This window comes from Perognathus longimembris, chromosome 15, assembly GCF_023159225.1.
Source record: "Perognathus longimembris pacificus isolate PPM17 chromosome 15, ASM2315922v1, whole genome shotgun sequence".
NCBI classification, from domain to species: Eukaryota; Metazoa; Chordata; class Mammalia; order Rodentia; family Heteromyidae; genus Perognathus; species Perognathus longimembris.
Genome location: NC_063175.1, coordinates 41,871,796 through 41,937,884, shown reverse-complemented (window position 1 = coordinate 41,937,884; position 66,089 = coordinate 41,871,796). Strand labels below are relative to the sequence as shown.

The 66,089-nt window shown below is 39.9% G+C and overlaps 1 protein-coding gene across 3 annotated transcripts; it reads right to left on the bottom strand.

Moving 5' to 3' along the window:
- Positions 1–5,488: 5,488 nt before the first annotated feature.
- Me2 (malic enzyme 2) lies at positions 5,489–60,971 on the bottom strand. Of its 3 annotated transcripts, none has more exons than XM_048363190.1 (16): positions 60,788–60,971; positions 47,598–47,717; positions 39,191–39,324; positions 35,252–35,401; positions 33,883–33,958; positions 31,849–32,010; positions 31,267–31,370; positions 28,396–28,505; positions 28,209–28,306; positions 27,229–27,342; positions 23,276–23,390; positions 20,921–21,063; positions 17,846–17,948; positions 12,282–12,352; positions 11,559–11,657; positions 5,489–6,730 (listed from the first exon to the last, which is right to left on the bottom strand). In XM_048363190.1, the coding sequence occupies exons 2-16, from the start codon at positions 47,703–47,705 to the stop codon at positions 6,563–6,565; spliced, it is 1,755 nt and encodes a 584-aa protein (XP_048219147.1). In that variant the 5' UTR covers positions 47,706–47,717; positions 60,788–60,971; the 3' UTR covers positions 5,489–6,562. The 3 variants fall into 3 exon arrangements, with proteins under 3 accessions (XP_048219147.1, XP_048219145.1, XP_048219146.1); XM_048363188.1 differs by lacking the exon at positions 60,788–60,971 and adding an exon at positions 60,444–60,752; XM_048363189.1 differs by lacking the exon at positions 60,788–60,971 and adding an exon at positions 60,454–60,752.
- Between the last annotated feature and the right edge of the window lie 5,118 nt (positions 60,972–66,089).

Here is a 66,089-nt window from a genome sequence, read left to right as displayed (position 1 = left end):
AATTGACTACCAAAACCAGAAACGGTGCTGTGGCTCAAGTGGTAGAGAGCTAGCCTTGAGCACAAAAGCTCAGGAGCAGTGCTCAGGCCCCAAGTTTGAGCTCCTGGACTAGCACATGCGCATCCATACCACACACACACACACACACACACACACACACACACACACACACACACACACACACACACAGTGCTCAGGCCCCAAGTTTGAGCTCCTGGACTAGCACATGCGCATCCATAACACACACACACACACACACACACACACACACACACACACACACACACACACACACACACACACTTACCCCTAACAATGCATTCACAAGAGGTCAAGCATTCTGGAGTGTGTGCATGTATGTCTGTTTGTGGGTTTTAAGGTTTATAGGAATACTAGGTTTTAAGTGTCCTTATACGGAGTACCTTTTAAAAACAAGGTCACCAAGCACTGTTTTTATACATAGGAAAATTTTACTAAGAAAATATAAGAACACACATCTCATTACAAGTGATATCACAAAACAGCGAAAAAGACTTCACAAGTTTGTAGACCAATCTGTAAGAAGGCAGTCTAGTATAATACACTCTACACGAGGTGCCTGCTAGTCTCTGAACCTATTCCCATGGGCAATCACAACACTGGTTCTTCTGCCATTGTACCCACAACACAAGGAGCTACAATGGGGCTTCCCTGAAGTCACGAATTCATGTTTGGGATGTTATACAGAGAACACAAAACTATTAGTTGCAAAAATAGCTTTAACTTTTATTAGTTTTAAAGCTCATTAGGTAAAGTGTAATAAAACACCAGGCAGGAATTTTTCTCAATCATTTAGCTAAAATAAGACTCCAAAAATGTATTTTCTTTTTTTTTTTTTTTGGCCAGTCCTGGGGCTTGGACTCAGGGCCTGAGCACTGTCCCTGGCTTCCTTTTGCTCAAGGCTAGCACTCTGCCACATGAGCCACAGCGCCACTTCTGGCCATTTTCTGTATATGTGGTGCTGGGGAATCGAACCCAGGGCCTCATGTATATGAGGCAGGCACTCTTGCCAGTAGGCCATATCCCCAGCCCCAGAAATGTATTTTCTATCATTACTTTCTAATTGTTTTTACCTTCTTAAAAAGGAGCTGCGTATGCACACACGCAATATAATTTAGCATAGACCTTCCAATGAGGATGAATATTGACATGCGAGGAACCACAGTGAATAGCATGATATAGAAGTGTCATGGAAACTGATTTTCACAAAAATGGTAAGTTATTGGTTCTAGACATATTACTGACATCAAAAGATGGCTGTTGAGAATCTTTGGTGTCATTTATCAAGTTTAAAGTTCAAATTTTTTTTTTTTTTTTTTTTTTTTTTTTTTGCCAGTCCTGGGCCTTAGACTGAGGGCCTGAGCACTGTCCCTGGTTTCTTTTTGCTCAAGGCTAGCACTCTGCCACTTGAGCCACAGCACCACTTCTGGCTTTTTCTGTATATGTGGTGCTGAGGAATCGAACCCAGGGCTTCATGCATGTGAGGCAAGCACTCTACCACTAGGCCATATCCCCAGCCCCTAAAGTTCAATTCTTAATGGACACATCAACTAACTAAAATGTTGGAGATGAACAAATATAAGGAGTTAATACTGTGTTTGAATCATCAATGAAATACAGTAAAAACTGAATGAGCCAACAAAGTGCACTGAATAGGACTAAAGACTAATATACTGTAAGGACTGGTAAAGAACATGGTTTCAAATGTTCAATTGAAACCATGCCTGAAGTTTCACATAAGATTGCCTACAGAGGCCCTTCCCCAATGACAGGAGTGTGAGTTAAGAGCCACAGTTCTGCTACTCATTAGGAAATATTTGGCAAGTCATTAACCTCTCTGTCCTTGTCTGTGAAACAGGGTAAGAGCTAAGAAACAGAGGTTATCATAATTGCCATATACACACAACCAGGTCTGTCATCAGTTGTCAACTGTATATACCAAATATGTTGGTGATAATTCAATGACTATATAGAAACAATGGTTTAGTAGAACATACAGTTAACGTGAGGAAAGGGAAAATGATTTTTCTAGAACATAAAAGGAAATCCTAATCCTAGCACTCAGGAAGATGAGGCAGTAAGATTGTAAATTTGTGTCCAGTCTGACCTATGTAAGCCCCTGTCCTATGCCTCTCACCTAAGAAAAAAAATTCCAAAGGCCAACCAAAACCAGAAACCCCAAAACAAAGCAAACAATAAGATATGCACATACATGCACAAACATATACATACAAACAGAAGACACATTCTTAAAACTGAAGAATATTTCCCTTAGTCTTGAAACTTACAGGATATATTCCTTTCCAAGTAGCAATCTCAACTATTACTTGAAAACAAGATTACATAACCATACGAAATCTATTTCTTGGCAAAATCCTGTCTACTCAAAGATACTAAAGTGATTTGAATAATTCTAAACAAGTGAACTATGAATATTTCGACTTATTTTTCTCTGAGAGATACGACTGTCCAAAATCTAAGAAAGGAAAACAATGTTTTCAAAAATCTAAGTATTCAGTGATTCCTTTCAAGGATTAGAGAATTATGCAATTAAGTCATGTTCTCTTTTTTAGATTCTCCTGAATTTACTTCAATTTGAAAGAGGCATTGTTGGGTTTTCTTTTTTTCTGGGCTTGCATTAGAATGTCTTAGGGTAACCTCAAATAAGAAGGATGTTTTCTGTAGCAGAATTATCTTGAATATTTAAAACATTAACTGTCAATTTAGCTTGCTTGTAGAGGGCTTCGTTTTAACATTTACATGCACTAAGGGGAAATCACACATCAGCTGGCAATGAATTTGTGCCATGTTCTGCAGTCAGCAATGTCTGCAATAGAACACAGGTAGCCTTGTCTTGGATGGAAATATGGAATCTGATAAAACTGTCCTGTAAGTAGATTTCTAGTAAGAGCTTTGAGATTTATATGAATGATCTCAAGTATTATATATATGCCCTAAAGAGCCAATTTTGTTTTGGCAGAACACTGGACTTATTGGAGTGTGACAGTTACCAATGAGGGTTATAAAATATCTTGGGAAATAAGGTACAGGGCATTTGGATGAGATATTTTTCCAAGGTAAAGCTTTTGATATTCCATCACTAGCTCCTTTGGGTTTTCTCATATTGGGGAGGAGTAACTAATGTTTCACATTCCTTGACCATCATATTTAAGTCTTAATTCATTTAGCAACTCTTCTGTGAAAAGGTAAAGAACTATTTCAAATCCTGAGGATGATCATTTAGAAAAAAGATCAAGAATAAGCTAAGTCTTATTATTAGAAAATAACAAAATTAAAATGACACACTCATTCTTCTGTAAATGAAAATTTGCTAGGCTCACTTAAGCATACTTCAAATCTACAATATGGAATTAAACAGTACTCCAGTTTTTATGCATTTTGAGGAAAAAACCCATAAAGATACCATATTAATTGTTCTTATAACTAGCCTGAAAAAACTCAATGTAATGAAACTAGACGAGAGACCTAATTTCAGGCATTTTTCATATAAATGGAAGCATGTATTTAAGCATTACACTTAAAGTTCATACCACATGCAGAATGCTTTTCAATGTGTTTTCTGTACTGGCCACATAGGCATCAGCTGGAAATTTGTTGGAAAGAAAGAAAAAAACAAAGAAATGAAAGGAGGGAGGGGGAAGGAAGGAAGGAAATGCAATTTCTTTCAAGCACCCTTACCCTCACCCTCTGTATATAAACAACATGGGTCAAGTGTCCAGATGATCTGACTTTAAAACCCCACTCTAAGACAGTGACTGTGAGGGCAAAGGACCTATGTGTAGAATCCCTGGGGGGATTCAGCTGAAGATACACATGCCAGGGCTCTGCCCCTCTTGGTCCAAGGACTGTTGCGGGAAGAGCAGTCGTCTCCACTGAAAAGAAGGTTCACAGTGATTCTGAACAACCTTCTGTAGGAAACCATCCCTGAGGCCAGGTGCTAGTGACTGACACCTATCATCCTGGATACTCAAACTAAGACGTGAAGATCATGCTTTGAAGCTAGCTAGTTCAGCAAGGTCTGACTCTTATCTCCAATTCACCAGCGAAATAGCTGAGGAAAGTGGTTCAAGACCCAGTAAGTACCAGCACACATACCAACAAAGAAAACATCCTTGAGCCGGATGTGGGTAATTCCAGTACTCAGGAGACTGTTGCAGGAGGCTCACTACTTTGAGGTTATCCTAAGCTAAAGAATGAGACTCTATCTCTTAAAAAGAAAGAAAGAAAAAATTTAAAATTCATCCTTGAAAAATATCTTAACCAAAATCTCGAAGTAAATTTTCCATTACTGTCTATAACCTTAACCTCATTAGTGGCCCAATTTGTTTCACAACCCAGGCAGATGAGAAAAACAGGTGTGCTCATTTCCTCCTACTGAAAATCAAGTGACAAGTGACGGACAGAATTTCTTCTCTATCCAAAAGAGAGAGCTTCTACTAGGCCAAAGCTCCCAAGCAAAGCCCAGATGTCTGTTTCTCTTCTGATTGGAAATCATTGTGGTCTCTTCTTACTTTGTCAAGGTAACAGCTCCTGCCTGTACTCTTAATTAAAAAAATTAAATTCAATTTATATGCAATCATTTATACTTGTCACATAATGTTCTGGAAAGAACTTAATAAAACTAGGTAACTTTTTTAAAAAAGCTAAGGAAATATAACATTTATGTCTTATGTAAGCAGGCTATATTCTATTAGCCTATTTTTTCCCTCTATTTTTTTCCTCTAAACTTTTAATGATATTCATGAATACTCATACATAGTTCATAATCAAGTATCTTAGTAAAAATTACTTTCAGTATATGTCCCCAACTACAGTAAGCCAAGTAAAAACAAAAACAGGCTTGTAACTATATGCTTGTCATGTTAAACAAAAAATCAAGATTTCACACAGATTTTCAGAGGTGATTTTGTTCTGATAAAAACATGAAAAATTAAGCTAGATGCAGGTGGCTCACATCCTAGCTACACAGGAAACTGAGATCTGAGGACCATGATTCAAAGCTAGCCCAGGCAGGAAAGTCCATGATACTCTTATCTCCAATTAACCACCAGAAAACTGGAAGTGGCATTGTGGCTCAGAGTGGTAGAGTGCTAGCCTTGAGCAAAAGAGCTCAGGGACAGTGCCCATTCTGACTTCAAACCCTAGAATCAAAACAAAACAAAAACACCAAGAAAATTTTTTTAAAAAACTTTGATTTAAAAAAACTTAAACAAATTGTAAGTTAATTATTTCATGAAAAAGATTTCTGATTTACTCATTTGTTAGATGAACTAACCCATTATGTATTCCCATCCTCCAAATGGCAGTCATTTCAAGTGTTCTTTGTTTTAAAAAAAAAAAGTTCAAAATTTAGAATCAACCACTATGGGCATAAGGGAAGATAAACAACAAAAAGGTGATTTTCCCACAGAGAAATATCAAATATGTATGCTGATAGGTAACCATTTTTTATTCTTGTCACTAGTCTACAGTGAGCATTTAGAAATTTTGTCCACTCCAAGTACCCACAGTAGTCAGACACTATCACAGTAGGCCAAACTTATCAATTGTCCGGGTACTTTTGGATTTTCCTTTAGGATTTTCAGTATGGTCTCTCTAGCTTAGTCTCTCTAGTTAAATACAACTCATTCACATGTGAAACAAGACTATCATTTATTTTCAAAAAGTCACATGATGTTAGACATAAGGTATGTATGAAGTATCACATACTCCATCAGCTGGAAGTTCAAAGTATGAAACCATGTGTTTTCATTGTAAACAGAATGAAATTTCTAGCTGGGCAATAAGATAGTATAGTGAAACCTAAATTTATGGTATTATTATTAAATAAAAGTGATTTTTATACACTGTTCTTTCAAATGAGTTTTATTTGCCTACAGGCAACAGTAGTTCCTAAGTTCTTATTACCCTCTCAAAATGTTAGTTAAGCCTTGATTCAGTTCTAGAAAATAAGCAAGGGTGGTTTTATTTTTTTGTATTTTTGTTTTTGTTTCGTATTTTTTCCCAGATCTGTCTCCTATAAAGGAGTTTCACAGCCTGAGGATAAAAGAAAAAATATACATATATATATATTTAGATAGTAACAATTTTTCTTTCCTAGCTTCTCAAAATTCTCATGCTCACAGAAGTAAGTTTCTCCTTTAATACCCCCAAAATAAGTGGGTGAGAGAAGATAATTAGCTCAAACAGTAAAGAACAAATACCTTGGCAAGCATGAATAAGAATACAAATGAAGACAGCCACAAATACCATTTTTGAAATCTCTTATATGGGCGAACATAGGGACTAAAGCATTCTGTGATTATTTGACTGTAGGGTAATTCCTTGCCATCAACAAATCTATCTCCAACAGACATGTAGATTCATGGGGAAAAAAATAAGTCAAGCAATTCATATGAGGAAGAATAAAACACAGCCACATCTTAAATATGAGAACATTATCTTTGCCTTAAAAAAAACAAGGCAGCGTTCCCTGAAGCATGGACAGTACTGTACAGCGCTTCTACTCTGTTATCTGGGGAGGGCGGGACGCAGCTTCTGGCCAGGCATACACATCTGGCAGCAGGGAATCATATTCACTTCGCCATATTCTTTCTCTGATATATTTGGCCTTGTCTTCAGGTTCTGGGTATCGGAAAGCCATTTTATTAGCATACAGGTACTCCGTAACCTGTGAAAGAAGTAAAATTACTGTGAAGGTCTTGCATGTGATCCTATCAGAGAAAAGTATATTACAACACATGGAAAGGAACTTTGAACAATAGTATTTTTATCCCTCAAGACAAGAAAAAGCATGCCTACTTTGACGTATTTTAAAACATTTGAAAACTATGTGAAGCTTAAAAGATAAAACAAGCTGGTGCCAGTGGCTCAGGCCCGACATTCCTAGCTATTCAGGAGGCTGAGATCTGAGGATTGTTGTTCAAAGCCAGCTGGGCAGGAAAGTCCAATTAACCACTAAAAAGAATGGAAGTGGGGGCTGGGGATATAGCCTAGAGGCAAGAGTGCCTGCCTCGGTATACCCGAGGCCCTAGGTTCGATTCCCCAGCACCACATATACAGAAAACGGCCAGAAGCGGCGCTGTGGCTCAAGTGGCAGAGTGCTAGCCTTGAGCGGGAAGAAGCCAGGGACAGTGCTCAGGCCCTGAGTCCAAGGCCCAGGACTGGCCAAAAAAAAAAAGAAAAAAAAAAGAATGGAAGTGGTGCTCTGGCTCAAGTGGTAGGGTGCTAGCCTTGAGCTTAAGAGCTCAGGGACAGTGCGTAGGCCCAGAGTTCAAGCCCCTCCGCCACTAAAAAAAAAAAAAAAAAAAAATCAAACAAAAATCAACTGCCACTTCACAAATTCAATGTGCTTCACTCACTTCCCCTGATTCAGAGAAGACTTGTTAGCATTTCTTTGATACTTTAATTCCACAGATTTCAGTTCTACCATAAGTCAGCCCAACAGACACACTTGACTGATCTGTCCAATCTGTCCTTCTCCACAGCCCGACTGCAAAGGGGGTCTTGGGGGGCTTCTGTGTATAGGGGACTCCACTACCTGCCCGATGGGGAGAAAACCTGCAATGAACCAGATGTTTTCACTCTAGGATTTGGATTAAGAATCAGAGACATTATTATGAATCGAAGGTTGGAGGCTAGAGACAAGGTGGCTTGAGTGGATTTCTGATCTCCCCCTCCTCTTCTTTCTCTCCTTCTTCTGGCTGTATAGCGTTTGAACTCAGGGCCTCAAACGTGCTAAGCAGGCACATGAGCCACACTCCCAATCCTTACTGCATCATTTAAATTTTTGAATAAGGTCTCTCATTTTTATCTAGGCTAGTCTGGATTCCAATCCTACTAATATGCTTGTCAAGGAGCTGAGATGCCAGCACGTACCACCATACCTAGCTTTTATTGGTTGAGATGAATTCTTGTGCTGGTTGCTCTCTAACTGCTATCCGCCCAATCTCTGCCTCCTATGTAGCTAGGATGACCACAAAGCTCCTCACTGAAGTTTCTTGTTTCGGTTTTATGAAAGAAAAATTTAGTAAAACAAATAGTGGCTGAAAACAATCTTCTCCCCTTTGGTCATGGGGCATGAACTCTGTGCCTGAACGCAGAGTGCCCTTTCCTTAATTTTTTTAAATCAAAAGAAATTTCAAAAACAAAAGTTTTAGATTCCCACAGGTGGATTAATCACATATTCTCACAGGTGCGCCAATCACACAGCTTATTTACTGTGATAAAGCTTTTAGTTAATCTCTCATTATTGTCAGTTGTGTTTAAATTACTTGGGGATCCACCAAGTATTTCCTGCCCTTTCATTTTATAAGCAGTATAAAAGTATGGTGATCCATGGCCAGGCACCGATAGCTCATGCCTATAATCTGAGCTACTCAGGAGGCTGAGATCTGAGGATCATAGTTCGAAACCAGCCTAGGCAGGAAAGCCCATGAGACTCCTATCTCCAACTAGTCACCAGAAAACCCTTAATGGTGCTGTGGCTCAAAGTGGTAGAGCATTAGCCTTGAGCAAAAGAGTTTGGGGACAGGGTACAGGTGCAGAATTCAAGCAAAAAAAAAAAAGTGACCCTCCTAAGGCAAAAAGGCATTCAATTTCAGTAATAAAGCAAAAAATTTAGATTTGTTGAAAGGTGGCATGTCTTTAACACAAATCAGGTGGTGTGGTGGGGAAAAGGCACTAAACTTTCTCATTTCAATACTGAACTTTAGACATACTGAGCACTTTCGTATTTTCCTCAGTGTACTATGTACACACAAATACCAAGGGTATACTATACTATCAAAATCTCAGGGCAGTATATTCTCAGCAACAATCACAAGACAACTCTAAAAGGATGAGAGAAGGCAGACCAGCAGAAGACTGGGTTTTCTTTTGGCTTCTTATTTTCTATAGATTTGGAGCAGAAAAAGCTGGTAGTCTTAAACACCAAGAGAAACAAACAAAAGAAGCCTCACCAAATGCTTTCCTCTCTAGTCATATGACTAAAAAGAAGTTATCCTAACAGGACAGAAATTTTTTTTTTGCTGGTTCTGGAACTTGAACTCAGCCTGCCCCCTAAGCTTCTTTTGTTCAAGTCTAGCACTCTACCACTTGAGCACAGCGCCACTTTTAGCTTTTTCTGAGTAGTTTATTGGAGATAGGAGTCTAATGGACTTTCCTGCCCAGGCTGGCTTTGAACCAGGATCCTCAAATCTCAGCCTCTTGAGTAGCTAGGATTACGGGTGTGAGTCAACGGTGCCTGGCTTATAAAACTTTTTAGATACTAACCACTGCACTCCAAACAAATACCTCAGTAAAAGATTAAAGTGGGGCTGGGAATGTTGCTTAGTGGTAGTGCTTGCCTAGCATGCATGAAGTCCTGGGTTTGATTCCTCAGCACCACATAAACAGAAAAAGCCAAAAGTGGCACTGTGGCTTTGAGCAAAAGGAAGCCACGGGCAGTGCTTAGGTCCTGAGTTCAAATTCCAGGACAGGCAAAAAGAAAAAAAAAAAGACCAACATGCTCTACTTGAACTGTACTACTGAAAGCCAAAGGAGGAGCCTTGACTTCCACTGAGGTTATAAGCCACCCCAACCACCCCCTCGGGAGGTGGCAGAGAAGGGGACTGGGTCTTTCATCAACAAGAATCCTGCATACCCCCACCTCCCACAGTCAGCAGAGCCTGAATAGGAAGCATGTAAACTAGACAGTAAGCATCTCAAGCATCAAGGCACTGGGGAAGTATATTAGAGAAAGTTTACAGGAGGTGAACACATTGCCCATTGTTCTGTAGTGGCAAGGAAGCTACCAAGGAACAGAATCAGGAGAAAGAAGTAGTAATGAAGAGCTCCTCTGTGAGGTGTCAACAGGCTGAGTGGGAGCCTGTCCTTTCTCAACAGCGACAGGGCAGCCCGTGTCCTTTCCTTGCTAAAGAAGTTCCACAGAAAGTCATGTGAAAAGAAGATTTAAGTAAAGTTGAGAATCTCTTACTATATGTAAGTAACCAGGTCTCAATTAAAAAAGCAAAAACACTCAGCAGATCAAAAGTAACTGTAGGAACAATAATCCAAGTATGTTAAAACTAAGATGGCAGTGGTATTATAATTGGCTTGCAAAGATTTTAAGACAGCCATGATAAAAGTGTCTCACAAATTGACTGTGAGCATGCTCAATAGAGATGGAAATTAGAAAACCTGAGCAAAGAAAAAGAAACTCTCAGTAAAGAAACAGAGAGTAGTCTGGGCTAGATAATGAGCCTGTCTCAAAAAATAATCAGCAAAGACATGTTTATAATTTTTTTTTTTTGGGGGGGGAATGCCCATCCTGGGGCTTGAACTCCATGCCTAGACTCTGTTCCTGAGTGCTTTTGCTCAAGGCTAGTGCTCTACCACTTGAGCCACAGCTCTACTTTCTTGTTTTGGTGATTAACTGGAGATAGAGTCTCATGGACTCTTCTGCCCAGGCTGCCTTTGAACTGATCTTCAGACTTAAGTTTCCTGAGTAGCTTGGATCAAAATGTGTAAATTACTGACTGGCACCTGGCTTGATGTTTATGCTTTTGAAGTGAGAGGCAAAGAAGGAATCTACAAAAGAAAGGCGGTTCAAAGATATACTGATCTCTAATAATACAATATAAATTAACACTTTTCTTTTACTGTGGAAATATTTGACAACATGTATCAGAAGCCTAAGCATGTAAATATCTTTTGTTCTTATAATTAGATTTCTTTTTCTAGTGGTTGGGGGGGTGGGGAGTTAGTGGTGTACTGGAGTTTGAACTCACAGCCTGCATAATATCCTAGCACAGGACTAGAATTTAACTTAAAGAAAAACCATTACAGGCATGGGGATGTAGCTAAGTGATAGAGCACTTGTTTAGCATGCAGTTCCTAGGTTTGATCACCAGCACTGTGATCAACGTTAAAAAAAAAAAAAAAAAAAAAAACAGAGAAATGGCCAAGCACTGGTGGCTCATGCCTATAATCCTAGCTACTCAGGAGACAGAGATCTGAGGATCATGGTCCACCCTGGCACAAAAGTCCTTGTGAGACTCTTAATCTCAAATTAACTACTCAAAAACCAGAGGTGGAGCTGTGGCTCAAAGTGGTAGAGTGCTAGCCTTGAGCAAAAGAGCTCAGGGACAGCACCCAGGGCCTTGAATTCAAGCCCCACAACCAACCAAAAAACAAAAACAAAACCATGCAAAACAGAAATAATTATAACAAATCATCATATAAAATGAAGCACTATTGATCAAACATGAAAATAATTACTGACTTACGTGGGAAAAGTTTACACTGTATTAAGTGGAAAAGTACAGTTAGTGTTTAAACACATTATAAAACTAGGCACAAGTGACTGCATATGACATGTACATATTTGATACAAACAAAAAGAGTAGAAGCTGGCTATTCTTTGCACACTTCTAAGTGTTTCAAATTTACCTCTAATGAACTTGTGTTATTTGTGAAAGATGTCAGTAACATTTATATGAACACATAAAGTCACTTACTTTAATAGCAATATTAACAGAAACTTCCTGAATATTACCAAGTGGTGGGTAAAGTCTCCCCTGGGCTAACTCTTCATCTGTCAATTGACTTGTCAGTGCCTGAAGAGAAAACAGAATTTTACTATTGTTTAACAGAAGTAGCAGAAAAATGGAAGAACTTTTAAAAATGAGAAAAAGAGGAAGACAAGAGATAATTAAATTCTTATTTCTTACAGGAATACACTACACCACTACAGGAATTAAAATTATTCTCCACTGAACAATAAAGAAATTTAAAGGCATACTGATACATACAGAGCCTGGCATAATACCAACAGCCACTAAGAAAACAGACACCAATATTGGTATTAATTGGAGTGCTTCAGAATTCCTTTTGTGATGTCTGTAGCTTCAATAGTCAGAACTCCAAACTTCAGTATTTGCCCATTAAATATAGAGAAGAATCTAGTTTACTCGTGTAATCACAGTGCTACCTTCGTAAAAGGGTGTGTGTACACACATATGCATCCACACATGTGGATATGGGTGTCTATAAAATACAGTCCAAATGCTGTGGATACAAAAGGGTTTATAATTTATAAACATCTGTCAAAGTAGACCAAAAAAGTAATGGACAATTAACTTTTTTCCATTAATAAAGCAGATTTAGCCTATTTTCTCTGCTTTGTCCACTTGTCTTTGTGATTCATCCTTTATAAAATAAACAGTATTTGACATATTTACCTTTGCAGCTTCTAAGAAAACACTGTCACTGATATGTCGGGTTTCACAGAGAATAACAGCTAGAGCCACACCTAGAACACATTTTAAGTAGTTTATTTAGTAAGACTACTTTACAAAGTCAGAAAGGTAAGAGTGGACACTATGTTGAACAACTTGTAGGCAGGGATGGGAGGGAAAACTGGGAGAGAGCAAAGGAAGGGGTGACACTGCCCAAAAAGAAATGACTTATGAAGTTGTAACCCCTCCCTTCTGTACACCACCTTTATAATAGCAATAAAAGTTTTTTTAAAAAAGAGATCTTAGAATCAGAAGAAAAAAAAATTATGAATGGTGCCAAACTACTATTGCAGGAAATAAATGCCGATTTACCAAATCACAAACAGCAACCCAGAAGAAAACAAACTGAGCTAAATTCACATCGAATTATCTGTATTAACTTACGATACTTATCCACTAAAGAAATAATTTTAGAAATAAGTAGCTTTCCTCAATTTAGTTTGCATGTATGTGTATGAAAGAAACCCACAGCATACTCCTAATGCTCCATTACTTGTTCAATAGAGGTGACTACTTTCAATTATTTAACTGATTATTTTAATATTTCTCACTCTTAAATAATGTTATATTTTTGGTTTTTTTTCTGGGGGGGAGGAGAGATCATCAATCCTTTTTTGTGATAAGTAAGCATTTAGTTTTCTTTCCTATTTCCAGCCTTCTCTTTCTTCCCAATACAATTAGGCTCAGTCAATGTTTGCATTATTATGACTTCATATGTGATTCACAGCTTAGCCATGTATTAACACTGTATACAATTCTTTTCATAACTTGTTTCCTCTGAAGTTAATTATTGCCCTCTCATTCCATTTGACTTTTTAGTGCTCAGCATTTCATTTCACTCTCCAATTGTCTAAACCATCTGCTATCTTGGTTACCTGATGTTCCCTCTTCTGCTAGAGCTCCAATTTGGACAGGTGATTGATTCTCCATTCAACTTCGGGGATTGTCATTTTAGAAACTCCTTTATCAGTATAGGAACTCTGTTTATTTCAGAATCATTTCCTAATTCCCCTTCTTCCCCTCAGTGTTTTGCTACTCTTTCTGGCAGGGCAAGTTCTTCTGTGATTTCCTAAAAATCTGCTTCTGGGGAATGTATGATTTGAAACCGTGCCTTTCTGATAATGGATTTATATCTCTCCACTTAGTCCATATTTTGGGTTTGAATTCTGGTTTGAAAATTTCCTGCAGAACTTTCAGGTGGTACCTCATGTCCAATGCTGGTGACAAACCCAATGTCCATCTGAGTCTAGAGACCCATCAGAAAACTGTGTTTTGGCTTCAAATCTATAAGGAAGTAGGAGCTTGACTTCTGTATCTGATGTTCTGTGATTTCATAATACTGTGCCTTGAGGTGCATTTTCAACCACACATTTGACACTCAGTGGTGGGCCCTTCCAATCTAACTTCTTCCCAAGTAGTGGGGATTATATGCATGAGCCATAAGTAGCTAACGTAATTCATTAGTTTTTAATGCATTTTCCTGCTAGATCACTCACTCATAATAGTTTAATTCCACTTAAATGAAAAGCTTGGTTGTGCATACAAACTCTGTATTTTTTAAATACTCCATAATTGTTCTATCCTCTGTAAACTACATTGATTCTGATTTACCCACACATTCTCAAGTTCCTTTGGTCTTCATTACTTCTAACATCTTAGAACTTGTATCTGGGATGACATATTTCAGCCTAAGTAATAAGATTTCTTTTCCTTACATACAACTCTGGAGGTGGTGAATTTATTTTTCTGAATGTCTTCATTTTGCCTTAGTTCTTGAGAAATACTGCACTGAGTAAAGAATTCTGGGCCGGCATGTATTTCATGTAAGCAAACCACAACAGATCATCCCAGTGCCTTTTGGCAGTTTACTGATGTTGGAGAGATCAATGTCCATTTCACAGTTACCCCTTTGACAGAAATACTTCTGCTCTGGGAGCTTTCATGCTTTCTCCTTGCTGTGATTTTTCTAAGCCTCACAATGAGATTCAGAAGTGTCAATTTCTTGCAGAGGTTTCTGTAAGTTTCTTGGATAGCTATGATCATTTATCAGTTCAAAGAAATTCTCAGCCAAGAGGTATACAAACATTGCCTCTGACTCACTGTCATTTTCTTCTAGGATTTTAATTAAAAATATACTAATTAAAGATATATTCTTATCTGTTCTTCTGTACTTTCCTATCTTTCTCCCCCCCCCCCCCCCCCCCGTGTGTGTGTGTGTGTTTGACCTATCCTCCTCCACTTGATTCTCTTTGGTCCAATCACTCAATTCTTGATCTAGATTAATGTTTTTTCAATTCTACAATTGTGACTTTTTTTCTTCTTAACCCAGGCTGATTTGGAACTCATTCTCCTCGTTGATAAGCAGCGTGTACCACCACAGGTGGCCATTTGTGACTTTTGACTGAAGTTTTCAAGTTTGGCTTTTACTGTCACGAACATAATAAACATACTTGTGTCTTATAGCACTTACATGTCAAGTTTTAACATAGCTGTTTCTATTGTGGTTTTTGCTGGTTTTGGCTTACACTGTCATGTCTCTTTATGTGACTTGTTTATCTTTAATAGGGGTTGTATTTTTGGATTCCTTTCTTTTTTTTTTGAAAATTTTAGTATAGATTTAATTTAGGACAACAGGGTTAAAAGTAAAGAGAAATAGAAAAAAAGAACCATTTCCTGCTCCCCATGCAGGAAATGGAAATACAAAAAAACTCTACAACTTTATTAATACAAATAATTTGAGGACTAAGATAGTGTGTTTCAGAGATTTTTGTTTGTTTCTGCTTGGCACTGGCGATCCAGAGGCTTTGGGTTTCTTGGATGGGCCACTGTTGCTGCTGAGAACACCTGTATTCCTAGGTGCCATTTGGTAGGCTTTCAGCAGAGGGTGGGATAAAGTGTTCCAGAATCCTCTTTGATAGGTGTCAGACTTGGATAAGGTACCAGTACTGTCCTTCCTCCGGGACAACACTTTTGCCTCTTGGCCACTTAACTCATAGCCAATGAGTACTCGTAATATGACACTACTTCAAATGCTTGCTCACTCAACTCTAGCTCTCTCCCTAATCCTTTTTCTCTAATTTACACTAAACAGTTAATTTTCCCCAAATGGGCATGTGTTCTAAGCTAGGACACATGATGTGATTCAAGCAGTCATTCGCCATCAATCACAGTATTTCAGGACACAAGTCCCTCCCTAATCTTTTATTAGAGTCAACATATAATTGACAATTTTCTTTCTTTTCTTTGCCAGTTGTGGGGCTTGAAATTAGGGCCTGAGTGCAGGCCTCGAGTTCAAGATTGAGGCCATCACCACCACCAACAAGATAAAAGACATGGCAAAAATGTGAATTAAAATTTAAAAGTTGAGGGCTGGGGATATAGCCTAGTGGCAAGAGTGCCTGCCTCGGATACACGAGGCCCTAGGTTCGATTCCCCAGCACCACATATGCAGAAAACGGCCAGAAGCGGCGCTGTGGCTCAAGTGGCAGAGTGCTAGCCTTGAGCGGGAAGAAGCCAGGGACAGTGCTCAGGCCCTGAGTCCAAGGCCCAGGACTGGCCAAAAAAAAAAAAAAAAAAATTTAAAAGTTGAGGGCTGGGGATATAGCCTAGTGGCAAGAGTGCCTGCCTCGGATACACGAGGCCCTAGGTTCGATTCCCCAGCACCACATATACAGAAAACGGCCAGAAGCGGCGCTGTGGCTCAAGTGGCAGAGTGCTAGCCTTGAGCAGGAAGAAGCCAGGGACAGTGCTCAGGCCCTGAGTCCAAGGCCCAGGACTGGCCAAAAAAAAAAATTTAAAAGTTAAGGTGGGAGCTTGTGGTTCATCCTTGTAATATTGGTTACTCAGGAGGCTGACATATGAAGATCTTAGTTTGAAGTCAGCCTGGGGCAGAAAAATCCATGAGATGTTTATCTCCAATTAACCAGCAAAAAGCTAAGTGCCTAGGCCCTATTACTAGCACCAAATAAAGAAAAAAAAGTTGACACAGTAACAGAAATTCAACCATGGTTTAACATTAATTCCACAGGAAAAGATGAAGATATGTTTCTATAATGAAATTATTCTGTCATAGACATGTATGATAATGGCAATGAACTCTAACTTAGATGCACCCCAGAATGCTTTCAGAAATTTAAAAAGAAAGATTATGAGAAAGGAAAAACCTTTAGACATATAAAAGATGAATCTCATTGGCTAGATTTCCTATCAGCTCTGCTGGACTTAACTAAAAGTGAATGGAAGAAAACCACCAACAGTCTGAGGACAGTGACTTTGACTTTACAAATCTTTATTTAAACTGTCAAGTGAGAGGATAAAAATAACACCATTTTCAGATTTGTAAAAATTCAGAAAGTGTTCACGTGTTCTTCAGGGGAAAAAAAAGCTTATTCAAAGACATACATATTGCATACACAGAAGACAGAGAATGGACTAGCATAGTTCACCACGTAGGAGAGAGAAGAAGGGATATAAGAAATAGCTGCAAAGTAAGATCAAGAAGAAAGGAAGAGGGCTGGCAAGAAATTAAAGGAAATTCCTTACATTTCATACTTGAAAGATTTGAAGTCTCAGAAACTTAGTGATATGGAATTGTGTGTTAGTACACTTACCAAATCACAGTCCAATTGCCGACTAATTAGATTAATATTATCATGAAATTTTCTGTTCTTATTTTCATGATTTTGAATAATCACAATCCATAGACAAAGCAGGGAAAACAGTAAAATATAAAGTCAAAACTTTGTCCCCAGCACTAGGGAGGTGGAGGCAGGAAGATTGGGAGTTTGAGACTAACCGAGACTGAGACAGGTGAGATACTGACACACGCAAAAATTCTCCACAATGTAGAAATATTAACTACCAAAACTGTGATGCAGAACATGAAAAGAAAGCTGAAAAGCAGATTTTATTTGTTCATTTGGAAAACTACAAAAATTGCTATCATAATCTCTAAGTCTGTTATATAAAGATAAAAGTATGCAAGTAGAGTCAGGAGAGCTCAAAGCAGGAAGACAACGTGAGCAGAAGAGGAAGAGAGGCTTTAGAAGGCCTGTGAGCACCATGTCTACAGTTCAGAGGCATGTTCCTGCACAGGGTGAATTTATTAGAATCTGGACAGAAAAAATCAAGTGGATGTGACTTTTTTTTCTGACCACAAAAAGTCAGAGCAACCCACCAACCAGAGTTTCATGTGAGAACTGTGATAAGGAGGGGGCAAGGGAAATAAAGAGGGGTAAGTAATTTTATGCCATTCTGTTCCTCTGCATTTTAACGAACCATGCATCATTTCTTCTATAATAAAAACAAGTTTGATGAACGCTATGAATAAACATCCTGAGAAACAGAGCAAGTTGATGTGCTGAATTCCTGAAGTTTCCCTGTATAGTCATAATAAAATTATATTGTAAACACTGTTGCTCATTTGAACCTTAAGTGCCAAAGAATTCCATTAAGCACTTTCATGTAACTAACTATTGACTTCTAACACAAACAATGGGGGCACTTACCTGGAAAAATATATACATTGTTCCCTTGACCTGGTGTGAAGACTCTTCCATCTTGGAGTTTTACTGGCCCAAATGGACTGCCACTGGCAAACAAACATCTCCCCTGTTGATGAAATGAAATCGTGCCAGCTTTATTACTTAATGAAATAAAATGATATCAGCTTAGTTCCTTTACACGCATGAGAAAACTGAGGTGAATTCAGAGCTAAATCCACTAGTAAATTACACAGTTGCCCAGAAACAAGGTTTCATTTATTAAATAACATACCTTGCTATCAAAATCCTTCTACTAGAATGAGGTTGGTTTTATCCAGAGCACACATCCAAATGAAATTGAATGATGCCCATTAATCAACTTTTAAAACCCTGAAACTTATATTTCCTTTGTAAAATTAAAATGGTTAATAAATATCATTCCAAATAATAAAGATTAATGTAAACACCTGTGAATGAAAGGGGAAATTTAAAAATTAATTTACTACCATTTACTGTATATCTGCTATTTTAGGCTCTGTACCAGGGGCTTTATAGGTGTTAACTCAAGTTAATTTAACTCTCATGGAAGGTCTTCTGTGCTTGTTATCATCTTCATTTCACTGATAAAAAAAAAAAAAAACCCTTGATGGTTGCTGGTGGCTCATGCCTGTAGTCCTAGCTACTCAGGAAACTGAGATCTGAGGATCATGGTTCAAAGTCAGTTGGGGCAGGAAAGTCCATGAGATTCTTATCTCCAGTTAACCACCAGAAAACCAGAAGTGGCGCTGTGCTAGACTGCTAGACTTGAGCTGAAGAGCTCAGGGACAGCACCCAGGCCCAGAGTTCAAGCCCCATGACAAAAAAATAAAAATAAAAATAATTAAAAAAATCAGAATCTAAGGCTATAATATTTCTAGATACTTCATAAATGTTACCCCTCTAATGTGTAGCTGTTAAACACTCATGATATAACTTCTCCCAGGAGTCAGTTTATGTAAGAGGCATGTGGTGTCATCCCACTATCATACAGGGAAAGGGTAGCACAGGCCCATACTACAGCACTTAGGAGGCTGGGGCAAGTAGATCCCAAATTCCAGGCCAGCATGGGCTGCATAATGAGTTCAAAAACAACCTGTGCTACATAGTGAGACCTGTCTCAAAAGAACAAAACAAAACAAAGAACAAAACAGGAGAAAAGAACAATGGAAAGGCTTTCAACTTCTTATATTCATTTGAATTTAGTACTAGGCACTATAATGGCATATAATGTTTTTTGCACCTTCACTATTCCTAAATGCCCCTGCTATTGAAAAGGACTAAAAGTTTAATGTATACATAACATCTTTTTTTTTTTTGGCCAGTCCTGGGCTTGGACTCAGGGCCTGAGCACTGTCCCTGGCTTCTAGCACTCTGCCACTTGAGCCACAGCGCCACTTCTGGCCATTTTCTGTATATGTGATGCTGGGGAATTGAACCCAGGGCCTCATGTATACGAGGCAAGCACTCTTGCCACTGGGCCATATCCCCAGCCCCACATAACATCTTTTTTTTTTTTTTTTGCCTTTTTTTTTCCCTCAAATTTTTATTATCAAACTGATGTACAGAGAGGTTACAGTATCATACGTTGGGCATTGGATACATTTCTTGTACTGTTTGTTGCCTTGTCCCTCATGCCCCCCTCCCTTCCCCCCTTTCCCTCCCCCCCCAGGTGTTCAGTTCACTTACACCAAACAGTTTTGCAAGTATTGCTTTTGTAGTTATTTCTCTTTTTTTACCCTGTGTCTCTCAAATTTGGTATTCCCTTTGAATTTCCTACTTCCAATACCAGTAAACACGGTTTCCAATATACTCAGATAAGATTACAGAGATAGTGTAGGTACAACCATAGGAAGGTGATACAAGAACATCATCAATAATAGAAACTACACATACACATAGGACGTTGAAAGTAGTTACAACTGTGATATATCACTTGTTTCCATAACATGGAGTTCATTTCATTTAGCATCATCTTATGTGTTCCTAAGGGTATAGCTATTGGGCCTTGTGATGCTCTGCTATGGCTTGCCTAAACCTGTACTAATTATTCCCAATAAGGGAGGCCATAGAGTCCATGTTTCTTTGGGTCTGGCTCACTTCACTTAGTATAACTTTTTCCAAGTCCTTCCATTTCCTTACAAATGGAACAATGTCATTCTTTCTGATAGAGGCATAAAATTCCATTGTGTATATGTACCACATTTTCCTGATCCATTCATCTATGGAGGGGCATCTGGGTTGGTTCCAGATTCTCGCTATGACAAATCCCACATAACATCTTTTATATACTAAATATAATCCCTCTTCCCCCAAAAAAGTCAGAGCCAAGGAAAACAATATTGCTCAAACAGTATAACTTTATTTTGGTATGATAAAGAATGACTGAAATACCTACTACCACTTAAGAATTAACTAAAATAACCTAATATCTATAGGTTAGGCTAAAAGATCATTTATAGAAAACTGAAATATCTCCAACCAACACTATAGAACCAACAATACCTGATCACATACAACCATTTTCAGTGTTTAGATACTGCTTTTTCCTTTTCTCAAATCTGAAGATGTACACTATACCTTAAGACTAATGATTATTCTTTGTAGTACACCCGGGACAGCTAAGTAGCATCTTCAAAGTCTTAAAACAAATCATCTACCAAATTTTACTCCTAACCAGAAGTGAAGGTAAAATAAGCAAATTTTCAGGAGTATTCATCAGATCTACACTAATGGTAGGAGAAAAATGATCCTAGATAGAGACATAGACAGAAGAAGATTTAAATGGAGGGGAGTCTAAATGAAAATTTTCTCTACAAAAATAAGTGTCTTTTGACTTTAAGACACATAAACAACAGTACTGCAGACAGCCTGGGGGCATTAAGATGGAGTTGTAAGGTAACGGTTTTCCAGAACTGTTTCAAGCAATTAATGTCAGACTCTGGTGACCCAAGGATTCATGTTGCAATCGCTAGCAAAACCACAAAGTGCAAGAATGTGTAAGTAATAAATGGAAGAAAAATAACAGGCATACTCAATCATATGATTATCACTGACTAATACCTCTGTAAGTGTATAAGCCTCTTCAGGTGTGCATTCAGCCTTTGTGGTAGGATTACTTAATGCAAATATCACAGGTCTTTCATTGATAGACGCCATGGCTTTGATTACAGCAGGAGTAAAAAGCCGGCCGGCTCCTGCAACTCCTGCAACATATAGAAAAAAGCAATCTCAGCACAAGTGTAATAAAGAAATTCTTACCAACAACATTTCTATAATACCTTCACCATTACAAAATCATAGGTGAGGCCATAGGTAAGGAAATATAATAGTCTAAGGCCAGCTGAGGCAAAACACAAAGCATTACTTGAAAAATAACTACAACAACAACAAAAAAACTAGGACATGGCTTAAGTGGTAGACTACTTAGGAAGCACAAGGCCCTGAGTTCAAACCCCAATACTACTACTATCCTAAAGAGGATAATACAGGCAGATTATAGTTTTGGTTTTTTTTCTTAAGCAATAGAAAATTAAAGAACCTTCAACAGGTGCTCTGTACACAGGGCTGTGGAAGCAGAAAGGAAGAACAGTTAAGCCATGGTGGAAGTTTGGAGATAACCAGATGCCTTAGCTGACCAGTTATTCCCACAGAATTTGCCTTTTCATTTCCTTGACCCTGCAGAAGCAGTCAATGAGATTTATGTGTTTCCACACTGAATTTTGAGAGGAATGTGACTAGGGAACTGTTAAGATGTCTTCTCACTATACAATGCAAATGTCCTTTTTGGTGAAGAAACTTTTCCAACAACAGGAACTTACTGTTGATGACTGTGTGTTACTGTTTAACATTCAGCAGGGGTTCTCCATAAAAAGCAATAAAATTTTAAGCAAGATCGTCCAGTCAAACTTATAGATACCCAGGAAATCAAATAGCCATCTCTTTTAAAGACTTGCATTTGCTGCTGAAAACTCAAGTGCTAATGTTGATATAGTCTGATGCCAACAATTCCCTTCCTATCTCAAAACTCATGGAAAGTTTTGTTTTTTCACAAACACAAATCTGACACTGCACTGTATTTTCCTGGTAAGGTCAGACAAATAATCTTGATCTGTTTAAGGTTTTCAAGCCCAACAGTCATAACAACTTCAAAAGCAAAGCACTAGGAGAAGTTGGGCATGCATGTATATATCCATACTCCCAGCTACCTGGGAAGTTGAGGCAGGGGATCACTTAAGCCCAGGACTTTGAGGCCAGCCTGAGCAACATAATGAGATATCCTTCAATCCTCACTCTTCCCTTATTTTCTCAATACAGGTTTTCATTATGTAACTCAGATTGGCCTGGAATTCTTGCTTCAGTCTCCTGAGTGCTGGTATAATATATTCTATATTATATATAGAATAATATAGAATATATATACTCTATATAATATATGGAATATATATTCTACATATATTCTATATATTCCATATATTATATGTATATTATATATTATATATAGAATATATAATAATAATATAATATATATTATATATATATATCATCACACTTGGTATGAGACCCTGTCACTTACAAAAGAATCCCCTAGGAGATAAAGAGAGAGTATACACGTAATGCAGTTAACTATATAGCTTCTAGCACCTTGAAAGTATAAGCGACATATTTTCTTTCTTCCTCCCTCCCTTCTCACCCCCCAGTCCTGGGGCTGGAACTCTGGGCTTAGGTGTTGTCTCTGTGCTTCTTTTGCTTAAAAGCTCTACCACTTGAGCCACAGCAGCACTTTGGCTTTTTCTGAGTAGTTTATTGGAGATAAGAATCTCACAGACCTTCCTGTCCAGGCTGGCTTCGAACCATGATCATCCTCAAATCTCAGCCTCCTGAGTAGCTAGGATTACAGGCATGAGCCACAGGCATCCAGCAAGTGACATCTTTTGAAAGGAATTTGCATGCATGGCAACTAAGCTACCACACACATACACAAACTATCAGTCGGCTCCCCTTATGCATGGGGTTCTACATACGTGAATTCAACCAACTGCAGATTGAAAAATATTGGAGGAGAAAAGCTGGGGCTGTACTGAACATTGCAGACCTTTTCTTGTCACTTTTCCTAAGGAATACAGTCTAACAGCTAGTTGCAGAGCTCTGACACCGAATAAATTACGGTAACTAATCTAGAGATGAGTAGACTGTGGGGGAGAGTGCAGAGATTGTGTACAGATACCGCACCATTCAATATCAGGCTTTGGAATCTGTAGTAGGCCCTGGAACAAGCCCCCACAAACACAGAGAGACAACTGTGTATGCTAAAACCTAGGTGAAATGTCAATTGATTTTTATTTATCCTACATAGTAGTTACAAACAGTAACAGAGTTAGTAACAGAGTCACTAACTTTATTAACAACTTTACTTACCAATGATAGCTGAAGGTTTCAATACATTTACCGCGTCTTCAAAAGTATCAGGGACATACTCTGGGACTGGGTGAGCAAATGGTTCCTGATGGGGATCTATGTGAGCACTTCGCCCCTAAAGTTTTTAAATGAAAACAAACAAACAAACACAGTATTTTATAATAAGTACATATTAAAATAAAGATTAAGTGAGAAGATACAAACATACACACACTTGAGAAAGGTAAATGGTAATGTAACAGGTATACAATTGCTTTCTGCCAACTGGAATAAGAGACCTCTTAAGTAAAGTTTGAGTAGCCGGCTGACTGACTGTAGCACTGTGGAAGACTTGACCCTGGGCCTTGTGTGTACTCGGTGAAAGCTCCACGCACGTCCCCACCCCCGCCCCCCCCCCCGCCCCCCACCCCCCGCCTCTAGCCTCTCTACTTGTTCTGAAGTAAGAAGGCCTCTCTCAGTAGCTCAACTCACATTCAAGTCAGTTAGATTTGCCACCAAATGAATTTCAGGAAAATCTTTTGGGATTTCAGAGCCTCCGACAGATATCCTGGACTTGTACTGCCAAGAGTTTAGAAACAGGAATAGAGCATTCTGTCTCCAGATGGCTAAATTAAAAAGTAATGCCATAAAAAAGTAATGCCTTTCTACCTAAATCCCAGTTTTAAAACAAACAAAAAAACCCATTAGGCTAAAACAATGAAAAAACCTTCTCAAAGATTTAAAGCAGAAAAAAAACCTACTGGAAAAAAAATGCAGAATGAGAAACTCATCATCTTTATCATGGTAAGAGAAAAGCTCCCCCTAAATGTGAATTTTTCCACCAGAACTCCAAAATATCCCCAGAATCAGAAAGTGCTGGAAAAACAGCAGACCATTACTACTTGGCTGAGAAGTTAATTGAAAGCTTAAGTATAACCTCAAAAGATCAGTGACCAACACACTGGTTTCTTATGGTCTGCCTCAGGATTACCGAACATTTCTCTACACAGAGGCTTACTGGAAGACACTCAAAAGTCTCAAAATGGTTGGCATTAATTAGGAACCAGCAGGGATGAGAAGCAAACCAGAGGTCAAGGTACCTGTACATCCCAAAGGAAATGCTAACTACAAACCTACAGATGAACAGAGACTCCCACTCCCACTGGTACCAGGGAAACCCACTGTAGCTACGAACACTGCATTCATTCTATATTACAATGAAGAATGGAGAGACATTTATGAAATCTACCATGGCGGAATAAAGTATGAAACTGAATACTAATAAAATAAATACCTCTCCCTCCAACAGCCTTGTAAAGATGTGAAGCCCTAAAATCTACCTTTTTTGGTGCCAATCCTGGGGCTTACACTCAGAGCCTGGGCACTGTCACTGGGCTTTTTTGCACAAGGTTCATGCTCTACCACTTGAGCCACAGTTTCACTTCCAGGTTTTGGTGGTTAACTGGTGATAAATGACTCACAGACTTTCCTATCTAGGCTGGCTTCAATCTACAATCTTCAGATCTCAGCCTCTTCAGTTGCTAGGATTACAGGTGTGAGACACCGGTGCCCTGCCAATGTTTGTATTTGACACACTGGTAAGTTTGGTAGTCACAGCTGCCCTGGGTTCACAGGAAGGCTTTGTCATTTGAATTCTATCTCCATTGCATATCAGCTGATCACTTTGGACAAGTTTCTGACTATTTTCAAATTCAGTTTCTGTGACTGCTGCTAAGCTTCATAGGAAGCAAGCCAGCAAACAAACAAACAAAGGTCCATGATTTTCAGAAGGACTAATGGAGAAAATGCATATAAAGTTCTTGATCTGTATACTTCAAACTACGGTTACTTTCAATTTTGTGTAATTTAAGCTTCATTTATATACTTTGATTTCTTTGTTTCTTGTTTTAATAGACTACTGGGAATGTACACTGAGATAGCTTGCTTTGTAATATGAATGACAAGTAACCACTAGGTCATTATGGTGTGGACAAGTGAAAATACAACAGAACTATGTGTACTGGACAGTCTGAACTCTCAAACAGTTTTTATTCAATATGAAAAAAATCTAGAGACTCCACTTTAGTCCCCTCTCCAGGTGGAGGTTTTCTCTATTTTCTTTTCACAGTTTTCCTTTCACTTTCAAATAAACTCATTTTGTTTACCTTAAAAAAAATAAGCTAATAAACTGGGCGCTACTGGCTCGTGCCTGCAATCCCAGCTATTCAGGAGGCTGAGGTCTGAGGATCGAGGTTCCAAGCCAGACAAGGCAGGAAAGTCTATGAGACTCTTACTCACAGCTAACCACCAGAAAACCAACGTGGAGTTGTGGCTCAAAGCAGTAGAGCACTAGTATTGAGCAAAAAAGTACTCAAGGACAGTGCTCAGGCCCTGAGTTCAAGCTGCATGACAAAAAACAAAAACAAAAACAACTAATAAAAATATCTAATTCCAGGGGCTGGGGATATAGCCTAGTGGCAAGAGTGCCTGCCTCGGATACCCGAGGCCCTAGGTTCGATTCCCCAGCACCACATATACAGAAAACGGCCAGAAGCGGCGCTGTGGCTCAAGTGGCAGAGTGCTAGCCTTGAGCGGGAAGAAGCCAGGGACAGTGCTCAGGCCCTGAGTCCAAGGCCCAGGACTGGCCAAAAATATATATATATATATCTAATTCCAAAGAACGCAGCCAGGACTGAAAGGTGATAAGACAACTGATGGGAAGAGCACTTTACTACCCATGAATGAGTTTCAGGAATACATGCCTTACTTTCTGAGAGAATGTGCATTGACTTTTAGTATATTGCTATGGGGGATTATGATGCCCAAAGTGTTCAATAATTGCTGCTCAAAAGCCAAGATCTGGCTTATGCCTGTAATCCTAGCTTAACTCAGGAGGCTGAGATATGAGGATCACAGTTTGAAGACAGCTAGGCTAAGAAAGTCCATGAAGATTCTTATCTCCAATTAACTTCGAAGAGCTAGAAGTGGAGCTGTGACTCAAATGATAGAGAGCTAGATTTTAGCAGAAAAGCTTAAGGCCAGTGCTCAGAGTTCAAGCCCCAGGACCAGCTCCCCCTCCCCTGCCCCACATCCAAAAACAATAATAATAACAGTAATTTCTACTCAACTATTAGCTATAATGCTAACTGATTTCTAAGTTCACCAGGTGCAGGTAGCTCACGCCTGTAATCCTGTAATTCAGGAGGCTGAGATCTGAGGATCCGGGTTTAAAGCCAGCCCAGCTCTTTTCTCCAATTAACCACCAGAAAACCAGAAGTGGCACTGTGGCTGAAGTGGTAGAGCGCTAGCCTTGAGCTGAAGAGCTCAGTGACAGTGCCCACAGGCCCAGAGTTTGAGCCCCAAGACTGATCCCCCCCCCTGTAAAAAATAAAACAAAACCCAAATTCTAAGTTCCTTGAGGGCTCAGTGAATAAGAAGTAGAGCTTGTGCTTAGCACATATGCCCAAGGCCTTGGCCTCAATCCCAATCATCATCTTCACACACAATTAAGTTTTTTTAAGCAGCCAAGTACAATCATATATAATACCTGTAAAGGCATGTCACAATGTCTGGAACACTTCAACCTACTGTTACTTTAAATCATATTACTTAAAAATTTAAGCCTGAAGGTTTTCATCTTTGTTGTCATAAGAGCCAGAGAACAAGCTGGACACTTTTGGCTCACCCACCATCACACATGCATGCACGTACACACAAAGAACCCAAGGACAAGGCAAGAACGAGTAAGTCTGCTGCCAACACAGAGATTATGAATTGCATATGAAGCAAGAGTCCTTATAAAAGACAATGAGACTGGAGGATCTGTGTTAAGAATACAGTGGAAGGTCCACAGTAGTGCAGTTTGGATAGTCCAGTGAGATACATGCTTTGAAGAAACAGATATATTTTTAAAAAATCCAACTAAAGTATCAGAACAACAATACTCTTTTGAGTTTTTAAGTCTGGAACTTTACCTTAACCAATAAACCACTTTTGTCAAACATCCAGATTTTCTTTTGTGCTTCTTCTTCGGAGAGGCCATTTTCCACCATTGACATTACTATCAGATTTGCAATTCCAAGAGCAGCCTGCCCAACAAAACATAGGGTTAAAAAATGCAAGACTAGAGTCCAATGCAAATGTTTGATTAATTTATACATGAAAGATTAGGTATTAAAGAATATTTAGTTTATTCTTCTTTATAAGTTGTATAAAATTAATTCATGATTATTCTCTCTAAACATTTTAAATTAGATTTACTTTTTTGTGTCAGTCCCGGGGCTTGAACTCAGGGCCCAAGCACTGTCCCTAACTTCTTTTTGCTCAAGGCTAGCACTCTACCACTTGAGCCACAGTGCCACTTCTTTCTTTTTTCTGTATATGTGGTGCTGAGGAATTGACAGGGATTCATGTATGCTAGGCAAGCACTCCACTACTAGGCCACATTCCAAGCCCTTAAATTACGTATTTTGAAAAAGAGGTGCTAAAGTCTGGCATTGGCAGCTCACATTGTAATCCTAGCTACTCAGGAGGCTGAGAGCTGAGGATCATGGTTCAAAGCCAGCCTGGACAAGAAAGTACCTGAGAGTCTTTTTGTGTATGTGTACCTGCACTTTGCTTAGGATAGTGCTCTACCATTTGAACTACAGCTCCACTTTCCATGTGACTCTGACCTCCAATTAGCCACCATCCCCTTCCCACAAAAAAAAAAAAAGGCGGGGGTGAGGGGTGGGGAGAGGGAGAGTGGAGCTGTGGCTCCAGTGATAGAGTATTAACACTGGATGAAAAAGCTAAAACAGCACCCAGGCGATGAGTTCATGCCTTCATCTTGGCACAAAATAAAACCCCAACAAAACAAAAAAGAGGTGCTGAATTCATACCCTCTACTTTGTTATTATAAACATCAATTCTGAAGAACATTCGTTTTAAATTTTTAAAAGCTTACAAAACTCACCTCTCCTGCTCCAAGAAATAGGATTGTATGCTCTGAGATTGGCTTATTGATAACTTTTTGGGCTGCAAGAAGACCTGCTAGAGCAACTGCAGCTGTCCCTATAAAGAAAAACAAATTTAAAAAATTAAAGTATATTATAAATGTTTAAAAACTGAGAATCAGAAACTTAGCTTCCTTTATTTTTTACCTTGAATATCATCATTGAAGGTACAATATTTTTCTCGATATTTTCTTAAGAACCTGAATGCATTATGATTTCCAAAGTCTTCAAATTGAATGAGTATGTTCCGTCCATATCTAAGAGAAGAAAAATCATAATGGTAGTGTTGAAAATACCACTGTTAAATCCATTTCCTCTCTAATATGTTTCTCTCTCTCTCTCTCTCTCTCTCTCGCTCAATCCCCTCTCCCTTCACACACTTTCCTTCCCTCCCCTTTCCTTTCTTGTGGTAGTACTAGGGTTTGATTCAGGGACTCTTGCTTTCTAAGCTGGCTAGACACTGCTGTGCCACACCTTCAGTCCTATTTTTCATTATTTTTAGGACAGAATCGAGCTTCCCATCCAGGATCCCAGGCTTATGTCTGAGCCACAATCTGCCTATTACAGGCTTCTTTTGTTGCTGGGATTATAGGCATGGGCCCCCACATCCAGCTTCCTACCAAGGATACGTGGTATCATCAACTTTTCTGCCCAGGCTGGACTTCTAGTCTCCGCCAATTAATAAATGGGCAAGAAGTGTAACAGAGACTTCTAAGAGGATGAAGTAACAATGACCAATAGAATAGACATAGGAAAAAATGCTCAATATCTCTGGCCATAAAGAAAACACAGACCAAAAAACCAAATCCAACACTGCTTGTGGGTAGGGATGGGAGGAAAAAACTGGGACAGAGCGAGGGAAGGAGTGACATTGTTCAAAAAGAAATGTACTCTTACATAACTGTAACTCTGCTGTACATTACCTTTATAATGACAATAAAAATTTAAAAAGAAAAACAACCCACTGAGATTCCCTCTCACCCCAGTTAGAATGGCCATCAACAAGAATACAAATAACAGATGCTAGGATAGATGTTGGTGGGAATGTAAACAGGTACAGCCACTGTGGAAAGCAGTTTGAAGATTTCTAAGAAGACTACACATAGAACTGCCCAGTGATCCAGCGATACCATTTATCCGAAAGATTACAAATCAGGATACAGTATTTGCATAACCACCATAGCCAAGATATGGAAATAGCCCAGATGCATGCCCCTCAATGGATGAATGGATCCAAAAAATGTGGTATATATACACAATGGAATTTTACTCATCCTTTAGAAAGAATATTACATCATTTGCAAAGAAATGAGTAGAGCTAGAAAACTTTATGTTTAAGTCAAGTAAGTCAGGCCCAGAAAGACAAAGGAAACATGTCTCTCTCATTTGTGGAAGCTAGAACTAATTTACAAATATATGTAAACATCCAGGGTCATAGGCACATATACACAAGCATATTAACCTAAGTATGATATATGCAGGGGAAATTTCAAACAGTATAATTCCTTTGAATAAACTTACTTATGGCCTAACAAAATATCAAGAAGCTAGTATTTATTTTGTGTGGGAGGAGGTTCACAAGGGTGATAGACAAATGAGGAGAGACAAATGAGGAGAGGAAGTTGGAGAATGTTGTCATAATAGTTAATGTATATCCTATGAAAGTGAAAAAAATTGAGGGGTGGGTTGGGTTGAACGATGAAATGGATGATACTGATCAAGATGTATTATACTCATAAAGTGACATGTTGAATTGTAACACCTTTGTACAACTACTTAAAGATAATAAAAATAGCTGGGCACTGGTGGCTCATACCTGTAAATCCTAGCTACTCAAGAGGCTGAGATCTGAGGATTGTGGCTCGAAGCCAGCCCAGGCAGGAAATTCCATGAGACTCTTATCTCCAATAAAGCTACTCAAACAAAAACTGGAAGTGGTTCTGTGGCTAAAGTGGTAGAGCACTTACTTTGAGCAAAAGAAGCTCAGTGACAGAGCAGAGGCCCAGAGTTCAAGCTCCAGGACTGGCAAAAAAAAAAAAAAAAAGATGAACTGAAGAGAAATAGCATAAGATTTAGAGGAATCCAAAAGACAGATAAGGAGAGAGCAACGCTGTGGTAATGAAGAGATACATTTAAGAGGTATTTAAATGGTAGTGCCAAGTATATTTAAGCAATCTTTGAATGCATGTGTGGTTGGTGAATATAATCACAATTGTAAGTGGTGGGGAATATAGAAGATAGGCTGTTTGGAAAGGGGAAGAATTTAGTTTAAGACATGAAAAGGGAATAGCAACAGAATATCCCAACTGGGGATTCCAGCTGTTAGAGATGCAGAACTAAGAAGGTGAGTGGACTTGGGTTTAGAAGTCACATGTATAAAGGCCCTAACATTAAATGTTATACACACACATGCACACTGAGGGCTGAGCTTGTAGTTCAGGCATACAGCTCTTGCCTACCAAGTATGCAGCCCTGGGTTTTAATCCCTAGCAAGATATATATTCAACTTGTGAAGATAAGGATATGCATTCGTCCACTCTGAATGGAAAAAAGCAAGAAAATCCAGTGAAAATGGCAGAAGAAAAGAGAAAGTAAAGATTTGCTAGTAGTCAAGGGGAAAAATTCTGAGAACACAGGAGCAAGACAAACTGGTTGGGCACTGCAAAGAGGTGGAGAGGAAGACCAAGTGGTCTGAGAATTTACAGGACAAAAATGCAGGAGAGCTTCTGAGAAGTGGTGGGCTCAACTGTAGTCCTGGGCTGCAGGAAGGATGGAGTGGTGAGGGTCTGCTGGGAGAGGTGAGTGCCGGCTCCTCAGGGGTCTGGAAACTCCAGCATGCAAGGTAGAACAGGACTTCCACCGACTATGGGCACATCTCATTGGACAGTTAAAAATCAAAGTCCCCAAATTTTCAATCTTGATCTGTTTATCTTCACAGGACATAAATACAACAGAAACTACAGTCCCTCTCCCCAATTAAAGGTGCCTTTGTATCTATGATATAACTTTTAAAGTTACCTATCAGTGATTGCTTTCATAAACTCATCAATCAGATCATCATAAAGCTGCGAACGATCTCGTTTCTGATACAAACCCATGTAAAATGGATCTTTTAACAGTGCCTATAAAAGAAACCAATGGAAAAATAAAACCTTTCATTACATTATTAAACATATAAAACTTGTTACCATTTTAGAAACTTTTACTAGCTTAATTTACTATTATTTGTATGAATATTAAAAGGAGTTGAAGAAAAAGATTAACATCTAATCCCAAGGATTTTTTTCCCTTAAATCATCATCCTCAAAATAAGAATATAAGTTTTTGGTGTGTGTTCTAGGCTTGAACTCAGGGCCTCACACTCTTGCGTGGCTTTGTTTTACTCAAAGCTGGTACACTACTACTTAAGCCACAGTTCTACTCCTGGCTTTTTACAGGTTAATTGGAAATAGTCTCACAGACTTCTTGGGCTGGCTCTAAACTGTGAGTATTAGATCTCAGACTGATGAGTTAGGAAGTCATGAGCTACCAGTCCCAGGCCAGAATATAATTTTGAAGAATTCCAAGAGGAAGATCAAAGGGTAAAATGATATTACTCACTTTGTTGTCAGTCCCCACGTCAATGCACACGGGCAGGCATCTCTCAGGCCGTATTCCTGCACAGGCGGTATACAGGCAAAGCTTTCCTACTGGAATTCCCATTCCATAGACACCCAAATCTCCAAGACCCAGAATTCTCTCACCATCGGTCACCACAACAGCCTTAATAACAAACGAGACAAAATAAAACAGAGAAAATTACATTTGCTCAAGAATGAGGCATTAAATCAATGCATTTTTTTCATGTGTTTTCGCTCTCACTTTTAAAATAGTTTCTCACTTCCAATGTAGACCAATGAAGCACACTTAATCTAGGATTTCTGCCTTTTTTTTGGCCAGTCCTGGGGCTTGGCTCAGGGCCTGAGCACTGTCCCTGGCTTCTTTTTGCTCAAGGCTAGCACTCTGCCATTTGAACCACAGCACCACTTCTGGCCGTTTTCTGTATATGTGGTGCTGGGGAATTGAACCCAGGGCCTCATGTATACGAGGCAAGCACTCTTGCCACTAGGCCATATCCCCAGCCCGATTTCTGCCTATTTTGATATATTAATTAAAAAAAAAAAGAAGCTGAATGCAATGGCTCACACCTGTAATCCTAACTACTAGGGAGGTGGAGGAAGAGAATTGTGGTCTGAATCCAGCTTGGATAAAGGGTTTTTTTTGTTGATGTTGTTGTTTGTTTCTTTCTTTTAATGGTTGTATTTTTTGTTTATGTGGTACTGAGGAATTGAACCCAGGGCATCGTGCATGCTAGGTAAGCATTCTACCACCAAGTCACATTCCTTACTCCAAGGGTAAAAGGTTTTCAAGATTCCATCTCAACCAACTTGAAAAGCTGGGTGTGATGGAGCATGCCTGTCACTCCAGCTACATGGAGAGAATTATTTAGGCCCCCCAGACATCAACATGAAACCCTACTTCAAAAACAAGCAAAAGCAAAACTGGGCTGGAAGCATGGCTCAAGTGGCAGAACATCTACATATTAAGCTCCCCAGAGTATGGGGGTAGAATTAACTAGATTTGACTTTCCTGGCTTTGGCTTGTAAACAGAATGATACTGACTGAAGGATTCATACTTTTAAAAAGACTAAATATGAGGGAAGTGAACAAAATTCCCTCAATGAAGAGATTACCATAATAAAAAAATTAAGTTCAGAAGTGCAACCCAAATAAAAAAAGGAGAAAAGGATGTAGAATAAAAAAAAAGTGCATACCTACATATATTTAAGATGATACCATGAGTTCATTTATTTTATCAATTTTTTTCTAGATTGTTTGAACTAATGATTCTCCATCTGTATCTACTCGGTAAGGAAGGCATATGTAATAAATGCAAGTAAGATCACTGCCTATAATAAACACAAAAGCCTACCAAAAGGTATTTTTGTGTGAGTATCTGTGAGTACTGGGACTGGGAATTGAAATGCAAGCCTTGCCATTTCCCTTAGCTTATTTTGCACAAGACTGGCACTCCACCATTTAAGCTACCCTTCCACTTTCAGCTTTTTGCTGGCTAATGGAAGATAAAAGTCTCACATTTATCTGCTTGGGCTGGATTCAAACTAGGCAGATTCTCAGTTTTCTGAGCAGCTATGATTATAGGCATGAGCCACCACCACCCCACCAAAAATCTTGAAGTAAGCTATTACATTTTGCTTTATGAAAAACAGCCAGGGGTTTTATATGTGTTACATTTAACTCTTATTTAAAAAAAGCATTTATCTCAGAATTAAGTTTTCATGGTATTTTAGTGTATTTTTCTCTACCTAAAATAATTAGTGAGACAGAAGCAGAGACTGGAGTGTTAGTGACTGTTTGGGTTCACCTTTTGGAAAAGCTTCAATTTTATTCTTAGAGTGACACTGAACACCAGTAAACCATTTTACTATTACCATTTCTACCTGTCACAAAGCATAAATCTGCATGTACAAGTGCATATATCAGAGCAACAACAAAAAACTGTTCTTGGATATTTAGAAGTAACTTACAAGGACAAAGAAAACATTGTGAAAAGGAGGGTTGTGCTATTAGTACCTTAACATGATTTTCTGGCCAGTTATCCACAATTGATCTAACATGACCTCTGTCTGAGATTGAAATAAATAATCCCCTGCAACAGAACAAAAACACCTTTGCATTTCATGACAGTTTTGTTTGTTCCTAAGTTCTTGTCCATAACTGGAATTCTTAGATATTTTAATAAAACAAGACATAGTATAATTCCCAGAAAGACTTAGCTATGTCACACAGCTTTGTTTCCAAATACTTTTCAACTACTTCAAATTGTAATTACATTGTTTACATAGTGGCTAAAACAAAGACTATTATTAAATGATGTATTCATTTTACCAAGAAATGTATCCATATCACATGGGAAAATAAACCCAATATTCTTCTACAAAATAATAAAGGCAGATCATCAAATATAAGGAAGCAGAATATGGCCAAAGTACTACTGAAACTCACTGAAACTGAAAAGGTAAAAATTCACACAAAAGATGACATCATTGAAGAAACATCAGGAAAAAGTGAAAAATCATTTAAATTGATTACTTTTGCAATTTAACAAATAAAAAGTATATATTTATCACCTTTAGCACACTGTTTTGAAGTATACATAGTTAAGGATAGGTAAGGAAAAGTTAAAACACAGTATACTGTTCTGAGATCATCTGAATTTCAAAAAAGGAAGAGGGGGAGGAAGAAAAGGAAAGGCACAGAGAAAACATAGGATCCAGAATGGTCAGGCAGCAATGGTTCCCACGGATCCCACTGCTTCTGAATAATCTTTATATCTACTTTGTTTGGTGGCAACTTAGGCATCACTGCTGTAGCTCAAACCAGTATTGTCTCAGCGGTTTTTCTTAGGGTACATAATCATCTGATAAGCTTTTAAAAAAGGTCAAGTCCAGATGGAGTGGAACTGTGACTCAGTGGTAGAAACTACCCTTAAGCACAAAAGCTCAGGGACGGTGCCTAGGCCCTAAGTTCAATTCAAGCCCTAGGATCAGCTTAGATAAAAGACCTTAATGGTAATTATGGGAAATCTGCCACCAGAATTAAGACCTGTGGGGAAAGTAAAGATACCCACCCCCCCAAAAAAGACATAATTCCTTAAAGAAGAGTAGTATATATATGTATAAACTGTGCTAACTTTTTTTTCAATTCATAAAACTTTTTTGAATTGTGCTACTTGCACAAAAATAAAAGAGATGAACATGATGGGGTTTTACCAATCTCTTTTAACCCACATTAAGCTTCTGTAAAATGAGATATATAGTTGAGATGAGACTACTAACACAGAAAATCTAGGTGCTATAGAATTAATTTTTTCTTACACAATTATTTATGTATTTATAGATGAATACATATATATATACACATTATTTTTTATAAGCCTTACTTAGGTCTTCTAAAGATGTGTCCATACTGGGAACAGGCAAGACCAACTGTGGGTGTGTACACAATTGGCATTAGACTTTCAATATCATCCTGTAGTATTCTGTAAAACAGTTTCTCGTTTCTTTCTTGTATTCCCATTATGTAGATATATCTGAAATTAAGAAAAAAAAGTGAGTCAGCCTTCCTTACACTAAAAAATGGCTTTCAAAACTTAACCTAAATGTCTAAAAGTAGGCTTACCTCCCCATCTACATATCCCCCCAAAACAACCCAAATCATAAATTATAACTACTTTGCACCAAACTACAAATCAACAAAAATATATGTATTTAAATGGTAGATGACAGTGAAGAAAACAAGAGACCCTTACTGAGAGTCAGACTCTGTACAACAACTCTGAAAAATGCAAAGATCACCATGAGGCCCTACCCTACAGAAGGAGTCATCATGAAGGCTGATATGTGAATCAGGAAGCAAAATGAAGTAAAACCCATCCAAATGTTTACTCAACATTAGCTATGCCAGGCACTATTCTGAATTCCAACGACATAAAGTCACCCCTTCTAAGAAGTTTACAATTCAGTATTATTTTAAGCATTACTAAGAGCTACACAGAGCACACAGGCACAAATATATAATTAACTCTTTGAAACAGTCTTATCTTTCTTTCCAAACTTTTTCTTCTATCTTCAGATCTGTGGAAAATCTACAGTCAGTCTATTCTTCTTTATTTCTTCCTCTTTCATCCTCCCCCACCCTAATCTAGCAAATCACCAGGGGCCTACAGAGTCTACCTACCAAATATCTTTCAAATACTTTCATTTTCTTCTGCCACATCCAACTGAAGCCACCATCATTTCTCATCCGGACTTCTTCAAGAAACCTCTAATTAGTTTTTATACATACAACTTTTCTTCCCTACGCGAATCCACTCTTAAAAACAGTTAACCATGCCAGGCATCAGTGGCTCATGCCTATAATCCTAGCTACTCAGGAAGCTGAGATCTAGGATCATGTTTCAAAGTCAGTCCTGATCAAAAAAGTTCCTGAGACTCCTATCTCCAATTAACCATGGAAAAGCTGGGAGTGGAGCTGCAGCTCAAGTGGTAGAGAACTAGCCTTCAACATAAAAGCTCAGCGGCAGTGTCCAGACCCTGAATTCAAGCTCCAGGGCTGGCACACTCACACACAAAAACATTAATTGTAATCATTTCCATTCTCCTTAAATGGTTTCCAATGCATTAAAATAGTTAATAAAACCTCTGTTTACTTTCCAACCTCATTTTGTTCTATATTGATTTGCGTCTTCATTTCCTCAACTGTACTACAACCCTGACCCTGGAGATGCTGTACTTGATGCATCTTCTGCTTCACCACCTCTATCCAGGTCATGTCTCCTTCTGCAGCCACTCTCCTCCCTACTGTACATACATACTTATATGCATGCATGCATGTCAGACTTTCCTATGTTTAGTATGCACAATACCCTACTCCTCTTCATTCAACTTTCCATTGATTTGGCACTATCATAGGGCTTTGAAAAATCCTACATTGTGCCATCATAAGTGAGGGCTATCGATAAATTGGAAGATGTAAGTTACATGCAAATATGATGCCATTTTATACAAAGAGTTGGAGCATATATTGATTTTAGTGTGGGGAGAGGAAATGGAAATACTGGATCCAATCCTCTGGGAGAGAGGCATGACTGTACTCTGAATTTAAAAATGCTCCTGTGATAAAGTAGCATCATATCCTCTCTGAACACTGGGCAGCTGTAGGGAGTCACGGCTCTGTCAATCATGCCATCAAGGGGTCTATAATCGGTATTCTACAGTGGACTGTCATGAGAGGATATGATGGGTGGTAGGTTGAGTGCACTGAATACATCTTCAACTTGTAATATTTTCAATTCATGATCAGTTTATCAGGATGCAACTCCATCATAAGCTGAGTTACATTATTTCCAGAGCTAGCAAAGTGGCATCTGACTAGTATGAAAAGATATGGTGGTAAATAAGAACAGAACCGTTGACAATGAATTATATGTTCTACATTGCTACTGGGGGGAAGAAATGACATCAACAGGTAGTAATTAAAGGGAAGAAGATTCCCGCCAACTATAGGGAAGTAACTGTACAATAGGGCTATTAAGATGGAAGAGATAGGGGCTGAGGATACAGCCTAGTGGCAAGAGTGCCTGCCTCGGATACACGAGGCCCTAGGTTTGATTCCCCAGCACCACATATACAGAAAACGGCCAGAAGCGGCGCTGTGGCTCAAGTGGCAGAGTGCTAGCCTTGAGCGGGAAGAAGCCAGGGACAGTGCTCAGGCCCTGAGTCCAAGGCCCAGGACTGGCCAAAAAAAAAAAAAAAAAAGATGGAAGAGATAGCAGAAATGTTAAGGAAAGAACAGATGGCCCATCAGGCATGTGACAAAAAGAAGTTGTACAATTTTTGGACTTCCTTGTTGTTATCACTTTTATCTCAACTCCACTTGCTCTTCCACATGCTTCACAATGATCTTATAATCCCCACCCAGGACTGACACTCTTTCTCTCCCTCTCTCCTTCTTCCTTTTCCTTTCCTTTTTATTTTGTGCCATTACTGGCACTTGAACTAATGGCCTCACACTCTTGTTTATTTTTTTCCATTCAAAGCTAGCATTCTATCATTTGAGTCACATCTTCACTTCCAGCTTTTTGCTGGTTAACTGGAGATGAGTGTTTTAGATTTGTCTGCCAGGCTGGTTTTGAACTTGGAGCCTCAGATCTCAGCCTCTTGAGTAGCTAGGATTACACAGGTGTGAGCCTCTGGCACTGGTTCCTGCCCAAGATTATGAAAGCTCAGAAATAGAAGCCCTTATTCAGCTCTCTGATCACAACTCTTCACCATTTAGCTGGCAAAATAATACCTTTACTTTCTAATTCTTTGAGGAATGTGGATTTCAAGTTCCTTAATCACTTTGTTTCCTCCTGGTCCATCACTTCCCTTGTGGTTCATCTTCATTTCCCACTCTGGATCTCAGGACTGGTTTTCTCACTTGATCTGTCACTGTTGTTACCACTGACTAACTTCCACATCTCTATCACCTCAGTGTTCTTCCACAGTGTCTGTCTCTCCCACCAGAAAGTCAACGCCTGGATGGAAGGACTCAACTTTATCCTATGGGACAGGAGCTGAGAACAGAGCCTGGCACATTACAGCCCAGGATGAATTAGTGAATAAATGAGGATTTTGCCCTTGTGAACAGATCAATCCTTTCATGGATTAGTGGGTTATGATGCAGTAGATTAGTTATCAGGAATGGGTCTATTATAAAAAGCCAGCTTGTGAAGCAACATGGCTCAAGTGGCAGAGCACTTGCCTAACAAGCGTGAGTCCCCAAGTTCAAATTCCTGTACTGACACAGGAAACAATCAAATAAATTAAAACTAACAGAAATTTTAAAAGCCAGTTTGGTCATCTTTTGTGAGCCTTCACTGTATGATGTCCCATGTCAGTCACCTCAAGGCTTTGCAGAGTCTCTGTGGGGAAAAAAGTCTATAAAACTCCATCTCCAAATCAGGAAAAGCCAAGCTGGAGGTGTGGCTCAAATGGCAGAGTGCCAGCCAAGCAAGTTTGCAGCCCTAGGTTTAAACCCCAATACCAGAAAAAAGAAAGAAGGAAGGAAAAGGAAAAGAAAGGAAAGGAAGAGAGGGAGATGGAGGAACAAAGGACTAGTTACCTGGGGCTAGAGGTGTAGTTCAAGTGGTAGAGTGTTTGCTAACAAGAGGGAAGCCCTAAGCTCAAACCTCAGTACACAAAAAAGTAGTTTGGCTGATAAAAAAAAAAAAATCAAAACCTTATTAGATTATATATCAGCCATAATAGTCCAAAATTTTCTCATCAGAATAGCAAAAAAAAAAAACAAAAAACCCAACAACAATAATCATTCTTACTTTTCCAAAGGGCTGGTCATTTTTTTCAAGTTTTTATGAAATCGTAAGGCTTGGATATCTTGTGTCTCTATTTTAGGAGGTAAAAGTCCTTGAAGACCAAGCATTTGTCGCTCCTGTAATGTAAATGCCATTCCCTAAAGAAGAGAAATAAAAAGATAAAGGTTATTATCTACTCTAGAAGCAATAGAGTTGTCCTTTAAAATGTCATTTAAATGCAAATTTAACAATCAACAAAATGCAATTTGCTAAGAGTTTCAAATTTCATAAGATTTGTAACATGCAGGATTGATGAAACCAGAAAAAATTACTCTCATAAATATAACTACTGGAACTTTCTAAACTAGGCTTTTGGAAGACAGTTTTGAAGTGTTCTTCAAATTTTTTTTTTTTTTTAGTGTTAGTGCTAGGGCTTGAACTCGGGGCCTGGGTGCTGACCCCGAACTTTTTTGCTCGAGGGTAGCACTTTACCACTTGAGCCATAGCTTTACTTCCTGTTCTTCAAATTTTAATGAAGATTTTCTTTTGCCGAACAAGATGATTGCCAGTCATCTCAGACAAATATCCAAACATAGGACAAAAAAGCACATGCAGAAGTTAGTGGCACTTTCTAATTCTCTTGGCTGTTACAAACTAACTGCAAGTATACTAATTACACTGTAAGGAGCCTATGATATGTTCATACCACAAAACACAACAGTAATAGGTAATATATATCTCAAAATAGGTACAATATTAGAAAGATCTTTGAGACACACTGTTAAGGAAAAAGAAACAAGCTGTAAATCAAAGCACACTCGCTGATAACCCATCTTAGGTTCAGAAAACTCACACAAATCTATATATTCTACACAGATGCATGTGACATATTACAAATTAAATCAATAAAATACAGTGAAAGTAAAAAATCTCAGAAGAAAACTTTCAATTTCTCAACTGTGGAGCAAATTCTTTTGTTTAAAAAAAAAGTGGTGCCCGTGAAATTACTGGTATATGAATTTCTAGAAATCCTTTCTTTCATAGAAAGACAACAACAATGGCCCAATGATCAGATCAACTTTTTTTCAGAACTCTGGAAATTAACCAAAGGCCAACTTCTCCTATTCCGAAGTAGCCCTGAAAAACCAATGACCACTGAAAATGAACAGTGAGTCAATGGAGTGGGCAGAAAGGACAGGAGCTCTTGCAAAGTCCTATGCCCAGGGCACTGCCATGATTTGACCTGTCTGGAGTTTCCCTATAGATAGCTACCTACAGCGCTGTTTTACCTTGCCTGTCTCATAGCTTACTGAATGCTAACAGGATTCTAACCTCCAAAGAGCTAGTGGAAAATAATCAGAGGCCATATGTCAGTGTGGCAGCTACATGGATGACACCGGAAATAGAAAATAAACTAACCAAAAAGTTGATCAGGAAAAGCTTATGGAACAGGATGCCTGTAGGGTGGTGCTTTGAAAAGCTCAAAGGTATTTGGGTAATCTATAAGGCAGGACCTTCGGCCCTGTCCAGGAAATACGGATGAGGCCTAAACTCCCACCTATGGCTAAGCCTGAGGCTCTGTACAATGAGGATGTGAAGGCTGGTATGTCATCCCAAGCGTTGCAGCTAAGTACTAGAGGTGTATGTGAACACCACACAGACTGTGGAAATCTGGTTCTAGTTCTGGTTCTAGACATTTAACTCTCTAATCACTAGCTGATCACCAAACTAACCAAACAGAGAGACTTTACCAGATACACAAGGTAAGGATACAGACTTAAAAGAACCAGCTAAGAAATACCACTGTTGGAAGCCAGAAGTTACAGTGTTTGCCTATAATCCCAGCACTTGGGAGGATGAGGCAGAATCATAAACATCAAGTTCCTATTAAAAAAAAAAAAAAAGAGGGAGACCCTGCAGGGAGGTAAGGGAGCTGGGAAGAAGGGAAGGGGAAAATAAAACCCCACCATTTACTTGCACTTAGTATCTGCAAGGCCTTGGAGCTATCTGCATAATGCTGGGTTGGCAAGCATGCAAATAAAAATTACAAGATCATGGGGGCTTCCTGCAGCAGCAGCAGTAGCAGCTGTCCTGCAAGCAGCCGTCCTGCAAGCAGCCCTGACAGGAGAGCATGTGGACCTGAAGGTGAAGCTAAAGCTGCCATGAAGATGCCAGAAAAGCACTATCTCCTGAAGAGAGCTGCAGGCAGCATGCAAGGCCATGGTGGTGGAGGGGATAGGGGAGGTGGGATGGACACCCAACCCTTGGGAGGCCACCAGTGTGCACCGGATGCCAGACAAGCAGAGGAAGGGTGTGATACTTGTCTTGCTGAGTCCTGATTTGGTCCAATCCTTCCTTTCTATCTCCTATTTCTCTTTTGAAATCATGATGTCTGTTTTGCTGTTGTGTACCTTGGAAGCATGTGTTTCAGAGAAGCTCACAGCTGAGCTTGTTCCAGGCCCTAAAGGACGCCTTGGACTTGGACTTTGAAGCGATGGTAGGCTAAGTCAAACTTCAGAGACACAGTGTACCTCACATTGTGAGATAAACTTGTCAGGTTTTTGAGATTGGGTAGAATGCTTTGGCTTAGATGTTACATGTCCCCCAAAGGCCCAGGTGTTGAAGGCTTGTTCCCTGGAGCGATGCTCTTGGTGGTAGAGTACTAAAAGAGATGAGGCCTTCTGGAAAGTCTTCCAGTCGCTGGGTGGATGGCCATGAAAGACAGTGGGGCATTGGCATCTTTTTCCTGACCCATGAGGTGAACAGCTTTGCTCCACAACTCTACTTTCTGCCATGATGTGGCCCCAAAGCAGCAAAGCCAGATCAGGGACTGAAACTTCTGGAACTATGAGCCAAAATACACCTTTACTTATTGTAAGTTGATTATCTCAGGTGTTTCTGAAGCATGCAGGGAAGCATGCTAGTGGGTAAATAAGGCCTTTCTTTTCCTCCTCAGTGCAGTTAGAATACCTTGTCCAGAATCAAGGAATTGCCGAATACTTACACAACTGCTAACATGACTGACAGTATTAAAATTGGAAGTAGTATTCTTCAGTAGTAGGGTAATGGCTCACTAAAATACATCACCCAAAGAGGATGTCAGGACCTATTGTCTCTTTACAGTTTTTCTTTTTATACAAAACAATATAGATGAAGAAACTGAGGTCTGTATTGTCTATTTAGACTATATATAAGCATACCATATATCGGGGAACTTATAAACAACAAAATTTTATTCCTTGTAATTCTAAAGACAGGAAAATGTCGAGTCAGTAGATTTAGTGATTGGTAAGGTTCCATTTTTCAGAGAAGACATCTTATTGTCACCATCCACTGGGAGGGTCAGGATAACTCTCTTGGGTGTTTTGTGTGTGTGTGTGTGCGTGCACGCACATGTGTACATGCATACCTGTGTGCGCGGGTGCTGTTCCTAGGACTTGAACTTATGGCCTGAGCACTGTTCCTGACCATTTTGCTCGAAGACAGCATTCTACCACTTGAGTCACAGCTTCACTTCCAGCTTTCTGGTGCTTAACCGGAAATCGGAGTCTCACAGACTTTCCTGCCTGAGCTGGCTTCGAACTGAGATCCTCAGATCTCAGCCATGTGACTAATTATCAATACTGGCATAAGCCACTAGCATCTGGCTGAGTCTCTTTCTGAAGAACATTAAAATCCCATGTGGAGCCTCCATGAATTAACTACTAAACACAGAAGTGCAAATACAATCACTTTGAGGGAGTAAGGATTTTAATGTATGAATTTTGAAGGGATACCAATATTTACACCAGAGCTAGGTCTAGAGAGACTATGAGTACAGTCTTGATTACAGAGCCCACAAAGGGTCAAAGACTGGTGGGACTCCCATTAGTCTTTCTGGATCCAAATCTATCTACTAAACTACTATGCAGCCATAATATTACATTAAGCATTATGAGATTTATTCATATTTTTCCTAGTAGCAAAATGACAGATGACATTATATGCCACAACTTAAAAACTGTATTTCCAGAGATGATAGCAAAATGCAAACATGATATACTGAAGCAATAGTCATATTTTATCAATCCTATTACTTATGTAAAATTAACTCAGATTTTCTTCTGTTTTGTAGCTATTAGAGAAGTTGAACAAATAAAACAAAACACCCACAGAGCTGAGAATTAGAAAACCAAAGCTCTACATAAGATACAAAAGAAGCAAATCTTAAATCTCTGGGGGCTGACATTCCCTAATCCAGAGAGCAAAGATGTAGCTAATCCTTTACCTTAACACTTCTCCAATTAAATCAATGATTTGAATATTGAGTGCTTTTAGTTCTAGTAATCTACCTTTTTATTATTCCAAATGGAGTCCTTTAAGATACTAAACTTTGGCTAAAATAAATTAGGACTGGTAGTAGGATCCCTTCATACCTCTTGACAGTGACTAAAAGAAATGTTTAACATGGTTGTGGGAGCAACTGGAAAAATAAGGATTTAAATAGCTGTTGTTAACAGTGTTCAATTTTTAATTTTAGAAGGTCTCCTACAGGACTAACACCATTGTCAATAAAACCCTGGCTTCTCTCTTGCAGCCAATTCAAAGAGTAGAGGAATTAAAGGAGTTAGAAGAAAATGCAGAGCATTTGGGGCAGGAGGCATGGGAAAGGCTATGCACATAGCTGGAGATGGACCATCTTGTCATCACACAGTTTTATTGCTGTAATCATAATACCTCCACATAAAATTCTTGGGATTTCCAGATTTCTTGCCCTATGGAGGAAATTCTAGTGCATAAAAATATCACTTAGTTACCTTTATAATCTGTGCTAGAAATTATTATTAAATTATTATATGCTTGCTACACTAAGTTTCCATTTGAGTTTTATAAAGACTCCACAATGGTGATAGTTACACAACAGTGAATATAGTGTAATCAAATGGCATTTTTTGCTAGTCCTGGGGTTTGCTAGTCCTGGGCACTGTCCCTGAGCTTCTTTTTGCTCAAGGCTTGCACTCTACAACTTGAGCCAAAGCTCTACTTCTGGCTTTTTCTGTTTATGTGGTACTGAGGAATCAAACCCAGGGCTTCATGCACACTAAGCAAGCACTCTACCACTAAGCCACCCTCCCAGCCCAGAATGGCACATTTTAATGGCTAAACAGTTATTATAAGCATTATCACAAGTGTATCTTTAATACAGAGGGATTAAAGACAATGAAAAAGGTTCAGAATTCAATCTTGCCTTTTTACTTTACAGCAGCAACAAATTCTTTCATATATAAGAAGTTATTAATTTGAAAAAAAAGAAGTTATTAATTCAGTTTACAATATGTGAAGCACAAACCTGATTTCTTAACATGGTAAGTCTCCACGGAATCCTTGACCTGTAAATTGGAAATCTTTTTATAGAAGTACTATATAAAGCATTTAGGTTACTGTCCTTCAAATTTCTCACTTAATATACTTTATATATTTCTTAAAGCCATTAAATCCCTGGGATAGGTTTTAAGTAAAATAAATAAGTAAATAAAACCAATACATTTACCAAATGTCTACTAAAACTAAGACACTGAAAAAGACAAAGTATTTGAACTGTACTGCCTCCAAAGGAACTTGAATCAAAAAGAGATAAATTTGTGGAAATATATAACAGCTTAAGACACCAGAGAAACACAAAGTAACCATATTGATTACTTGCCATCAAAGCAGGAAGATAAAATTAGTTAAGAGTTTCAGACAAGAGAGCAACCATTGCAGTCTACTGCAGTGTGAAAAGCCCCTACTAGAAAAGTGTGTGTGTGTGTGTGTGTGTGTGAGAGAGAGAGAGAGAGAGAGAGAGAGAGAGAGAGAGAGAGAGAAAGAGAGAGAGAGAGACAGAGACAGAGAGACAGAGAGAGAGGAAAGAGAATTGATTGAATGCAGGGTCTCAAGCATGCTAAGCAAATAGGCAACCACTGAATTCCATGCTTAGCTCTGGATTTAGAATGAGTTACATCTTGAAGAATAAGCAAAATCAGGGAAGTGAGCCAGGCACCGGTGGCCCACACATGTAATCCTACTCAGAAGGCTGAGATCTGAGGATCAAGGTTCAAAGCCAGCCCAGGCAGGAAAGTCCATGAGAGTCATTTCTCCAATTAACCACCAGAAAACTGAAAGTGGTGCTGTGGCTCAAGTGGTAGAGTAGAGGAGCTCAGGGACAGCGCCTAGGCCCAGAGTTGGAGCCCCAAGACCAACAAAAGAAAAAAAAAAAGAATCTGGGAAGTGAGGCAAAAACAAGAGGGGATAAAGATACTCTTGATTAAGCTTCACTTGGTGTCTGTTGAGTTTTCAGTCGGTGCAAATACCAGAAATGCAAAGATAAGGTCTTCTGTGTGACCTTTAGACAAATTTCTCCTTGTTGGCCTAAGATCATAGAAAATTTGTCATATTATACAGTGCATGATTTTCCTCTGGAAACAGAAAACCAATTTACAATTTTTTGATGATTTTTCTTTTAAAGTATATCATACCTTAATCTGAATGTCCTTTCCCACAAAACAAAACAAAAACAAAAACAGCTATCTCTTATTGAAATAAGCTATATATCCTCTTTCCAAGAAGCTTTCTGTAAGAAATCTTTTTCCGGGGCTGGGGATATAGCCTAGTGGCAAGAGTGCCTGCCTCGGATACACGAGGCCCTAGGTTCGATTCCCCAGCACCACATATACAGAAAACCGCCAGAAGTGGCGCTGTGGCTCAAGTGGCAGAGTGCTAGCCTTGAGCGGGAAGAAGCCAGGGACAGTGCTCAGGCCCTGAGTCCAAGGCCCAGGACTGGCCAAAAAAAAAAAAAAAAGAAATCTTTTTCCAGTAGGGAACCAGTTTCTCGTGCTTGTAATTCTTTCTAGCTACTTAGGAGGCTGAGATTTGAGGACTATGGTTCAAAGCCATCCTTAAGCAGAAAAGTTTTCACTCCATCTCTAATTAATTAGCAAAAACCCAATTAATCTCCAATTAATTAGCAAAAACCCAAATGAAAGCATGAGGCATTGAGTTTAAGCTCCGGGACTAACACAAAAAGAAAATAGTGAAATGTCTTTCCAGAATTATATTAACTTACTATGTATATATATATTCAGAGCTATGTGTTATTTATACTATTTATTTGTTGTTTTGGTGTTGGGGATTGAACCCGAAGCTTTGCACAGGCTAAGCATGCACTCTACCATTAAGCTATAGCCCTTAGCCATTATTTATACATTTTTTCAAAACCACATCCCAGACACTATGCTAACTAAGTATGTCAATAGATTTATTTCACTCAGTACCCAGAAAATATCACTAAGTAGGAACAAATTATTCTTGCCAATTTTCAGATGACTTCTGCTGAGAGTTGTTTAGGAGGGTTTGCACTGATACCCAGTCACAAGCAAAAAAGAGATGGATCCAGAACCCAGGCTGTGAAAATGCAAAAACCAACCCTCTTAACTATTCTATTTAACAACTTAGCATGGCAAATCATACATGTAATCCTGCCACATAGCAAGGCTGAGGCAGAAGGATCACAAAGCAAGGCTAGCCTGGGCTACATCCTAGAAGCTGAGATCTGAGGATCACAGTGCAAAGCCAGCCCAGTCAAAGTGCATGAGACTCTTCTCTTTAATTAGCCACCAAAAACCCAGAAGTGGAGCTGTGGCTCAAGTGGCAGAGACTAGCCTTCAGCACAAAAGCTCAAGGACAGGGGCCAGGAATGTGGTTTGGCAGAAGAGTGCTTGCCTAGCATGCATGAAGCCCTGGGTTCCATTTCTCAGCACCACATAAACAAAAAAGCCAGAAGTGGGGCTGTGGCTCAAGTGGTAGAGTGCTAGCCTTGAGCAAAAAGGAAGCCAGGGACAGTGCTCGGGCCCTGAGTCCAAGCCCCAGGACTGGCAAAAAACCCCACCACCACAACAACAACTCAAGGGCAGTGCCCAAGTCCTGAGTTTGAGACGTTGAACCGGCACAAAGAAATTTTTTAAAAAAAGAGTCAGGGGGCTTTTGCCTTTGAAGCCCTTACCCACTTAATGGGCAAAATTATTTGTGTGAGAGGATTTCTGGTTAACAAGCTGGGTAAAGGTTCCCTTCACAATTTTGATCCAACCCTCCAAAGAGCCCAGTGAATGTAAATACACCATATCTTGCCAAAAACCCCACACAAAAAACCACCTAGCTTCAGTGCTATTCTTAGTTGTTGGATTTTGCTTTTTGGCTATAATGACACAGTTGAGTCTTTTATAGTTCTAAAGGGTGAAATCTAGGAGACATAGAGTAGCCATGTTTTTGCATTTGTTTTGTTTTTTTTTTCAAATGGAAAATGAAACATTTATGTAACGAGCAAATGGCGCTAAAAACTTTCAGTATAAAGTTATCAAGTAGTCATCAAACCTTTACCAGGAAGAGGGAAAGTTTGTGCTGGCACGGAGTTACTAACCTTGTTTGTTCTTGGATTCAACATGAGTGGCTTGCCTTTCTCTTTCCTGTGTAGACGACGACATGCCAAAGTACATGGAGTGGTGGCTACTCTCAACCGGGAAAACATCTTTTCTTTCACCTTCAGAGAAAAAAAGCAAATAAACCACTGAGGAAACAAAGAGCTGCATGTGCATCGGCTGTCCATTTTCAAAAGTAAGTTTAGAAAGCCCGTCTTTCCACGAGCGACTGCAACTGTGCTGTTTCAGAATGCATTGACACTTCTGCAGGCTGCCGCAACCGTACCAAGGCAAGAATGGCAGAGGGGAACTCAATTTTCCTGATAACGCTCTTAAGTTCTTGGGACAATAACCACAACTACTCTTTAAACCTATCATATGCCAGAGTCTGTGCCAAACATATAACTTCTTATTGCACCAATGTAGTGAGATGTTTCCACACGTGAGAAAATAAATTGAGATGTTAAGAAACAAACATTTAAGGGCTGGGAATATGGCCTAGCGGTAGAGTGCTTGCCTAGCATGCATGAAAACCTGGGTTCGATTCCTCAGCACCACATATATAGAAAAAGCCAGAAGTGGCACTGTGGCCGAAGTGGTAGAGTGATAGCCTTGAGCAAAAGAAGTTCAAGGATAGTGCTTAAGCCCCAGGACTGGCAAAAAAAAAAAGAAAAAGAAAAAGAAAAAGAAAAAAACCCCCAAACATTTCATGAACATCAAAGGGAGTTTTTGTTTTGTTTTGCTTTTTTTCTGGTCCTGAGTTCTTTTACTCAAGGCTAGCACTCTACCACTTGAGCCACACCACCATTTCCATTTTTCTCTGAGTAATTTATTAGAGGCAAGAGTCTCACGGACTTTTCTTCCTTGGTTGGCTTCAAACCAAGATCTTCACATCTCAGCCTCCTGAGTAGCTAGGATTACAGGCATAAGCCACCAGCACCAGGCCAGAGTTTTATTTTAATGAGCCATGGCTCCACATGAGCAAAAGCTAAACAAGAGCTCAAAGCCCTGAGTTCAAGCACCAATACTGCCCCGCTCCCCCCATCCCCAAAAATGTCTGAAAGTTCAGTTTGGAAGTTGGAAGAAAAATGACAGGAAAACTAAAATACATACATTCCCAGCCAAAAAGCTATCAAAAAATCTTAATCTAGACATTTGTTTGTTTACTGGTGCCAATCCTGGGGCTTGAATTTAGGGCCTTAAGTTTTCCTTTGCTGTTTTGCTCCGGCTTGAAGCTCTACCACTTCTGGCATTTTGCTGGTTAATTGGAAATAAAGAATCTCAGATTTTCCTAACTGAGCTAGCTTCAAACTATAATCTTCAGATCTCAGTCTCCTGAGCAGCTAAGGTTACAGGCGTAAGTCACTGGTTCCCAGCTACAATGCATTATATTTAATATTTAGAAGTTAATATGCTAGGCTTTTGTCTTAGAAAACCTGTAAATATAAAAATTCATTGTCTAGGAAATATATGAAGTAACCTACCATCAACATAAAGGAATTTTCAAAATGGAAAACTAACCACTAGTATTAACTGCACGTGGTAATCCTTCTGCTTACCAATTGTACTACCACGAATCAGAATTTGCAAACCCTCCCCGCCCCCCCCCCTTTTTTTTGTCAGTCCTGGGGCTTGAACTTGGGACCTGAGCACTGTCCCTGGGTTCTTTTTGCTTAAAGCTAGCACTCTACATCTTGAGCCACAGTACCACTTCTGGCCTTTTCTGTTTATATGGTGCTAAGGAATTTAACCCAGGGCTTTGTGCATGTTAGGCAAGCACTCTACAGCTAAGCCACATTCCCAGCCCCCTTGCAATGCCCTTTTATGTTCTGAAACCACAGGTAACCAGGCTGTCTTCAAACTCCTGATCCTCCCATCTTACCTCCTTAGTGCTTGTGTTAGAGGTTTGCAATGTAAAATGACTCACATTTCTTTCTTAAAATTTTACAAACCATTGCAATTGTCATGTAGTAAGTGATTTTCAAACAGAATTCCTATTTGCAAGAAATTTTGTCTGCATACTGGGGGCAATAAAAACATCCACATTCACATAAAGACTTCTTAAAAACAAATTTTTACTGAATTAAAATTCACCTATTATAAAAGTATTTTAAATGGAATGATTCACAGATGTTTATATTTTTATCTTTATTTAAATTTTTATTTTTTATTTGTCTATTTAGGTAAGGCTTTACTATACCTCCTAGACTGGCTTTAAGCAGGCAAATCTTGGTTTGAGGTCAGCCTGGGGCAAAAAAAATGGTAGACTATTAAAATAATAACTAAAAGCAAAAAAATAGCCAGAGGTGTAATTCAAGTGGTATAGCATCTATCTAGCAGATATGAGACCAAAGTGCTCCACCAAAAGTATCTCTGAAGAGCAATCTTTTAAAAGATTTTAAAATAAGCTTTTATTTCCCAATGATTCCAGATGTATATAAAAGTTACAAAAACAGTATAGAGTTGTTATATATACTTCCCCCCTTTCAGTTTCTCCTCATGTTTCCATAGAAGGATAGGACACAATGGGTTTTCTAATGAAGAAAAATGCTCACTATACTTTTAAGTTTCCTCCTCAGACAAGTCATTGGCTTCAAAGTGTCTCAGCTGTACCGTTTTATGAACAAAACAATATTGTTTTATGGGAGTGGCACTTGGAACTCAAAGGTGGGCTTGTGGCTTGTTTTTGTTCGGTCCTTGACCCAAGAATGGTTTTTACATTTTTATATGATTGCATGCACAAAGGTCCATGCCCAGAAATGTTTATGGCTCACAACTGTAGTGACTCACTGATTCTGTACCAAAACATATTGTTGCCCCTAATAATAAAAGCTACAAATTCCTGTGGTCTGAAAAGCACAGTATCTGCTACCTGTATTTTACATGCGCATGCACATGCACACATGCCCACGTACTCAAGACAGAAGTCTGAGTGATAGTGGCATTATTTCTGAATTATTTTACAGGCATTTCAATTCTTAGGTCAGCAAGGACTTCAACTAAGAGACTTCCTTGTGTGTGCTGGCTGGGACTTGAACTTACAGTCTTGTCCTCTTGATTAACTTTTTCACTCAAAGCTAATGCTTTATCACTTGAGCCACACCTCCACTTCCAGCTTTTTGCTATTAACTTGGGGCATGACTTTTCTATTTGGGCTGCCTTGGAACCTCAGAGCACAGCCTCCTGAGTAGGTAGGAATCTAAACATGTGCTTAAATAAATGACTTAATTTTTTTTCTTTGCATCAAGGGCTTTCTAGCAGCCCAGTCTGGCTGAAAACTCAAGATCCTAGCAAACTAGTCAAAAACTCAAGATCCTAGCAAATGGTCAGATGCTTATCAGTGAATTTTCTTTGAGCCCATGGTGATTGTAAAGTAACTGCAACAGAAAACACCTTAAATCAAAGGTGGGAGACTTTGCATTAATTTGTAGAAGTCAGCAAAAGTAACTTTTAGATTGCCTCTTACATATTCATACAAACACTTCAGACAACAGTTCTGTCCAAACACACACAAGGCTTCTCTGCTACCATATTTCCATGACCAGATGCATGAAAGGTAGGGTTTAACCCCACACATTAAACAACTCTCCAGCAGACAGCAATGGAGTGTCCTATGACTGAATTCCATTCTGACCCCGTCTCAGGTGAACACAGGGTTGAGAGCTAGGCATCACAGAGAGGCCCTCGCTTTAGTTGTCACTGTAAATAGAAAGGGGTCACCTCTACTTCTAACCAACCAGCTTATATATCTGGGTTCCCCCAAGAGGTCTGACAATTTGCTAGAATGGTTTACGGAATTCAAGGGAAAAAAAACATGACTTACATCTATGATTTTATTATAAAGCATATAGAAAGGATACTGATTAATAGCCAGATGATGAGATACTTGGGGTAAAGTCTGTGGGAGGAAGTGGAGTATACCAGGCTCCCAGCATTTTCATGTGTTTGGCAAGAAGAAACTCAAGAAATCCTGTTCTAGAGTTGAGGTAGCCACGCCCTTTCCTGAAGTCAAGGGTGAGGCTGAAAGTTCCAACCCTAAAACTGCTCGGCCTTCACAGAGGCCAGTCTCCGTTTGAAGCTCCCAAACAATCCCCAAGTGACCTCTTTTGCATTAACTGATGTGGTCAAAAGGAGTCATCATGAATAATGAAAAAAAATTCCTACCACTCAGGAAACTCTTAAAGAGTTTCAAGTTTTGTGCCAGAACAGAAACAAAGACCAAATATTTCATCCAATATGACTCCAATATGTAATTATGATCCAAATATCCTTTATAGAACTTCCTTCCCAAAGCAGAACAGCAACACCATACACATACAGACACACAATCAAGTATACAAACCTTACATTTCCTCTAATGAGTAGATCTACATATCGAAACAGTTTGACCTTGAATCACAACTATAGTTACTACAAATAATAGATATTACCTACTTTAAACCTCTGGTCTTTTGCCCCCACTACTTTAAAGGTCTTAAATAAGAAAGGGGTCAGAGATAGAAATGGACATGTCCAATTTCACTCACCTGTCCCAAAAGCCTTTGAGAGTGTTTCGTTTTGTGCCTCTTTATTCCACATGGCTCCTCCCTTCCCTTCAACATTCCATTTTTCAAGGCAAATTTTGACTGATTACATAATTTCTCAAACTTAAATTCTGCGTTTTCCTGTGGTATTTAGGGTTGGGTTTTTTGTTGTTGTTTTTTGTCTGTTTTTGCTTTGTGCCAGTCCTAAGCCTTGAACTCAAAGTCAGGGCACTGTCCCTGAGCTGTTTTGCTATGGCTTGTACTCTACCACTTGAGCCAGAGCTCCACTTCCAGCTTTTCTGGTAGTAAATTGGAGAGTTCCTGACTGGGCTAGCTCAAGTCTCAGATCTCAGCTTCCTGAGTAGCTAGAAATACAAGCGTGAGCCACCAGCACCCAGCTCACTTCAATTTTTCTGTCTACATTTCTACTGGACTTAAAAAAATCACCTGGACGTGTTTTGTAACTTAAAATTCCAGTTTCAGCTGGGCACAGGTGGCTTATGCCTGTAATCCTAATTATTCAGGAGGCTAAACTCAGGACTGAAGCCAGACAGTCAGAGGCAGACACATCCTTGAGATTCTTACTCTTAATTAACCAAAAAGTCATTAGTGGGAATGTTGCTCAAGGCCCTGATCTCAATCCCCAGTAGCAAACACACACACCAGTTTCATTAAACAAAGTTTTTCAAGACTCTTCCAGATTACTCTAATGTCTTCAGCATCATAAGTCTGCCTATATGAGATTCAGAGAGTTTACAGCCTAAACGCAATTTTTCCATTAGTGTCTGCTCTATATGGGCAGAATTCTAAACCCCACTTAAAGTACTGGAGGTTTAGGATTCTATGTACTGTGTGGTTTCCTAATGATGAACAGAACCTGGGAAGTCAGTTTCTATCTCATGTGGAGATTAATAAATACTTCACACCCTAGGTGGAATTTATTGTTCCCTAGCTACCCAAGGGGTATCTGTCTCTAGCTCCAACTCACTGCTGGAGGCTCTTTATTCCTCCATGAAAATATTTCCTTTAGTGCTTCCAAAGTTGGCTTTCAAAGTTCACTTACTTCTATTGTGCTTGAAAAGGAAAGGTATTTTTTTGTTTGGTTTTATTTTTTTGCCAGTCTTGGGGCTTGAACTCAGGGCCTGAGCACTGTCCCTGGCTTCTTTTTGCTCAAGGCTAGCACTCTGCCACTTGAGCCACAGCGCCACATCCGACTTTTTCTATATACATGGTGCTGAGGAATCGAACCCAAGGCTTCACGTATACGAGAGGAGCACTTTACCACTAGGCCATAGTCCCAGCCCCAGGAAAGGTATTTTTTGTTTGTTTTTATGCTAGTCCTGGGCTTGAATTTAGGGCCTGAGATTGAACCTAGCTGCAGTTAGCTTTTTTCTGCTCAAGGCTGACCAGATTCTACCACAGCTCCACTTCAAGCTTTTTGGATGGTTAGAGCCTCAGGAACTTTCTTTCCTACCTGGGCTGGCTTGGAACAGTGTCCCTCATATCTCAGCCTCCTAAGGAGCTAGGATTATAAGCATGAGCCATTAGGAACCAGCATATATTTTTACTTGACATATATCACTGAACAAGCAAGGGGTTTCACTATTTCTGTACATGTAAACTATGTATTATTCTCAACCTCACCCACTTCATCACTCTCTCCAGCCCACACCCCCTTCTTAACACAATCTTAATAGGTTTCATTGTACTATTTGCATACGTGTAAGTAAACTAAGCAACCACATTCATCCTTACCCACCCTCTTAGTTAGCCTTATTCCTCCCCAAGGGTGCTCAATCCCCTCACAAAAGCCTGTTTCACAGAAAGGAAGATTCTAATACATGACTAATCACCCACCTTCAAGTGGAAGTTGATTCACTTCTCTTTAATCTATGATATAATTAGGCATCTACAGAGCACATGCCAAGACCAGAACGAAAGCTACAGTATTGCTCTCAAACTCCTACCTAAACCTGCAGCCATCTATGACTGTTTCGCTCTTGCAAAATATACAGTCAACAGAATGTATCAAACCACCATGAAAGTCCTTTAGCTTCTTTTGTAGAAGTTTTTTTTTTAATAAAAACTACGAACATAAACTAACAACAACAACAAAACCAAACAACCTAACATCCTTTTCTCCCTTGTTTTTAAACTCAAAAAATATTAATCATTACAGGCTCCCTAAGATTTTTTAATTTTTGTTTGTTTGAGACAGGTGCTGGCTATAGCAAAGGTTTGCCTTGGACTTTTTCTTCCTTGTAGGTGGTCATAGGGCTTGAACTCAGGGCGTGGGTGTTGTTCCTGACCTTTTGTGCTTAAGGCTAGCACTCTACCACTTTGAGCCATAGCTCCACTTCCAGTTTTCTGATGGTTAACTGGAGATAAATGTCTCATAGACTTACCACTTTGAGCCATAGCTCCACTTCCAGTTTTCTGATGGTTAACTGAAGATAAATGTCTCATAGACTTTTTTACCTGGGCTGGCTTCAACCCAAAATCCTCAGGTCTCAGCCTCCCAAGTAGTTAGGATTATAGGTATGGGCCACTAGTGCCCAGGTAGGCCTTGAACTTAAGGCTTGAACTCAGAGGCCTGATATTAGCCTGGCTTGCTTGCTCACCTCTGGTACTCTACCATTTGAACCATGTCTCTAGCCTGTATTCTTGCTGCTTAATAAAAAAAAATAAGAGTCTTCAGGACTTTTCTGCAATCAAATTTCAATCTTCCATATATCTGAGAAGCTAGGATTGCAGATGTGAGACACCAGCAGCTCCCAAGATGCTCTTGAACTCAGGATCTACCTGCTTCTCCTGAGGGCTAAGATTGCAGGTATGTACAATCATGGCCCCAAGGTTTTTCACAATTTCTTTGTGCCTGGAATCTTTTTTAAATTATTTGTTTAATTATTTATTGTTTATGTGGTACCAAGGAATTGAACCCAGGGCTTCATGCATGCTAGGCAAGCACTCTACTACTAAGACACATTCCTAGACCCACTACCTAGGAATCTTCACTATCTCAATCTAACAATAATTTGATGTCAGTTGATTACATAAAATCCAGAAGAAGAAACAGGAATAGAGGGGCGGCTTTCAGCAAACTCCAGTGATTCCATTTAGACATAGAATTTCCTTCTAAGAGACTCCTCACTGAATGTGTTCAAATAGTGAGTTTTGCAGCCCACTTTTAGATTTCAAGCAATTCAAATTTGGCTTTCTGTAGCTGTTTTTAGGATGATATTGCATGGAAGGTCTCTATCCCTTCCTTTCTATTTATTAAGGCACTAGAGAAAGCATGAGTGGATGGTTCTAGGCATAGGGATTCTGTATATACCAAGTTTCTACAATTAAAAAATAATTAACCCAATAATAGCACATTACTAATATTAGTTAGCAACAGTAGTAGAAAAATATGTACTAAGCAACTTTGTCTCTTCCCCACACCTCAAAATATGGCTACAGCAGCATTAAGAAAACAGGAGAAGTCAGATGCAGGTGACTCATGCTCATAATCCTAGCTACTCAGAAGGCTGAGATCCTAGGATTGCAGTTCAAAGACAGCTTGGAATGGAAAGGCTATGAGGTCTTCATCGCCAATTAACTAGGAAAACAAAAGAGAAGTGAAGCTGCAGCTTACATGATAGAATGCCAGCAAGAGATGACACTTGGGTGAGTGCAAGAAAGCCCCTAAATGGCTCTACCATAAAAAAAAATTTTTTTAAAGGAGTATGTGTAGTTCTACCAAGGAGAGAGTGAGCATTCTATACGACAATAAAACCTCTGGCACCAAAAAAAGTTAGATTAGCGCAATCACAATATGGTGGTGAGGTAAGCAAACCTAAAACAATGCGGAATACATTTTATCTTAAATAAAAGAGGATTTGAAAAAACAAAATACCTCACATTTTGCTGAAGTAAGGAGACTGGGTCTAAGCAATATGCCTTGGTAATAGAGGACATTCTTTGGTTTACAAAAGTGTCTGTGAGTTGTTAAATTCAAGAAAAGTCTTACTTCCCTCAGATAATTGGTCCTTGATTTCCCTTGATTTTGTCCACATTTGATTTGCTTTTGCTTATATTTAAAACCTTTATTAGGTTTAAGTGTCTTTATCCTGTTTTGGTTTTCTTTGTTTTCACTACTTTTGATGGTAAATTCCATACACCTAGTGTGGTTCTGGCTTGCGTAAACTTTGTGTTAGCTGCATTTAGTGCTCCTGGTCTTTGAGATAAGAGTCCACCAGCAGCCCACTGATTCTCCAATAAAGACTCACAACTTGGCCTTTTAAGTGGTGGCTTTTCTGTTTCTCAGCCCTACAGCGTTGCAATCAGCCTTTAAGATCAGTATTCTGGTACATGAAACTTTTTTTTTGTGTGTGCCAGTTCTGGGGCTTGAACTCAGGGCCTGAGCACTCACTGTTCCTGGCTTCTTTTGCTCAAGGCTAGCACTCTACCATTTGAGCCACAGCACCACTTCTGACATTTTCTGTGTATGTGGTACTGAGGAACCGAACCCAGGGCTTCATGCATGCTAGACAAGCACTTTACCACTAAGTCACATTCCCAGCTCACAAAACTTCTTACTTTCAGTTCTTGGTTAAAATCTTTCTCTTATCAAATGCTGAATTTCATCTCTCTAACCTTTGCAGTCATGACAGAGTCATCTGATATCATGCCCAAATGAGAGAATATAGGTAAAAGCACTATAATTATTCAAATTAACTGAAAACTTGATTGTATTACCAAGTGATAGAAATTAAAATAAAAATATAAAAGTAACTTTCAAAGCATCTTTAAAACAGATATAATTTTGAAAGAAAGCTTAAGGAAAACAATCTTTGTTAAGTTAAAACTCAAGACAATTACAAAGAGAAACTGAGCGGTGGGCTTATGGAGGTACAGTAGAATGGAGGGACACCTAATTCCCCAATTTTTTTTCCAGATACAACAAAAAAAGGAGAGAAGCAAAAACAGAAAATGAAAGAAGATACATAAGCAAAATAAAGTTGCTTACTATGATTTCTGGGACATACCTCATCTCTCACCCAGAATGGCCACTGCCCTTCAACCCCCATGAGCACTGATAACAGGAGGGCTCTTCACTGGGAGGCCGTGGAACTGCCTCTCTGAGTGGTGTCTACTAGCAGGATTGTTAGGACTGAAACTGTTAGGACACTGGCTGATGGAGACTATTCTCCCAGGGTGTCTGGACAGAAAAAGGTCAAAAGGAAAGACAAGCACTGTTCACTAAAGTTGGGTCATGACTTAGGGTAACAGCACAAGCTTTGCCGTTAGATAAGACTTGAATGTGAATCTTAACTCAGCTAATTAGTACTTTGGAATCAGCTGTCACCCACATGTTCCCAAATGATCTGAGTTGGTGTTATTCTGGGAAAGGTTTTCACTGTCTGTGACCAAATGAAGAGAGACTAGTCCTATTTATCATACTAAACATACTCTTTGTTTTTATGGGGTTTGTTTTTGTCAGTTATGGGGCTTGAACTCGGGGCCTGGGCTCTGTCCCTGAGCTCTTTTTGCTTAAGGCTGGCACTCTACCACTTTGAGCCACAGTGCTACTTCTGGTTTTCTAGTAGCTAACTGGAGATAAGCATGTCACAAACTTTCCTGCCCAAGCTAGCTTTGAACTGTAATTTAAAGAAAAAAACTTGGCTATAAAGTGCAGTCTGAGAACTACTCCATTGTCTCATTTTCTCCACCAATAAACTGAGAAGGGACTTTTGCAGAATTGTTTGTGACACACACACACACACACACACACACACAATCACCATGTACCTCTGAAATTTGCCAGCAAATCCAAATTAGAATTTTTAGTTAATATAAAACTTAGTATGACAGAGAATGGAAGAAATGACTTTGGACAAGATACACTATACATATAACTGAGCATGTTAACTTGAGACCCTCTCACACAACCATTTGAAGATAGTATTAATAATATAAAAAAACATGGAAGCTTTCATGAAATTGAATAGAAATTAGGCATGAACAGCATGATAGTAGGTTTTTAGCTTTTTAAAAAAAAAAAAAACCCTCTGAGGGGCTGGGAACATGGCAAGAGTGCTTGACTCATATACATGAAGCCCTGGGTTCAATTCCCCAGCACCACATATATAGAAAACGGCCAGAAGTGGCATTGTGGCTCAAGTGGCAGAGTGCTAGCCTTGAGCAAAAAGAAGCCAGGGGGGCTGGGAATATGGCCTAGTGGCAAGGTTGCTTGCCTCATATACATGAAGCCTTGGGTTCAATTCTCCAGCACCACATATGTAGAAAACGGCCAGAAGTGGCACTGTGGCTCAAGTGGCAGAGTGTTAGCCTTGAGCAAAAAAAAAAAAAAAGCCAGAGACAGTGTGTAGGCCCTGAGTCCAAGGACCACGACTGGCAAAAAAGAAAAAGAAAAAAAAAAAAAAAGCCAAAAACCCCTCTGAGGAAGCAAGAGGGAGGGTTATCTGAGAAAAATTTAATATATGCACACCTATAATATGGTGAAAACCCTTGGTGGGTGCAATTAAAACACACACACACGGAAAACAAGGCTCTACTGGCGTCATGGTGGTGCCAGCCTGAGCACTGAAGGCCAATGAAGAGAGTGAATGAGGATGAACATGGGTAGTTTGATTGCATGTAGGAACACAGAACAATGAAACCTGTAGTAATTGTTTCTAGAGGGGGAAGGAGGAGGTTTGCAAATTGAGGTTGGTCAAGATACATTGTATATACATGAGGAAATGTTGCAATGAACCCTCCTTCTATAATGTATGCTAATGGTTTTTAAAACCCTTTGAAATGGTTTTTTCTTTTATGATTTTAAAAAAGTTTTCCAGCAGTATCTGGAGGAAAAAAAAAAGCAAACATATGCAAGCACCTTCTGAGGCTATCGCCCACAAATCCTTTCTCAGTAACATCTACTGAGCAGAATGTGTTCATCTCAAGATGAAGAACTTCTACAAAAACATTACCCAGCATTTCTTACAAACGCATGATACAGCATTGCATCTGCATTTTCAGGCCTCTATGGCTAACTTTTAAGCCCCTTAACTACCACAAAAGCCTCAGGTACAGGTGACAAATCAGTGTCAAAGGTGACTACTTAAAAGTCCAATATTTGGGGGAAAAAAAAAACAAGCCTTAGCATTTCTGCAAGCCATGTAACATATTTGTGGCATATAATCAACTACTTAGATTGAATGACTGATTTAGGGAAATGACTTTCTCTAACTTCCAGAATATTTTGAAAACTGAAAACAAAAATTATGACAGGACTATTACTTTGCAATTAGCTGAAGGACTGGCACGATGCTTTTAAGGAACATAAGTGGTTTACAAAGAGAAAGGAGTAGCATTATAAAGTTAGACTGAGTTTGAATCCAAGCTCTCACTTAAAAACTGTGGTCTTGTGCAAATTACTAAACCTTCCAAAGTCTCCATTTCTTCGCTTGCATACTGAGAGATAATAACAGTACAATCTCAAAAGGTTATCCAGAGAGATAATCCATTTTAGAGAACACTGCCCAGCCCATCAACAACAGCTGCCCAACGACTGCCAACACTAAAGACATAACAATGCTATTAACTGCTTTGCTCACAAGTGATTGGCACAAACACTGATAAAGTAATCCACAGATGAAGATGATAAGGGCACACTTCGGTTATTGTGATCACGTTTCTAACCACCAGGAACATCAATTTTCTAGAATTATCTTTGGAACCCCCATCACCCCCCCCAAAAAAAACTGAAGTCAAAGTCTCAACACCAGGCAGAGTTGGTTATTGTGAGCGTCAAAGAAACACCTGTCAATCCCGATGCCCGCATGCCATTTCATAGGAATGGACAGGACCCTGCTCATCTTGGAAGTTCCTAGCCTGCGGCAACTCTTTCTGGTCCAACGAGGCACACACGCGCCCTCATCTCGGCCGAAAACGAGATGCCCAAAGGGGTAACGAGCCCCAAAGTGTCTTTAACCGGCACGAGCGGAGAGCAGGGATGTCGGTGATTTGGAAGCCGCCAGGCTCCGGACTCTGAGTCCGGGTGGCGGGGGCGCCGGGGCACTAGCGCGCGGGGGACCCGACAACGCGCGTCCCAGAAGCATGCAAGCGGCAGAGCCCGGGGCGCTGGCAACCGAGGACCGTGCGGGATTGGACCGATCCTCCCCACCCCCCTTCACCCCGCTGCCCATCCGCACGCGCGGAGGCCGCGCTGGGCGAGCGCGGGGCCGGTCAGGCAAGGCCGGCGCTCGCCCTGCGCCCCGAGCCCCGCGCGCCGCCGTGCCGGGAGGGCCGCACCGCGCGCCGCACCCACGCCTTTACCGCGTCTCACCCGCGACAGGTGGTGTTGCTCCGGGAGAGGTCCGCGGCCCTGCCGCCCGTGCGCCCCGCCGGTCCGTCCGTCCCGCGATGCTCGGCTTCCCGGCGCCGCCCGGCCTTGCTCACCGCCGAGCTTCCCGAAGCCGGCGCCAGCTCAGGCTCGCTCTGGCGAGGGCGGCCCCACACTCGCCGAGGTAGCCAGGAAAGCTGCGCAGCCCGGCGCGGCCATGGGCGGACGGACGGGCGCGCGGGCCAATGGGAGGCGGGCAGGCCGGGGTGGTGGGCGGGGCTCCGCCTCAGGCCGCGCGGCCTGGCGGCCCGGGCTCGGGCTTCCCGAACGGCATCACCTTCCTCCGCGCGGTTCCTGGAGGCTAACTGTTCTCAGGCCGCCCGCGCGCCCCTGCGGACGCGATCCCCGGGGGCAGGTGAAGTGCCGTGCAGAGCCACAGCAGCTCTGGTGTGCCCAGCTCCATTAAAGAGTTGAAGGCTGGCTTTATTGCAGACCCCCCGCCCCGCACTTGCCCGCGTCCACCCGCGTGTTGGGGGGGAGCGCAGGGAGACGCGTTCGCGCGAGAAGACGCTGTGCGCATGCGCGGACGTGGCTGTCCCGGGTACCAGCCGCGAGTCCCGGGAGGAGAGCGGGGAGCTGGGATGTGGGTCTGACCTGGACCACCCACGGATGGAGAGGAGGCGGGCCGGAAAGACCCGAGCTGGACCCCTGGCTGGAGAACGGGAAGGAAGCAGAGAGAAGACCCAGGAAATGCAAGGACTTGTGTTCCTGAGCGGTTTTCATGGTGGTGTGCACGACTCTCTGTTCTGCAAAATTCGATGCCGCTCTCCACAGAGTTACTGACGCACAGGGAGTTAGCCAACCCTCCCTGCCTTCACCATCGCCATAAATAGATATTTAATGCCCTCTCGAGAGAAAAACACTGCAACAGTAAGTCATACCCCTACAAGAAGCAGCAACCATACCTCCCCACATTTGTTCTCAACTAGGATTAATGGGTTTTGTAGGGCATTTCTTCATTCTTATTTCAGAAACATCATCACCGGAAATTCTTTACTGCCACCGAATTTGTATCCTTTTTCGTTGCTGTTAGTATACATCAGTTGAACAGAGAGGGTTTCATTGTGACTTTGCCATCATGTATACAATGTACTCTGAGCAACCTCATTTGTCCATCACTCTTCCTCTCTTCTCTCCCCTTCCCTAAAACAATTTCAAGGTTTCACCGTGCTATTTTCATACATGCAAATAAACTGCATCCAAAATAAGCATCCTCATCTATATACATTGAAAAACTACGGGTGACAATTTCTTTTTTAAAAAATAAAGGTGTAAGTAGTAAGCAAGAGGCAAGACAGATCGAATAAATTAAAAGTGGTAGAAGTGTAGGCTAGAGAAAACTGAAGTCGAGAAAAGTGAATCGTCTGACAATTATGTAAATCCTAGAACAACTACACAACCGAACATGGAAGGGTGGGGCAAGTGAGGGAACCCTGCAGTTAGGTGATAAATGATAGGTATGGCTGCTATAGTAACCACAGCATAGAAAAGGAGCCATAAATATGCATGACCTAAAATAACCCTACTTACCGGAAACTCTCAAGGTGTGGCAAACTTCAAGAATTCAAATCTTTATAAATGCTTTCTTTAGAAGAGGTGAAGTTCTTTTGTCTTAAGAGGCAGTTTGTCCTACATTAGAATATATCCCAGGTTGAAGGACTGTAGAGAGATGTCGTGGTTAAATAGGTCAGTTAAGGCCTTGTTAAATGAAATGTTTGCTCACGTCAAGGAGATAGACACCTGTTTGCCTTATCTACTGTGATTCGCAGATTCTTTCTCCTCATTTTCAGTGATTGGTCAACGGCTTTCCAGTGAGAAGTCACCAGTTGAAGGGGGAAGGGAGAAAGAAAAACCGGGCGAATAATTTTGAAATGCATTTTGGAAGAGAATACTAGGAAAATGCACAATGAAACCTATTGAGATTGTTTTAGGTAGGGATAAGAGGAAGGAGAAGTGATTGAGGGTACGATTGATGGGGATATATTATAAATGTGTGGAAATGTAACATTGAAAAACCGCCTTGTATAATTAAGATCAGCTAATACTAAAATGCTAAAAGAAAGAAAAAAGACCCCACCAGTTTGTTACTAGAAAAAAAAAAGAACTAGTTTTTCTGTCACTACTAAATACACACATAGTGACGATTATAGTACTTTGCCTCTGGTCTCAAATTGTAGGTGGGAGTTGCGTGTGGCAGTATCCATATACTTGGAAACTAAAGAAGGAGATCTATTGGGCCCAGAAGTTCAAAACCAGCTAGGCAACACAGCAAGAACTCATCTGAAAAAGATGGGGAGGGGAGCATGGGTTTCCCCCACCCACTGAGAACCAGTTCACCAGCGGGAACTACCTGGGTGTTCTATAATTTAACTCACTTAAGGGGTTGTATTCTTAAAGATAGCACCAGACCCCATAGTTTGGAGGATCAGTCCAGTGAGACTATCCCTTCCTTGGAAGAAAGGAGTTGTAGGGAAGGGAAGAGAGAAAATTACATATATTATTTCCATTTGTGGCTTGCATTTCTCCTCCACTGGACAGTGCTTGCCTAAGGGGATCTTGTTATAACCACATAAATGAAAGCTGCTGGGTGGGCCTTGAAGGACAGTCTGAAATTTAGTTGACATTTTGTTCCATCCCACTTTTTCTTGCAACAAAGATTTGGAGGCATCGCATCCTTCAGTGGGCCATAAGATGACAAGCAAGGGAGTGTGGCCCTGCTCTCTAATAGTATTGGAAAGATAGAAGGGCCAAGGTTTCCTCTTAATGACCCTGCATTCAGGAAGAGTTAATACAACAACATATTTATTTCAGGTAACAAGTACTTGATGACTCTCTCTCTCTCTCTCTCTCTTTCCCCCCCTTTCCTCCCTCCCTCCCTCCCCCCCACACAATAGATATACTATTATATAGAGTATAATATACATAGTATATTATATAATATATGTAACATATAATATGTACTATGTTATATATTATATTGAAGATCTAAACAATGGGCGGATAAAAAGAAATTGTAACTGGCTGAGTGCCAGTAGCTTATGCTTATAATCCTAGCTACCCAGGAAGCTGAAATCTGAGGATCAAGTTTCAAAACAAGCCCTGGCAGGAAAGGCCATGAGACTCTTTGCTGTTATTATTGTTTATTTGGGTTTTTTTTTGGGGGGGGGGGTCAGTTGTGGGGCTTTGACTCTGGGCCTGGGTGCTGTCCCTGAGCCTCTTTGTGCTCAAGGCTAATGCTCTACCACTTAAGTCACAGCATCACTTCCAGTTTTTGAGTGGTTAATTGGAGATAAGAGTCTCATCAGGACTTCTCTGCATGGGTTGGCTTTGAACCACAGTCCTCAGATCTCAGCCTCTTGAGTAGCTAGGATTATAAGTGTGAGCCACTAGTGCCCAGCCTATGAGACTCTTACCTTTAATTAACAAAAGAGCTCAGGACAGTGCTTAAGCCCCAGGTTCAAGCCCCACAACCACACACACACACACACATACACACACACACACACAAATACACACACAAATCAGTGCCAGTACTAAGGGTTAAGATTCAAAGGCAGCCCAGGCAGAATAGTCTGGGAGACTCTTTTCTTCAGCTAACCAGCAACAAGCTGGAAGTGAAAGTGTGGGTATAAGCCAAGCAAAAGCACAGTCCTGAGTTCAGGCTCCATACCAGCTCAAATAAAACAAAATAATAACAAAATAAAGTAGGGTGTAGCCTTTTATCTCAAGAATGGCACCTCTTTCCCAACCTTTCTCAAATTTAAAGAAAGATATTTGTATTAGTCACTATGAAAACAGAGCAGCTTTATTTTATCCAAACACTGCAATGCATTTCCTTCAGGAAAATCCATACTATGGAGGTTCAGAGAATGATGGAAGTTGTTCTCTGTAATGAGGGAATGTGTGAGTGGAATCATGCATTACCTGTATCTGTCACAAAAGCAGATAGACTATGCTAACTGCATCTTTAGATTTCCCCTATTCCATTTGCCTTAGTCCAGAAAGCATTAATAATGAATGCTGACTGTACCACTGGGAATTATCCTGTAATAAATTAGGATCATTAAAAATTCAAACTCTTTAAAAATAGAAGAGAAAGTAAACAAGATAGTTGAGGGTATTGCTGTTAGACACACTGCAGAAACAAACCTCCCATCAGTCTAGTCTGGAAGCGCGACACCAAAGCTTTTGGTGTAGGTGAGTAGTATCATTAAGAAACAGTGTTTTCCAAAAATACAATGAAGCTCTGAGGGTGGTGGTTATCACAAAAGAAAAAACACACACAACTAACAATTGCCTGTGTAATTAAAATAAATATAACAGTGCAGGATGCCTAAAAGGTAAATACTATAATAAGCAGTGTCTTTATTATAAAAGATATTTTCAGGAAAGTTCTAGAAATTTCTGTGAATGACAAAAAAGTTAATATATTGGGCTCTGTGTGTGTGCACGTACCAGGTTTAAACCCTAGACCCTTACTTTTGTTAAAAGTGATTCTACAGCCTTTGTATCTCATTAATAAGAGAACGATCTTAATTCTTTAAGAAAATTAGTGCTTTGATGTTTATGGATAAAATTGTAATACAATTGTCCCCCATTGTCACACACACCCAGGACTTATTAGATCAGCTGAAAGGGGTAAAGCAAAAGTTGACTAGCACCCTAGCATTGTGGAAATGTTCTCTTTCTTTTATGAAAGTGTTTCAGTCTTGCTAAGGTTGCCCCCCAAAATCTTCTTGAGCTGTCGTCTACCTGGTGTTATTTATTCTAACATCTACTCCTGGCTCCCTGGCACTCCGTGTGTCCTGAACACATTACCTGCCCTGCCACCACTTGGGCTAACCAGACACCTGTATTAGGATTCGCACAGTACTGTTAGGCCCAGCTGCTCCCCAGGCTTTAAACCTTTGAGAAACGTGGAGGGCCTCTGCCGCTCTGAATTCTAGAAATGCACATGTCTAGGAATAGATTTTTATTTATGGGATAGCAAGAAGCTGAAGATACTTGGTTTACCTCCAGGAAGTTCCTGTGCGAGGGCTGAGGGACATGGCTCAGTACTCGAACACTTGACTGGCATGTACAAGCCCTAGGTTCAATTTCCAGCACTGGAATAAAAATTCTTGTGCCAGTGCATACTTGTTCTTTTTATCTTTGGCATAAAAAAATGTTAGGCTTAAACCACAAGCAGCACCTCATTATCCATTCACTCAGGCACCAGCAAGAATGTTTACATACACCAAATTGGGTGGATTCAAAGTCTCTAGAGATGCTTGCCTTGATCATCAAAATAGTGTTTCTGGAATGGCTCCTGCACAGATACTTCCACATACTGGGGGTCATTTGAACTCAGGGCTGCACCCCTGTTAGTGGAGCCCCTTGCATCATACCCATAGCCCCTTGGAGTTCCTGGAATCTTGAAAGAATCTCTAATTGCCCTCAAAGGCTTTGGGATTTTTAGGCTACTTTGAATTGAATATCTACCTCAGAGATTCTTTCCTTTGGAGCCAGTACAGGGATATTTTTCTATAAAGTCTTCAAGAGACATGTTATAACAGATGTAGTAACACAAGGGCACCAAA

Bases quoted from the DNA above. Each gene is read 5' to 3' on its own strand.
- Me2 (XM_048363190.1), bottom strand. From the start codon at position 47,705: ATGTTTTCCCGGTTGAGAGTAGCCACCACTCCATGTACTTTGGCATGT. The intron at 33,959-35,251 runs GTAAGGCTTATA...GTTCTGTTGCAG, and splicing joins CACATCTTTAGAAGACCTAA to GGGATTATTTATTTCAATCT. The intron at 23,391-27,228 runs GTAAAGTTCCAG...TAAAAACTTTAG, and splicing joins AAAGTGGTTTATTGGTTAAG to GGGCGAAGTGCTCACATAGA.